The following is a 62,404-nucleotide window of genomic DNA, read 5'->3' on the forward strand; positions in this document are numbered from 1 at the left end:
TTATTAGATGTATAAAGGAACACAGTGTCCCGCTGCCACTGCCAGCAGGTCACCAGAGACTTTCACTGGCACGCGAGAACAAAAAAATGCATAGTTACACAACTGAGTAATGTATTCAGACGCCATGACAGTGGAGGTCAAACCTTGACAGGCTGCTCTGCTTCATCTGCATCCCGTCATGTACAGAACAGCTGCTGAGCTCAATCTCGCAGCTTTGTAGTCGACTCAGATCACATTCCCACCGCTAACAAAGCCCCCAGACTCCACTTCTGTCAGGATCCCACTCAAAGATCTGGGAGGGAACATGGTTCACTTGATATGGGCAGCAGAGCGGCGTGCTAACGCCGTGCTGCTGGCGTGCTCTCCTCTTTAGCCTCAGAGAGGATGCTGCCGCTCATTCTTGACTTTGCAGACAAATTGGATAAAGATGCTTCCAGGGTTTAAACCCGTCAACTCCCGGGTTCTGTCTCATGTTTGCTAACGGTGAATTCATTCTTACACCGGTGGTTTAAAGTCCCGCATCTCCATGGAAACGGCACAGCGCAACAGCAAACTGTGGGGACCAGTTACATGTTGAGACCTCGAAACAACTGAGGGAACTGCAAGATCGAGGGAGGGAGTTGTTTGATAATTAAACGGGGGGGGGGGGGCAAGAATGATTCAAACATCAAATTGCAATGCAAGGGGGGGGGGATTAAAAACTCAGGTTGGACTGCGTGTGTGTGTGTGTAGCCCAGCCCCCCATCCTGGTTTGACTTGCTCTGCCGTGCAGCAGTGAGACCACAACACAGTTTCCCCTTGTAAACGCTTTAACAACGAGATGTGCGCATTCCTGAGGCTTCCTCTCTTTCACACCCGGCAGAGGGGAGGCTCCGGCCGCCTGGCGCCCTATGACACTCGTACGTGGTCAAGTCTGCCCAGTTCTGCTGGGGTGTTTAAGCACCGTCATAAATCAGAGTTGAGCTTCACTGAAGCTGCAGGTTGCCATGACAACGGGATAGATGCTTCAGGCTTGGCAGTTAAAGACATGGCCCTGCTGGAGAAGAGATGGCGGTCTGTCTTAACTCAATACGTGGTCATAATGAACGACTGCTGGACGCCAGAGGAGACGTGCTCCTGTTGAGTTGCTGTGCCGCTGAGACACACACCAAGCAGCTGTGATGGGGGGGGGTCTTCACATCAGGAAGTCCGGGGCCTCCTGTGCAGGGATGGGACGCTCCCGGTTGGCGAGGACTCTCCCCAGAGACCTGGAACGATGCAAGCCACATTTAGCACTGAGCTAAACCACCACTTAAACTGTTTGTTTCTGGTGTCATGGGAGGGGGGGGGGGAGCAGTCTGAGACCTTAGGAAGACCCTCTCTGTGCCCCCCCCCCTCTGTGCCCCACCCCCCCACCATAAACACTAAGGACATAGTGAAGGTCAGTAGCAGTAGGTCCTTGGGGGGCACTTGATGGACAATGTGACCTTGACCAATAAAAACATGGCCATTGTAAAGGAGCCCCGCCCCACCGCCAACTCCAGTCCAGTGCTGTATCAGCAAAGACCCGTGAGAGACCACCACTCCCAGGAGGGACAGACGCACTGGGACCAGCACTGCCTGGTTGCTATGGTGATAGAGGACCTTACTGGTCTGCAACCCAGTCCATGCCATCACTTAAAAAAAAAAAAAAGGCTGCATTCAAGGGTTGATTTAAAAAAAGCAGACATCTGAGCGTCGCCTACTGATATTCATACCAACAGATGTGTGCGGGTGTGTGTGCAGAAGCCTGCTCAGCTTCCATGTGTTGAAAAGCAACCCCAACCCAGCGTGTGCTGGGAGCACTGGTGTGATGGTGAACTCTCCGCCATGACGCCTGCAAACGGAAAGAAACTCCAGGTTTCTGACCTGTGGATCCAGTTGATTGTGCAGGTTTGGCTCCTTCCTCCTCACCAACATCTGCTTCTGCTCAGCCGCCCTCGGCGCCGTTCTCCCTCCTCCTTCTCATTTTCTATCTCTGACACCGGTGTTGCATTCAAGTGTTTGCAGGATATCTCATTTGTCTGATGGGTTTCAGTCCCGACAGCCATTTTGTCGGACAAGCTGCATGTCTTTTTTTTGACGTCCATGTTTTTCTTTTCTGAACAGGAAGGATGGAGCCATTATGTGAAACACACACACACACACACACACACACACACACACACACACTCACACATACACACACACTTACACACACAAAAGGGGGTGGTCTCCTCCATTACAGTCATGGTACAGGCTTCATAGATCCAGAGCACTTAGAAAGGAACACACAGCGGCAACAACAGGAATTCAGTGCAGTACTTTTGTATTATTATCATTAGTAGTAGTAGTAGTAGTATTGTTGAAGTTATGAAAAATAAACCTCTAATTCTCTTTCTTCCTGTGGTTTTGTTTCCCAGTGTGTTCCTGCTGCGGAGGTCGGGATCGGTGGTGAGGAGCGAAAATAAGAAACGCAACGCAGCCACAAGGCTGCATGACTGCTAATAAGTACCAACGGCGTTCTCAGTACCAACAACGTTCTCAGTACCAACGGCGTTCTCAGTACCAACGGCGTTCTCAGTACCAACAACGTTCTCAGTACCAACAACGTTCTCAGTACCAACAACGTTCTCAGTACCAACGGCGTTCTCAGTACCAACGGCGTACTCACAGTACCAAAGGCGTTCTCAGTACCAACGGCGTACTCACAGTACCAACGGCGTACTCACAGTACCAACGGCGTACTCACAGTACCAAAGGCGTTCTCAGTACCAACGGCGTACTCACAGTACCAACGGCGTTCTCAGTACCAACGGCGTACTCACAGTACCAAAGGCGTTCTCAGTACCAACGGCGTACTCACAGTACCAACGGCGTACTCACAGTACCAACGGCGTACTCACAGTACCAACGGCGTACTCACAGTACGGCTGAGTGGTTGAGAACTCCTGCGTTGTCTGCCAGGTTGCTTCTGTGCCTCTCGCTGTTGTCCTGCAGGAAAGGAAGTCACAATAATTCTGAGGTCATCCTCTGTCATGGCAGCGGCCGGCGCTCTCGTCCTCTTGCGAACCTCCCGTCTTCATGTCCCAGTGATTCCATCTGATTTTTGTCGTCTTGTAAGACACTGAGTTGTTGGGTTGGTTCAGCTGATGGCGCGCTGAGGATCTGGCGCTGGTCAAGACCCAAAGTCAGCTGGGATCTAAATTTGGCGATGCTGTTAAACTGAGTGTGGCCGCCGCTCGGGGGCGTGAGGCGACGCTGGAGACACAGAAGTGAAGGCGCCAGCTTTCATCCAGATAAACACAACCTGAGGCGTTTCCAAGTTTGACACTCCAGAAATGAACTCTGCTTAATCAGGTCAGTATACTGATCAGGACTGGGTCCAGGGCCGAGGGGCCCAGGACCAGGGCCGAGGGGCCAGGGATCAGGGCCAGGAGCCAGGGACCAGGGCCGAGGGGCCAGGGACCAGGGCCGAGGGGCCAGGGACCAGGGCCGAGGGGCCAGGGACCAAGGACCAGGGCCGAGGTGCCAGGGACCAGTGAGCCGCCCCTGAAGGAGGCTTTAGGAGGAAATAACCAACATGACGCAGTGACTCAAAGGAACTGTGGTTTATTAAAGAAAAGGAGACTCTCCAGTCAACCTGAAGGCCTCATAACAGCTTCAGAATCTCTACAAAACCAGGAGAGCTGGAGTTGGTCAGGAAGCAGGGCAAGAACCAGACTGGTGCATGGTGGAGGTTCAGTTCTACATAAGATCCACCAGTAAACACCGGACCGGTGGATGGTGGAGGTTCAGTTCTACATCAGATCCACCAGTAAACACCGGACCGGTGGATGGTGGAGGTTCAGGTCTACATCAGATCCACCAGTAAACACCGGACCGGTGGATGGTGGAGGTTCAGTTCTACATCAGATCCACCAGTAAACACCAGACCGGTGGATGGTGGAGGTTCAGGTCTACATCAGATCCACCAGTAAACACCGGACCGGTGGATGGTGGAGGTTCAGTTCTACATCAGATCCACCAGTAAACACCAGACTGGTGGATGGTGGAGGTTCAGTTCTACATCAGATCCACCAGTAAACACCAGACTGGTGGATGTTGGAGGTTCAGTTCTACATCAGATCCACCAGTAAACACCAGACCGGTGGATGGTGGAGGTTCAGGTCTACATCAGATCCACCAGTAAACACCGGACCGGTGGATGGTGGAGGTTCAGGTCTACATCAGATCCACCAGTAAACAACAGACCGATGGATGGTGGAGGTTCAGTTCTACATCAGATCCACCAGTAAACACCGGACCGGTGGATGGTGGAGGTTCAGTTCTACATCAGATCCACCAGTAAACACCAGACTGGTGGATGGTGGAGGTTCAGTTCTACATCAGATCCACCAGTAAACACCAGACTGGTGGATGGTGGAGGTTCAGTTCTACATCAGATCCACCAGTAAACACCAGACCGGTGGATGGTGGAGGTTCAGGTCTACATCAGATCCACCAGTAAACACCGGACCGGTGGATGGTGGAGGTTCAGGTCTACATCAGATCCACCAGTAAACACCGGACCGGTGGATGGTGGAGGTTCAGTTCTACATCAGATCCACCAGTAAACACCGGACCGGTGGATGGTGGAGTCTTAAAGAACTGGGTTTCCAACTGGAGACTGTTGGCTAGCAGCACTCACCTTCACCAACTCTCCAGGTCGTCTCACTGTAATCCAGGTCTCCCTGATCCAGTTGATCCGTGATCCACTAACGGTGAATTCAGAGTGTGGTCCATTTAGCATCCGTTAGCTCAGAGCTGAATATACCAGGCTGGGAAATTTAAAAAGAAGTTCTACGTCTTTTCAAAAGTCACATCATGTAAAAGTACAATCAGTAGAAACTTGTTTGAGCAGATTTTCATCCTCAAAGTTTGTCGTGGGACAAAACTTAGAACGAACGACAAACTCCACCAAAACCTCCCGAAAGCCGAAGAGACCGGAGCGGCGCGTCAGGTGGGAGCCACGTGACGGGCCGCGGGCTCTGGCTGCAGATCAGATCTGTGTGTTCCACTTCTGCGTTCACCTTAACTCACGTTGACTCCGCCAGCGGTTCATTCCAGCCCCACGCTGCTGCACGTCACACACACGGTGAGAGACCTCCGCTCCGCTCAGCCGCCGCCCGCCGCTCAACATGGGGAAAATTAACGGATGCCTCAAATGCCTCTTTATCTTCTTCAACGTGCTGTTTGCAGTGAGTACACGAACTTTGTGCACGTTCGTTTCTTTAAAAACTCTTTCAATTTTTTCCATTGATTTTTTACTTTATTGCGAAAGGTTAGAAATGCTTTTTTTGGTTTAAAAGATAGAAAAAAAGAAAAAGAATTGTTTCAAGTATTAATCCAATAAAAGTAATGACATGATGTAATTTTCTGAAAACTGAAAATTGATTGGAGTTTCAAAAAGAACCTGTTGTACACGTCAATGAAGTAAAAGTGAACGATTTTCAAATATTTTTCTGTTTCAAAAACCAAAGTGAACAACTTTGGTTTTCTTCGGTGAATCAAAGCACGAACCTGATTTCTCATTTGTCAATTAGTGCTTTAATGAATGATCAAGTCCAGATGTGGTCTCGGCTCCAGCGGTGAGTCAACATTTCCAGTAACGGACAGAAAAAAAACAAAAAACAAAAAAAATCTCTTCAGCGTAGATCAGCCCCCCCCCCCCCCCCCCAAGTTGGTCGCGGTTGTTTTTTCCACTCCTGATGAACTCAAGGAGGGGGGCGGGGCGAGTGCAGCATGTAGGATCTGCATTACATGAACTTTAACATTAGCTTCATTAACTTCAACATAGCCCAACTGGTAAAAGCGCGAGTGTTCCAGCGTGGGGGGGGGGGGGGGGGGGTCGTGATGAGGTGGGCCTGTTTTCTTATCAGAAACTCTTGGCTCTGCTTCGAGGCGATCGGGGGCTCCGCGGACACACCCACGTCCTCCATGTTGTCCCGCGGCCCTGCTGCTGCTGGGCTCTGTGGGCCAGCGGGTCCGGCTTTGATCAAATGTGATGAAATGAAAGTGAAGGAGAAGAACTGCGTGTTCACGCCCGCCGTCGAGCCCAAGTTGAGACGCTCGTGTGTCTGGATTTTCTGGTTTTTGAGCAGAAAACAGGCGTCAGAAGTCGGTGTCAGGATCTCTGTCTCCCTCTAGTGGCCGGCAGGTAGAATGCAGGCCCCTCTGCTGCCAGTGGCGGGCGAGGGAAGGAGGAAACGCTGCGGCGCGTGTCCAACCTCCGCTTCTTCAGTTTCTGGAGGTTTTGGGTCCTGCCAGGCCGGACCGAGCCCTCCATGAAAACTGGAGCAAACAAATGTCGTTCAGTAACCTCGTTTGTCCATGAATGAGGAATCTGAAGGATCGGGATTTTTTTCTTTTTTAGCCTCAAAGTTGGAAAACAGAAAAAAAAGTTATTAAATTTGGCTAAGTTTTATTTTTATTACCTTATTTTTATCCTATCTTGTAGTTCTATCCATCCATCTATCTATCTATCTATCCATCTATCTATCTGTCTGTCTGTCTGTCTGTCTGTCTGTCTGTCTGTCTATTATCTATCTGTCTATCTAGGAATTATTCTTGTGACTCATCACAGCCTCTGTACAGTGGGCTTTTATTTTGTAGGAGCACTAATCAACGATGATTCATTTTTAGATTGTTGGATGTCTGCTGATCTTCGGAGCGGTGAAGTCCAGCGCCTACAGCAGCCAGGTAAACAACAACAACAGAAACAACAACAATGACAACAACAACAGCAACAATAACAACAACATGTTCACAGTGTTGACTCGTACTATGTGTGTTTTTTAATCGTTTCACAAGTAAATACTATGAAATAACTAAATACTTTCACTTTGGGTTTCAGCTGTGTGTGTGTGTGTGTGTGTGTGTGTGTCTGGGTGTTTGTGTGTGTTTCTGTGTGTGTGTCTGGGTGTTTGTGTGTGTGCGTGTGTGTGCATGTGTGTGCATGTGTGTGTGTGTGTGTGTGTTCTTGTACTTGGTACATATTGAGGAGTAGAATACATATTTAACCCACAAAGTGAGGACATTTTAGCCGTTTGAAGGTCAAGACTTGGTTTTAGGGTCAAGGTTAGAATCAGGTTCTGGTTAGGTTCAGGGTCAAGGTCAGGGGTCAGGGAGTCAGTTGAGACGGTTAGGGGGAGGGGCTAGGGAATGTATTACGTCAGTGAAAGTCCTCACAAAGACATCAGCACAAGGATGTGTGTGTGTGTGTGTCCAAGGAAGTGCACGCAGGGAAGACAAAGTTCTGCAAAAGAGAATGAACGTCACCTCTCAGTCTACATGGGCAATAATTTAACTTCCATTTATTAGAATAGTTTAAGTTCTACTTTCAACTTTTCCCGTCACTGTTCAACTGTTTCAGAAAAAGAAATCTGACATTGCTGAAGACCTTCATAACTTCAAAATGAGTCAACTATGATTTTTTTTCATAGTTTTCCCATAAATCTCGACAACGTTGCTGATTGTAAAAGCTTCTGAGCTCTGATTTTTGTCTCTGGTGTTTTCCGTTTTTAAAAGCAGCAAATTAGCAAAAAAAATTACAAAGGAAAAAAAGGATGAATAAAGGAAAAACAAAAAAAATGTAACGTCAAAAAACTTCATTCTGATATTTTCTTTACATTTTCATGATCCTCCTCGTTGTTCATCATAGTTATTATGTATATTAATTCTTGTCATTATGACTGTTATAAATTATTGGCTTGGCTTCACTCACTATCGCTGCCTGTTTTTGTTTGTTTGTTTGTTCTTTTTTACAAAAGTTTATGAGCAGAATGAAAAAAACAAGATTATATTTAAACTGAATTATTCATTAACGTTGTCAGATCAGAGCTCCTGTATTAAAACGTGTTCTACCTGGGTTCCCAGGAACAGTGCTGATTAAAGGCTGTTTAGCCTAGCATCAGGGCTGCGGAGCATCGTGGTGCCTTTGCTTCTGCTGCTAGCAAGGAACATGCAGCTGTCAGACGGCCAAGCCAGAGCCGCGCTGACAGGAAGCGTGCTGGCAGAGCGCAGCGGCGGTTACTGTAATGAGCCTCTGCCAGTTACACAATGAAATCAGAGTCAGATGTGAACAATTTAGCAGGATCCAGTTGCAGTTGGAGGGGAACAGAAATCAAGCGTTCTTTCCATGTGAGTGGCTGCAGAGCGGAGCTGCAGTCTGGTTACACACGGAACCGTTCTGCCTCCCCGTCACATCAGAATTTACTCATAAACAAATAAAAGCCACTGAACGTTTCGGGAGGCGTGGACGAGTCGCCGTGCCAACCAGGATTTGTTTTCCTGTCTTTGTGAAAACCTTCGTCTGGTCTGAATTAGCAGTGTGCGACCAACGTTCTCACACCAGGGTTCTCACTGCAGAACTGTTCTGGAATGAGGGAACGCTGCACCACATGAATTCTTTCTGAGATGTTTTGTGGTGCGTGTATTTTGTTCTCTCGACTGAATTATTTCTGGCCCCCAGACAGAACGTTTCCCTGTAACTGAATTATTTCGAGGCCTTGATATAAAAGATGTCGTTTGCATGACCACAGCATTTGTCTCCCTCAGGCATCTCCAGGACTCCGTAGGCAGAGAACCTTGTTAGAATGCTGTCCAGCTTAATTTATCTCAGGTTCTGTCAAAGTTAAAGTTCAGGTTAGAATAAACGGATCAGAACCCAATGATTGGTGGTCGTTTACCTTTGCAACCCCCTGAAACATTTTTCTGACCTGCGTCTCTATGGAAACAGCACAGGCGGAGCTAGACCACAGCTATGATGTCATGAATATACACAGTCACATGTTTATCACTTCAGTAAAGATATACATTGAAGTTCAAGCAATGCTGACATCAAACGGCTACAAACTCTCTGATCGAAGGCTTGGTGGATTCCATTACAGTACTGATACTGTAACTGATAACGTTATTATTACTGTTACTATTACTGATACTGTTACTGATACGTTACTATTACTGTTACTATTACTGATACTGTTACTGATACGTTACTATTACTGTTACTATTACTGATACTGTTACTGTAACTGATACCGTTATTGTTACTGTTACTGATACTGTAACTGATACCGTTATTATTACTGTTACTGATACCGTTACTATTACGTTACTATTACTGATACTGTTACTGTAACTGATACCGTTACTATTACTGTTACTGTTACTGATACTGTAACTGATACTGTTATTATTACTGTTACTGATACTGTAACTGATACGTTACTCTTACTGTTACTATTACTGATACTGTAACTGATATGTTACTATTATTTTTACTGATACTGTAACTGATACATTATTATTACTGTTACTGATACTGTAACTGATACGTTACTATTACTGTTACTATTACTGATACTGTAACTGATACTGTTACTATTACTGTAACTGATACCGTTACTATTACTATTACTGTAACTGATACCGTTACTATTACTGTTACTGTAACTGATACTGTTACTGATACTGTAACTGATACGTTACTATTACTGTTACTGATACGTCACTGTTACTATAACTGATACGTTACTATTATTTTTACTGATACTGTAACTGATACATTATTATTACTGTTACTGATACTGTAACTGATACGTTACTATTACTGTTACTATTACTGATACTGTAACTGATACTGTTACTATTACTGTAACTGATACTGATACTGTTACTATTACTGTAACTGATACTGATACTGTTACTATTACTGTAACTGATACTGTTACTATTACTGTAACTGATACCGTTACTATTACTATTACTGTAACTGATACCGTTACTATTACTGTTACTGTAACTGATACTGTTACTGTTACTGATACTGTAACTGATATGTTACTATTACTGTTACTGATACGTCACTGTTACTATAACTGATACGTTACTATTACTGTTACTATTACTGCTACTGATACCGTTACTATTACTGTTACTGATACTGTTACTGATACTTTTACTGTTACTGATACTATTACTGATACTATTACTGTTACTGATACTGTTCCTGCTACTGATGACCTGGAGAGTTTAGAGGAAAGCGACAGTTTAGCTGTAGTTAGCTGTCTGTCTCAATTAGCTTCAAGCTACTTAGATGTGGCTGGCTCTTCCTGCACCACTATAAAGTACCCAGTAAAACTGCAGTTCTGTAAAGATGAACAGGCAGAGGAGATGGGCTGTAGCGCCTCCTCACCGGCTCGTGGCATGTTGACTGAGCTCCTCTGCACAGTTTCAGGTTCTTTCTGCTCGTAGTCATGATTGTTCTGTTTCCATGGAGGTGAGAGTCTTTATACTGCAGTGAAAAACGAGCCCTCAGTGAGTAGAAATGTGCCAGAAAAGCCCAGAAACTACTTGGGGTTCAGAGGGTTTAGAAGGAACTGATTTCACGCAGCACAGGATTATGGATTTTGCCTTTCGTGCTCCAAAGTTAAATTTTACTGATGTAGCACTGGAGAAGAGCAGCACCCAGGAAAGTTGTCCAGCCATCTATTAAAAGTGGACTGGATATCTTTGAAAACTTTAAATTGCTTCTATTACGATGGCAACAGGATGTATGATCTCTCCGCTGGTGAAGTCACACATCTTTGTTTCCTCTGGACTTTGCTAACAGTGAGAAATGTCACGTAATGTTCCCAATGAATCAGAGTTTGTGTGTCTGTTGTGTGGCTGCAGATGACAGCAGTCGGGGGTCCCGGGGTCGGCTGGGGTTGGGTTTTTGCCATCGGGGTCCTCAGCATCTCCTGCCTGGGAATCTATGCTGGATGCTCCGAGAAAGAGATCGTCCTGAAAGTGGTACGTACACGTCTGCTAACATGTGACGTTCTTAGGTCACGTTAGCAGCCCATTAACGCACGTTGTCAACCTGCACAGCACCAGAGTTGTCGTCCTTGTCGATGTCTAATTTGTCACCATGATGCGAGCCTGTCACGGTGACCTTTGACCTCCAAAATAGTTTCCCTCCATCCAGGGTCCCAGCGGACATTTGTAGAGAAATTCCCTCCAGGCGCTCCAGAGAAATCTTGTTTAAAAAAAAAAAAAAGGGACGTAAAATCGACAACACGAAAAAATTAACATCTCGGCTCTCACCAGCGCTGAAGACATAAATAAGTACATGAATGATAAAATATGAGATTAAAAATATTCCAATAGCCTACTCCCACATACTTATCTTATAATGCTAATGCTATACAACCATAACAACGACCTGTAGCGTTTAGCCATTTAATGGAGTACGACACAGCAGCTGTTACTGCAAAGAATATCATCGTAATGTGGCTAACGCTAAGAAACGCTAATAAAGCTAGCATGGCTCATATCATTTTTGTTCCATTGGCCTATTTTTATTGGCAGACTAGAACTGCATCCTTGCTAGTTACAGACACGCTTTTCACCGTACGCTCAGGCGCCCTCTGGTGGCTGTGGAGAGGGATGACAGATGTCCAGTGGCAAGTTAAGACGGTTCCCTCACCTTTACCAAGTAGTTTTTGTTGGAGTAAAAACAGCATTGTTTACATTGACAGCAACATTCTGACAAGTCATCAATGGAACGTTGCTCTGTGGCATGTAAACAGGAATGTAAATGGAATACTCTTGTACTGGTTTATCAGTCATAGTACTGGATGATGGGAGGGGGGCGTTTCACGGTTGTGGACCAACACCTGAATGGGCAGGCAAACGGGTGAGTAAAAACAATGACCTGGCCTGTTGTTTCTCGCCCAGTTTGCCGGTTTCATGGGAGTCGGGATGATCATCATGTTGATCTTTGGCATCATTATTGTTGTCACCAGGAACAAGGTAATTTCACTTTTTAAATCTATTTATCTTGATGCTGATAATCTGTATATCTTTATTAAAGTGATGTTATTACTCTCGCAAAGTTTCCAAAACGTTCTAATTTTTCTTCTGTCTGTCTTGAGTTTCTATACGTATCAGTAACGTTCCTGATATATGAACGGCTCATGTCCTACACACAAAAACAGGGACATCAATTTGCTTAGAAGTTGGTTAACTAGAACTTATGTGTATGCATACGATTCTGTAAATAGAGTGGGCGGGGCTTAAACCAGATGTGGATGGAGCTCAACTAATATATTAAGTGTGACTGGCCTCCTCTAGGTTTCCTTGCTTCATTCCATGTTGTTTTTCTCTCTGTCCATCTTGACGCTGCTGTCTTGGTCCTCGTAGGTCAAAGAGAACTTCACCAGCTCCTCCTCTGAACTGGCCAAGCCTTTACTGGCAGACGATGGGTTCCGAGCCCTGGTGGAGGGGATGCAGCAGGGGGTAAGGATCTCTTGAGTGCACTCCGTCTCTGCATCACAGGCCCAGAGCTTAGGTGTGACAAGCCTGACAGAAATTAGCCTGCTGGCTATACTGAGGCAGCTAAGCTAATAAAAACAGCCACCTGATTGACAGACATACGCGAGCACTGACCAGCAGAACAGACACATCAGATGTAAAGAGACAATAACAAAGGGGACATGAGGGACTTTTTGCTCCTCTCCAAGTCAAAAGTGAACAAAACTGTTCTACGGCAGCTCTGAGGGCACACTCAGGGCTAGGTGGCAATGACTGTCAGACCAATTATTATTACCCCCTTCCATCACTTCTTTGTTACACCAGAATGCAGACAGAGCCAGCCATGTATATTTAGGGTTAGCTAACAACAGCTAAACTCTCCAACAACGTCTCAAGGTCATCGTCCGGTATAATCCAGCTGTCTTTACCCAGCTGTATGCTCGTTAATCCACAATCATCTTGATTGAAGATGTCAGACAAACTAACCTGTTAACTCCTGGTGCTAGGATGAATTAACTTTATTGGGGGAAACCTGGGTTGCTAACCACTGAGTTGCCAGGTTTTGGTCAAGCCAGCTAACTGAAAGGTATCTGGATGTGTTGGACAACATGCTGCAGTAACGCAGGCTCCTGCTCCTCCTTTCCAGCTGTTTTAACGCTCCATCTTGTTTCAGGTTCAGTGCTGTGGAATTGCGAATGCTGAAGACTGGGGCACCAACATCCCTGAAAGCTGCGAGTGTTCTGGAAATGGAGGCTTCGGATCATTCGGAACATTCGGGGATGTCTTAGGATCTGGATGTAAAGCCAGACCTCAGGTTGGTGTCAATGTCCCAAACATTTGTTTAAGAAAAAAGCCAAATTAGATTTCAGGAAAAAGACTTTCCTTTAGCTTCAACAACCCTTTATTTCCCTCACTTCTGCTCTGCGCCATATCAACAACTACTTTCTAAATGTACTTTTTTATATTTTGTGTGTGTATGTGTGTCTGGATTCCCAGTATTCAGTATACTTTAATTTCTTATATTTGATATTTATTAACCATTTGACCATATTTTCTTGCAGGGAACCACAGGCCCAGATCAAATCTTCAAACAGGTAACAAACCAAACCAGTAACAGAACAACGGTCCAGCTCACTGACCCATGTGAACCATGTCCCTGTCACCTCCCCGCAGACCTGTGGTGAATTCATCTTTGCGTGGTTCGACCTCATCTTCCAGATCGCGATGGGCATGTTCTTTGGTTTCGCAGTCACTGCGGTAAGTTTGCCGGCTCTGTTCTCGTTTGTCGTGGTGTTAATGTTCATGATGTGTGGTATTTTCAGCAACCTCAGGGTCAGTTTAACCATATGAAGCTTAAAAAATACTTATTAATGTGTTTAGTTCTGTTAAGGGTCGCGGGGGGTGGAGCCTATCTTAGCGGCTTTCGGGCAAGAGGCGGGGTTCACCCTGGACAGGTCGAAATTATACACAGTAGAAGTCATATTCTGATCATTTGAACAGATTCCAAATTGCAGCTGTAGCAAAGACGGCTGTTAAATCAGACAGCAAGAATTCTCTCAGTTTTTGGGACATCGATATGCAGACGATCAACCGATGTAAATCATAAAAACAGCTTTGGGTCTCCTGCGGGTAAATTCACGGTGGAGGAGGGGATTGATTATAATTTGGATAAAGTTCATGCTTGCCTGTCTTCCTGTTTGTCTGTTCAGCTGCTGGGTCTCCTGGTCTCCCTCCTGATGATCCATCAAGTCCGACGTCATGACGGTTCTGGAGGGGCGTCTATTGCCATGAAGGGTTATTAATAAAAAAACCTCCCACTTTAACCTCTGCACTGCAAACATGACCTCTTTTCTTTACTCTGACACTCCTGCCTTTTATGAAGCTATGAGGACGGCAGGAGTCAGGTGGCATGTAACAGGAAGGTTTTCCTTCGGAGAAAACACGCTGCCCTGCAGCCTTTTTTCTTCCAGCTTTCTATTGTAGAATATATTGCTTGAATAGCAAATTTATTTTTTGTGAATCATTATCTTTTGTGTTATTTGTTGGCATGCAGTACTATAATAGTCTATCATAGTCAAGACATACTCTAGAGGTTATCTGCAAACTTTTCCGCACCTAACTTCATTAACCAGAGGAGGTCATAAAATTAAAGAGAACAGCAGTGATTCTTTCAAAGCAACAGTTTGGAAAATACACCCCAACCAGACCCGGTTCATCTGCTCGTCTTCGTGAAATTGCACTGCAAAATGTTGCTATGTATTATTTGCCTAATGACTAGTCAGAGTGATGTAAAACTCAGTGACCTCAAAACGGTAATCCTCGAGGTCACTGAGAAGCCAAATTGTGAACAGCTACACTCGCTTTTAGCTGCATTGTATCGATCCTTTGTATTTAGCATGAGCTGCTCCAATGTGCTAAAGAGACTTGGTGTGCAAACATGGTTTTGGTGGCAGCAACTCTCTGGAGATAAATAAAAGATGGCGGACTGAACACCAGGGTACCAAAGCTGAATGTGTTCTTCCTTTCAAGTTGGGGAAAATTCAGCCTCATTGCTTCCGCATCATCCTGCTAACAGGCAGAAAAAATTCCATCCAAAAGATGATCTTGTTGGAGGGAAGCTTGAGGTCTTTTTCCCCTGTAGACTCTAAAGATGACTAAGAACTCTACCTTGGACTCTTCAATAGCCTTGTTACTGTCAACAAAAAATGTCGTTTGATATATTTGTGACATCTTTTTAGTGAATGAGCTGAGGTTAGCTTCCAGCTGATGCCGCATATTACCATAAATGCTAACCAAAAGGCCTTCAAAACAATTTAGCCAAATATGTGATTACATCAGTCACCGAGTAAAGAATCGGTGCGGTTGCCTTACAATTCAAACGGACCAAAGACAGGAAGGAGCAGGAAACTGCCATGTGTGCTAAGACTGTCTTACTGTTCAACGTAACACTTGGAATTCAACCACGAGCTGCACTGAAAATCTACATCTGGACGTATTTCAGTACTGTTGAAACAGATCCCAGATCTGGGACGAGGTCAGTAGTCTAGATGTGTGTTTTGAAGGAATCAGGACCGTTTTATGACCTTCTCTGATGACACTCTTCAAAAGTGAAGAGCACTTAAGCTGCCGCGTATATGTGTGTTTGTGTGTTTGTACATGTACCAAGACAATGACATGTCTTTTCTTTATACCGAACATTGTGTATGTATATTTGGCACATTTCAATCATCCGTGTCGTAAGTCAGACTACTGGATCTCACTGCCATTTCCAGATCCCCCCCCCCCCTCCCATCACACTTCCACCAGTAACCAGAAAATAGAATGGAACTAAAATACTGTAACAGAAACTGTTTTATTGTGAAATTTTTTCTCAGAATTTCAGAATAAAGTTCAGTGACAAAAAAGTTCTAACTCCTGATTTCATCATTGATCAATATTCAGGGGCAAATACTTCTGGGGGACGTTAGTTTCACGCTCCCTTACAGAGGCGCTGAAACAGAACGGCCCTGGTTGGTTGGTCTTTATCTGGTGTCTGGAGCACAGCTGGAGCAGTCACACCTGGATTCTACCAGACCACCTGGACAGGTAGTGGACTTGTGTATTTGCACAGTTTAGTTGTTGCCAGTCTCCATTAGCTTCAAGCTACATACACGTGGCTGGCTCTTCCTGCGTTCTGGAGTCTCCAAGAAGTGATGGAGGGAAAAACATCTTGGTGAGCTGGAGGGTCAGTGAGGACGAGCGGAGGAGGACTTCAGCAGGGTCACGTTAAAATGTGAAGGCAGCGCCGGGGGCCAGCCTCTGTGCTTCAGAAACAGCCTCGTCTCCCTTTAATCAGTGTGTTGGCATCACAAAAGCTTCACCTGGTTCAGTTTTTAGAAAAGTACAGCATGTTCTGTCTTTCTGGGTACCAGGCTCCTACAGCCCAACCCATCTGGTCCCTCGTGACCTCATTTCAGAGCAGAAACTGGTGCGACCAACAGGCAAGAAAACATAGAGGCAGGACATTCGATGCTCCTTGCCAAAACATGTCGGCCTTGAAGCCTGACCTCTTTCCTTTACTCTGACACTCCTGCCTCTTATGAGGCAATGAGGACGGCAGGAGTCAGGTGTAGCAGGAAGGTTCAGCTCCTCCGACAGATTTGCTTCTCATAAAAGCTGTGTTGTTTACATCCTCCGTGCAGCCAGGCCTGCACTTCCTGAGCCTCTTGAAACACGGCCGCACCTCCCAAACACTTAAAAAACACGGGGATTTTTTTCCACAATTGTTTCTTCCCTCTCTTCCGACTGCAGTTGTCTTTTTATAGCTGTATTAAAGTTATGACTAAACGCGTCTTTAGATTTTATGCTGCCGGTTAAATGCGATTGGTGCAGGCAGAGTGTTTCTCACTGTGCGATGTGTGTGTGTGTGTGTGTGTGTGTGTGTGTGTGTGTGTGTGTGTGTGTGTGTGTGTGTGTGTGTGTGTGGTGACAAAACCAGAAATCAGTCTTTCAGGCTGTTTCTTCTGATGGCCGAAGGCTGGAAAGGGAAGTGGCAGCAGCAGGGAATGCTGTTAAAGGGCCCCGCCCACTTTTAGAGATTATTGTCACATTGTCTCCACAGCCAGATGGGGGGGGGGCTCCACTCCCTGGGGAGGGGCCACCATCTTCTTTCCCTGTCCGAACTGAAATCCAGCCTTCAAGTGGGATGAGGATTACCTGGATGTTTCTAATTAATCATCTTATACTTTGAGGTAAGTTTTATGACAGTACATCCTCTCAAATATCCAAGTACAAACGTTTCCCACACTACTACATATTTAATGTTCAAGTGACAACAGCTCCGTGAGCTGATGTAAAATACCACATTTATTTAGATCCAACACAGGTCTGGGTTTGTCTGGTTCCTCAGAGCCTCTCCAGTCCTGGGGGTTTCTCACCAGCTGTGGTGGGATTGCAGGCAAACCCACCAGCCACTAGATGGCGGTGTACCCCTGCGAGAGAACATCCCAACATTGCTCTCAGCCAGGTGAGAATGAACTGGACTGGAACCATCCTGGCGGTTCAACCAGAGACTGATGCGATGTGCCTTTGGTTCAAAGATGGAAAAACTTCCTGATCACACGCGTGTTTGTCGTCCCACAGCCTCAGGAATCATGTTAGCACCCGTCAGTCGAATCTCTTGCTGTGTCAACATGGCTGTTTAATCGTGTATCTGCTTAATCAAACACACCGAGAACAAAGAGCTGGGATGTGAATCAGGATTAATAAAAGCTTTCTGTGGGAAAATCAGGAGCCGAGCAGGTGACAAACTCTGGGTTCCTGGATGGATGAGATGATGTTTTCCTACCTGATGATGTTCCTGCTCTGACAGTTTCCATTTTCTAAATGTCACACACTTTTTCTCCATGTTGAATATTCTTTTAGGTACGGAAGCATCTTTTCAAATGTCATTATCTGACAAAGCATAAAAACAGTTTTCTGTCTGTCAGCAGCAGAGTTTGTGAAAACTCTGAGCTCCTGATGAAAACTGCACTCAAACGGCTCCGTTTTGGCTGTCAAACACTCCAGTTTGATGATTAACTGGAAATTGATAATAAGACTGTCCTCTTCTTTACAATACTCAGATTAGAGGGTTTTACAGGGGAATTAGAACAAATGCTTTTAATAATAATAATAATACATTTTATTTATAAGGCGCCTTTCAAGGCACTCAAGGTTGCCGTACAACAGTTAAAAAAAAACAATAAAACATGCACAATTTAAAAGAACAACAACAGAAGTCTCTAGCAGAGCACAGAAGAGGGCATTCAGCCATACGCCTGTCTAAAAACGTGAGTTTTGAGAAGTTTTTTGAAGGTGTCAATGGAGTCAGTGTTTCTGATGTCAGGAGGGAGGGAGTTCCAGAGGCGAGGGGCAGAGCAACTGAAGGCTCTAGCCCCCATGGAGGTCAGACGGAAGGAGGGGACGTTGAGGCTGATGGAGGAGGAAGACCTGAGAGACCGGGTGGGAATGTTGGTGTGGAGAAGGTCTGACAGGTATGAAGGGGCGAGGTTATGGATGGTTTTGAATGTATGGAGGAGGATCTTGTAGTCAATGCGGTGTTTAATTGGAAGCCAGTGGAGTTGATGTAGAACGGGGGTGATGTGACTGATGACAGGGGTTCTGGTGATGATTCGGGCAGCAGCGTTCTGGACCAATTGAAGCTGATGGAGGAGTTTGTGTGGGAGACCAAAAAGAAGTGAGTTACAATAATCCAGACGGGAGCTGACGAGAGAGTGGACCAGGATTGCAGCGCTGTTGGGAGTGAGAGATGGGCGGAGACGGTTGATATTCCGGAGGTGGAAGTAGGCGGACCGGATGGTGTTGTTGATGTGGGTATGGAGTGATAAGGTGGAGTCGAGGACGACTGGGAGGGAGGGAGGGTGGAGGAGGGTTTGGAGGAAACGTAGAGCTGGGTGTCGTCCGCGTAACAGTGAAAGTAGATGTTATGCTTACGGAATATCAGCTGGACGTAGGAGGGGTCAGTTGCTGGTGGATGGTGGCTATTTTTGAATTGAAGAATGACATCAAGGAGTTGCACTGGTCGGTGGAGTAGAAGTGAGGGGGGAAGGAGTCAGGGGGGCGGAGTGAATTGTTGACCAGTGAAAACAAGGCCCTGGTGTTCCCCGCACCAGCAGTGACTTGTTGTGTGAAATATTGGGATTTGGCGGAGGAGAGTGCGTTTTTATACTGAAGAATGTGGTCATGGAACATCTGTTTGTGGATAGTGAGTCCAGTTTTTATAGAAAGCCGCTCCAGCTGACGTCCTTTGGCTTTCAGTTGACGTAGATGAGGAGAGAACCAGGGGGCGGAGTGGGGAAAGGAAACGGTCCGGGTCTTGAGGGGGGCGAGTGTGTTGAGCAGAGTCTGTAGACCATCATTGTAAAAAGAAACCAGTTGATCCGGGGTGGATGGGGGGGTGATGATGGAGAAACTGTCAATGCCTGATTTGAAGTCTGCTATATTAATGTTTTTAATGTGACGGAAGGATATGATACGTGACTGTTTGGTTTTGGAAAGTGTCAGGCTCAGGTTGAATGAGATAAGCATGTGGTCAGACATGCTAGAGCCTAAGGCAACAGCAGAGCAGTTGGAAGCAGTGACACCAGAGCAGCAGACTAGATCTAAAATATGGCCTTTACTATGGGTGGGGAAAACAATGTATTGTTGAAGTCCAAAACTGTCCAGGCAAGAAGTGAAATCTTCAGTGAGAGGGTGATTTGTGTTGTCCATGTGAATATTGAAATCACCTCACAGAATTCTGTTGGGTGAGAGTGAACAGATTTGGGTGAGGAATGTAGTGAATTCTGTTTTTGTTTGGAGCAGTGGTCCTCCCTGTGGCCCCCCTCCAAGAAGGTTGTGGGTGGAGCAGTGGTCCTCACTGTGGCCCCCATCAAGAAGGTTGTGGGTGGAGCCCCGGCTGCAGGACGGGGTCTTTCTGGGTGAGTCTCCATGTTCTCCCTGTTCCTGCTGGGTTCTCTCTGGTACTCCAGCTTCCTCCACAGTCCAAAGACATCAAGAGGGACCAGGTTAATCCAGACTCTAAATTGACCGTAGGCGTGGCTGGGAGAGCCAATGGTTGTCTGTCTCTATGTGTTGGCCCTGCCATGGACTGGTGACCTGTCCAGGGGGAAGGCTGCTGGGATAGGCTCCACCCCCACCACCCTGAACAGGAGGAGAGGGAGAACATGGAGGGAGGGATGATGGATGATGGATGGATGATGGATGGAGGGATGATGGATGGATGGATGATGGATGGATGATGGATGAAGGATGGATGGATGATGGATGGATGGATGGATGATGGATGGATGGATGGATGATGGATGGATGGATGATGGATGGATGGATGATGGATGATGGATGGATGGATGGATGATGGATGGATGGATGGATGATGGATGGATGATGGATGGATGATGATGGATGAAGGATGGATGGATGATGGATGGATGGATGGATGATGGATGGATGGATGATGGATGGATGGATGATGGATGATGGATGGATGGATGGATGATGGATTGATGGATGGATGATGATGGATGATGGACGGCCGGAGCAGCAGCGTTGCCATGGCGAGCTCTCCACTGCAGATCATACACAACAGTGTTAGCAGGACTCGGCCATCAGAAAAAACCCTATTAATTTCACCATCAGCGAGAACAGAACTGAGCTCCCGCTTTGCACCCCAGGCACCAGATGTCTGGGGTGAACTTCAAGCTACTTTCAACCTGGAGTCACCTCCACCTCTTAATTCTTTTAAATAAATAAAATAAACACGCGTGACCATGACATGGTCACGCGTGAGCGAAGCCGAGGCCATCGAGAGGTGAAGTGCCAGTACAAACATTCGAAGGAAAAGCAGGAGTCCATTTAGCTGCTGGTGCTCTGGGATGTGCTGAGTCTCCGCCCTGCCTGACTGGGACGCCATGTTCCTACAGTCATTCAGCCGCTTGTGTTACATAAGCAGGTGAAGAGCGTGACCAGGACAGAGCCACAGAGCGCTACGATTAACAAATAGTTGGAAAAGGTGTGGCCTCAGCTGTCACCTCATCATGAAAGCCAGAGACGACAAATTGTCCCAGGACACTCTCACGGTCCTTGTCTTGATTTCCTGTTTTATTTTGTAGTCGGTGTCCTGTCCTCCTGCTGTGATGACCTCATGTGGCTCACCTGTGTATGACTGCACTGCCGTGGTTCCTGTTTCCCGGTGTTTTTAACCTCTGTGCTTCCTGTTGTCTGTTGTTGTCGTGGTCCTCGTCATGGCCACTCTCTCGTGTCAGACTAAGATTTCTCAGATTTTTCCGCTTAGAGTTTTTTTTTCCTGTAAATTAACACTTCTAATCCCAGAAATCTTTGGGATTTTTCACGTTTCACAGTCGAATGTTTGACCCTAACTTTGGACGGGGGGGCTTCCTCTGTCACGGCTACTGGGCTCCGGTGCTATTTTTTGTGTGTCAGCATTCCTTCCTCTGTTTCAGACCCTGAGACCCTCAGCATTAACGTGCCCTCGTCTCACTGCTCATTAAAACAAACAGGAAATGCTGATTTGTCTGGTTTTCCTACCAAGGAAACATGAAAAGGGAGTAAGTGACGATTCAGAGTGGCGGCGTGGATGCTACGTCATCATGAATGTTCAAGACAACAAAGGACAGGACGCCGGTCATGACAGCAGCATTGAGCTGGTCCGGGTTGGCCTCCTGTTGGCGCTGCTCCGGCGGTTATCAGACAACAAAGCTCGCTCATGTGAGTGAGTGTGAGTTTATTCTTTTGAACAATGAATTCAGATCTCTGAAACAAGTTTGTCCTTCACAACAGAAACACACCGACTGCCTGAGACCGCACGTCTGATCAGCCGCCACATGCAAAGTGCTACATTTCTGAGATGAAAAAGGCAACAAAACCTGTCTCTAAAAACCAACATACGATGTCCTGCTTCACAACAGTTCAATCAGGAACTCTGCTGTGTCTCTGTCCAAGGCGATAAAAGCTCACGGTTTGGTCAGAGGAGACATCGTGGTCGTCGACCTGGCAGGAAGCCCTGCGCTGCTCTCCTCAACAAGCTCCTGCAAGTCGGCCAATCAGAGGAGAGGTGGGGTCTTAAAGAGACGGTCGCTAAATCAACTGGAACGGACGCGAGAGGCTTCATCATCAGGAGTTTTTTCAACTCCGAATCATGGAAACTGCATCATCAGGAGCCTGAAAGCTGGCCTCCACGAGACCCCACCCTCAGCTTTTACTGTCTCTGCATTTAGAGAGGGTCAGAGGTGCAGAGTTGATGCCGTCATTATTCAGGCCGGGACTGAGGAGCGGGTAGATTTTACCAGTGAAAGAGCAGTTGGTAAATGAGTAGAGAAGATCGGCCCGATCTGCGTCATAAAAGGAGACCAGACCTTCATCGAAGTCCACAAATACGCCCACCGTCTTTGGCGGTGACTCCAGAGAGAGGGGCAGAGGAGAGCCGACCAGAGCCGCGTACTCGTCCCCATTTTTCAACCAAATGGTCCAGTGGCCGTTTTCAGGGCACAGAGGGAGGACTCCCTTTCTCTTGATGGACTCTTTCACCACTCCTACAGTCCACCGAGTCTTTGCGTTGACTCCAACCTCAAAGTAGAATCTCCCAGAAGAGAAGCCCTCTTTGGCGAGAACGCAGCAGCTGGGGTTGAACCTCCTGGGATTGTCTGGGAGATTTTTCTTCACGACACTGTGATGAACTCGCTTCCTATCAGCAGACAGGACGAGGGCCGGATGGGCCGTCTCAGGATCCAGAGTCACGTCCACCACATGGACCTTTTTCTGCTTGAGGTCCAGCTCAGTCTTCAGCTTCTTCATTTCATTGCAGACCTTCTCCTCCAGCTGATCTAGGTGGATCTGGACCATCTCTTCATAGGGCAGCTTCACGCTGACTTCTGTCCAGTCTTTGCTGGATACAAATGAGTTCAGGGACATGATGCTCTGGAGGAAGCGGAGGTCATCTTTAGACCGCTGGAGTTGCTCCATGTCGGCACGCTTTCGTATCAGCTCGGAGATTTCCTGCTCCAGCTCCTTGATGAAGCCTTTAGCTTCACCTTCAGCTACTCTCTGTTTTTCTTCAATGCTACCGATGAGCTCAGCCTGGGCGGTCTCCAAAGACCGTATCAGTGAGGCCAAGACTTCAGCGCCGATTGCCATCTCTCGCTCTGCAGCTGCATTGTTGAGTTTTACAAAGTAATTCAACTCCTCAAGTTTCACGTGTCTCTCCTGGATCAAACGGTGGATTTCTGACTCAGTCTTCCACAGCTCTGCCTTCTTTAACTCAGATTGTTCCTTCAGCGAAACAACTTCATGTGACTTGTGGTCCAAAACCGGACACAGCATGCACACGCAGCTCTGGTCGGTCCTGCAGAACAGCTCCAGGGGTTTTTCATGTGTGGCGCACATCCTTCCCTCCAGGTTCTCCAGAGGGTCGACCAGCTGGTGTCTCCTCAGCTGCTGTGCTGTCAGGTGAGGCTTCAGGTGGATCTCACAGTAGGACGCCTTGCACGTAAAGCAGGACCTCACAGCTTTCATCTTGTTTTCAGTGCAGATGTCACAGGGAATGTCCCCCTGGTTGGCTGCTAGCTGCCCCGCATTGCTCGGTCTCGAGGACTGCCTGAACTGGCCTGCCAGCTCAGATATGAACGTATTCACTTGCAGGTCCAACTTTCGGTAGAAAGGCACTTTGCACTTTGGACACTGACATTGGACATTGTTGTCCCAGTGCTGCATGATGCATTTTTTGCAGAAGTTGTGTCCACACGGCAGCGTGACGGGACTGGTGAACACGTCCAGACAGATGCAGCACAGAAGCTGCTCTTCAGTCAGCAGGCAGCTCGCAGACATCATGATGCCCTGAAACCAAAAGACCACGTTTTCATTTCTCATTTACCGCACCAGAAGTCCGTTTTGCCTCTCAAGTGCTCATAAATGGACACCAGTTTCCCTCCTGCTTTACGCTTTGTTATTGCAGCATGCAGAAAGACAAGGACTCAAATTAAATGAGAAGAATAAAATAAGCAAACTGTGGAAACGTGGGTGTGTTTCCATCAACTGCACATTCACTCTCCTCCAAAGAAGCCAAAACCACCTCGAGTGAGAGTTGGAACTTTTTTGATAAACAGGCTTTTTTTGTACTTCTTCAAATACAACAAAGTGCACTGGTGGGAAGTGTGAAGCATTCATCAGGTAGAGAATAAACGCTGCCTACTCACCTGCGGTTGATGAAAACCTGGTGTTGCACAGAGGCTCTCTTCTTCCTCTTCAAATACTTTTTGACACACCCAAGGGATTGTTGTCGCCCCGCCCCATTTTCTGCAGGTGAACCAGTTGGGTGGCTGGGAAGGTTCGTCCTCTCCAGTCCCACAAACTTTGAAGGTGACATAAGAGCAGCTTTTCTTTCTGAAGTCTTCCTTCGGCCTGGTGGGGCTGTCTGGGTGTGACCCCCCGACCACCCAGACTCTTGATCTGAACTGAATAATTGTGGAATTGGTTTGTCTTCCTCACACCACCGTGATGAGCTGGTTCCTCATCGTCTGACAGGGCGGGGGGGAGCTGGTGAACCAGTTCCCTTGCTGGGAGGTCTTCATTCCTGTCTCCTGGCTCAGAGCCGATCGTCAGTCAAGCAGGTTTGCGTGTCAACTGTTCGTGTGAACAAGAAGATGTACAGATTCAACAAATGATTTGGAACAGAACAAAAGTGTGAACACCAGGAAAATGACCAGCGGGAACCCCACCCCCCCACCCCCCATGAGGGGGGAAGCCAACCAGCTAGCAAGGATGCTAAAATGTGACCTCAAGACACCAGCAGTGTGTACTTGAGAGTGAAAGTACATTTGAGGTGAAGTATTTGCTTACAAATACACATACACACACCCCTTGTCATTTATGAATAACATTTGTAACCTCTGTGTGGGTGTGTGTGTGTGTGTGTGTGTGTGTGTGTGGGGGGGGGGGGGGCTCCACATCCCTTAATGACTTTTCTAAAATGTCCAGAATTTATAAGGACAGTGGCACCTCTAATATATTCTTAATAGCCTTTGTAATGTATTTTGGTGTGAGCATCTGTGCAGGGTGTGTGTGTGTGTGTGTGTGTGTGTGTGTGTGTGTGTGTCTAATAGGTTTTAAATGGATGAGCTCCTTCACGTCACACTCATACTTCAGGCTGCTGGCCAGTGAAGCGCACGACATCGCGGAGATGGTGGAGGGAGAACGACACACAGGAAAATGTTCCTCACATGGATTTTGTGACTTTTTGTGGGTCTGTTTGTTGTCTTTTTAGTACACACACATTCACACACTTCTTTTGTCCACACTGCTGAGGTTTGAACCCGCAGGTTCCAGGGCTGCTGCTGATTCCCTGCACCAGGTTTTGCTCCCAGCGACCAGCGAGCGGCAGTTCAGAGCTGCGACGTTTCCTCAGACTTCAAAAACGCAACAATACAGAAAATAAAAGGAATTAAAAAAGGGTGGAGAACTTCGTCAGGATCAAATAAAGACTGAAGCTGCACCTAAGGATGACGTTCTGTCTGCTTGGCCGAGAGAACTTGACTCTGGTGTTTCAGGCCTGTTTCGTCTGAGTGAGAATATCAATCCAGATTTTCATTTTCCGTCCCGGCAGAGCTTCTCCCTCATTTCCCCACAGCCGAGTTCTTCTCTCTCTCCCTTTGTGCGATGTGCCTGTCTGCCATGAAGCACGACGTCACGTTTGCCTCCTTGTTGTTGACGTCCACGCGTGAATATCGCCTGCAATAAAAGTATTGTTAGGAGAATAAATCCGTCCACACGTGAGCTCGGTGAGTCGTCCGTCTCACTGTACCTCCTGGAAATCTACAGACTAAAGAGACTGAATTGATTTCACGCTCGAAGGAAAAAAGAAATAAATGAAAGAAAAGCGAGAGAGAGGGAAAGTGTGTGTGAGTGTGTGTGTGTGTGTGTGTGTGTGTATGTGTGTAATGAGGCCTGACTTGGTTAATACCTCAAGGCGAGGTCTGCTTTCTGATGCCAACACACACACATTGAAGGGAAGGTGATTTTTTTTGTAAATGGCACTGCTGAAATCCAATCACAGAGATGAATGAAGGCTGTCAATCAGCCGGTGACTGACTTCGTCCACGGTCTCAGGAGAGACACTAATCCCACCTTTAATCACGCCAGGTGACTTCAAGTGTTCTCACTGTGGGGCTCCAACTGGCTGCACCCAGTGTCACAGGTGCTCCAATTCCCGCCCTCCTACCCCAGGCTGAGCAGGTTTCTGCTCCACCCCCCTCTGATGACCTCGGGCCTCATTTACAAAACCTGGGTAGGATCCATACTAAAAGTTTACGTACGCTGAAAAGTGCCTACGCAAAAAACAAAAAAAACAAAAAACAAAAAACAAAAATTCCGATTTATAAAACCGTGCGCACGCACACCTGCACGCACACCTGCACGCACGTTCCCTTTGTAAATCCCAGTCCGTCCGGAAAGTTGCGCAGCAGGATTTATTCATGTCCCTCCCTCTCCACACCCACATTCACCATATATGGTCATGCAAATTCCCTCATGAATGTGTTTTGCATATAAACATTCATGAGGGATCCTCGGCATTCCACGCCAATCATGGCCTCAACCAGAGGAAGGAGGAACTTTTCAGAGACCGAGATGGAGGCGCTTGTTGATGAGGTGGCGGCGAGAAGGCAAACTTTATTCGGCGGCCATTCAAGTGGAGTTACCAGCAAACGAAGGGCCTCTGAACGGCACGCGTGGCCACGGCGGTAAGCGCGGCTGGCACCGAGCGCAGCGTCGCCGAAATAAAAAAGAAGTGGTCCGATCTGAAGGTGGAGGCCAAGAAAAAAGTGGCTTTGCACCGCCGGAGCGTGGCGGCTACAGGTGGGGATCAGGAAACACGTGAAACGGCAGTGTGACGCTGGTGTCTGGACAGACGGCTCCGTAGCCACCGCCGCTGATGCGGTGAAAGTTGGTGAATCAACATTGTAAAAAGAAAGAAAAGGATTCAGTCACCTTCATCTTTCCACAAATCTGGTACATGCATGTGGAAGTTGTTCTCTTGCACATGGAGACGACAGGTGTGAACCAGGCTGTAAACACCTGAATCTGCTAAGTGGAAATATTCCCAGTGAAAACTGTTACATTTCAAGTGAAGTGTTGAGAATCTCAATCCTAAATCATGGAAACGTTAAATCTGAGGCACCAACAGCTGCCATGTGGTTTCATGGTGAGAAGTGTCGCACTTCCTCATCGTGCTGGCGAGGTTCATGTTCGGTGACGCTGCCGGCACCCCCGGGGGACCTTTGACTGAGCAGAAACAGTCGTATTTTTACTCACACCTCCATGTGCGCTCTCTCCATGAACCAGCTGTTCTCTCCTTGTCACAACTGTCTCCACGATGTGCGTCAGCAAGGGTGTGGCTTGCTTACAGTGGCGCACATTCCGAGCTAGACTTTCTTTTATAAATCCCAACTCTTGCGTAACAAGTTGCCGACGCACTTCCAAGCCCGGTTTTGTACGTGAGCAAGCTTTATAAAAGAGGCCCCTGGTCGGCACCGTAGACTGTGGCCCTGCCTCACATCATTGCTACCCGTTCTGGACACGCCCACTTTACAACCTTCTCATCAAATTCCTCCTCAGATTTGAATGCAGGAACTACTCATCCCATGAGGCATAGCAAGCTCTGCTTCTGACCCCAACTTTGAGGTGCTGTGCGCTCCACCAATCAGAGGCGTCACTAACACGCTTAGGATGGCGGGTAGCTGCCGGCTGGTTGCGCCCCACATCCCGGCTGATCACCTCCTCCGTGGAGAACATGAACAGGATGTTACCCTCTGGAACTTCCTGTGCAGCAGATACCTGAGCACGCAGGTGAGAAGGTCAGGTTTCCACCATTTGTCTCATTTAAAGTGTCAGTGCGACCTGAGAGAGCAACTCTGACTGCACGCCACAAACCAGAAGCACGCCAGCCAGAAACACAGTCTGCTTGTTCCGACAAGGTGAAAATGATAAACAGGTAAATATCTGCACGTAAACACACACACACACACACACACACACCCCGTTTCACTCCGGAGGTGCTCTCAGCCTTCACCAAACTCTGCTAATAAAACCCAGAGGACCAGCGTGTTTACTGTATACCGAGAGGTGTGTGTGAGTGCGTGCATGTGTGTGTGAGTGCGTGCATGTGTGTGTGTGTGTGTGTGTGTAGTATTATTTATTTCCCCTGCAGGATTCATGAAAGCTTCACCTGAGCTGCTTCGCTCTATGCTTTTGTTCACATGAGCCTGAGTAGGATACGTGTGTGTGTGTGTGTGTGTGTGGTAGCGGCCTATGTTTAGCCTGCAGTTTTCATGACCAGGTGTCCTTGTTACCGTGGCAACAACTAGAGACAAGAGGTCAGGTATAATTGAGTCTGTCTGCTAATTTTTTTATGGTGTTTCTTCTTTTGGGTGGTTTTACTTCAACGCTCGGCGTGCGGCGCCTCCGCCATCGATCTGCTTTATTGAAAAACCCCCTCGCAGCACCGCCCCAATACACCTCACAATTAAAGAATTCAGGACCACCCAGGCAGTGAGCAAATGAGATAATTCAACATTAATACACATAAACATGAGAAACACATTAAAAACATCCATCTAAAACTGGAGTTGGGGGGACATTAAAGCGAGTGAGCGAAGAATGGAAAAAAACACCGGCACAGCTGAATGCAAATTAGCATCTGCTTAAATCAGGGTTTTCACCCAGAGGTCACCGCTGAGCCCGGGGTCACTGAGCCCGGGGTCACTGAGCCCGGGGTCACTGAGCCCGGCTCAGCCGGCCCGCTAGCCGGAGAACTTCAGCGAATGTTTCCAGACATCACTTTCAATCCTGGTTAAACTTAAATGGTGCAATTTTAGAAGAGACTGAAACTGACAAAACTAAACTTGAATCCATTTGGCATCAAATGACTGTGATGACGCCTCCTGGCTGAAACTTGGACCAACCAGCCGGCGACAGAGAGGAAGCGCCTCACCGCAACCAGAAACTCGACGTTGGTGTGTTCATACACCAGACAAGATCAGGTGTTAAGTTGAGTGGACATGTCCAGGAGCTCAGGACCACTCTGCTGATCAAGTCCAGAGATGGCTCTTTGTGTGGTTTTTATCCAGTTGTTACCGTAGCAACAGGGATTATGTGGTTATTAATTAGATGGAAAAGATACCTAGAAAGGTAGTGGTCTCCTGAAACAAAACTGTGATAAATGTTCCTGAGGGAAGGGAGAGAACTAAATCTCTCATTGATCTCTGAGGAGAAAAAACGTCCAATCAGGAACTCCGATCTTATCAAAACTGCTTAAGAGTTGGAACTCTCAGCAGTTTATTTAAAGCCTCCTTCCTGTTTCTGGCTGTTCACTCGTCTTTCAGGATCTTTGGTTCTGACTCTTTTATTCGCTCGGTTGTTGCTTACGCGCAAGGTTACCTTCTTCAGGTTTTTATGTGGGTGTTTGTTCACCTTCTTCCCTCAAAGACAGTGTGCTCACAAAAACAAGCTAAGATGATATGAGTTAGCTCGCGGGCTATTGTGGATACCCATGTGACATTAGCTCGAAGCTCCAGTGGTTGCTTGTGGGCTACGCGCTAGCTTGTTGCTACCTTCGCTGGATTAGCGTTTGCTGAATATTCTTAGCGGATGAGTGTTTTCATTGCCATGGCGACTTTAATTCATCCACATCCCTGTGCCACCATGCTGGCTAACGTTAAACGAGAGAAGGAAATGACTGAGGGAATTAGCATAAATGCTCAATTTGGAGAAAGAAAAGAGGGGGAGAAAAAAGAGCAAGAGAGTTGATTTGGACTTGCAAGAAAAGAGGTGTGCGATCCCAAGTGCCAGGTTCAGTCATTCAGCGGGTGCAATAATTGCAGAGTGAGAAGTGTGCTAATGAACCCCGGCACGGAACGACTGGGTGCAGAACAAAAAAGAATCTGTCTCCAAGCAAAGGCGCCTGAGAGAGGAGCTGCAGGAGAATCCAGCCGAGCTGCAGCTGACGGATGAACTGAGGTGGCACTTCTGCTGTAATTGTGTAGAGTTTGGCGTGCTGCTGGAGAGCCGCCGCCGATTTTACTGGCTCAGTCGTTTACCTCTGCACAGAGATTTAATCAAAGCAAAACGCTGTAATGTGTCGCTCCTCTTTACGTTTAATTCTGCTGCTGTATTAAATGCAATTTCCCTGAGATATTAAACTACTACCTCATATTCAAGTTGCTCCTCCCGCCCCCCCTCCATCGCTGCAGCTAAATGCCAGCTGAAATGAATATGTTAATTCAGCAGCGGCCGGCTCGTACCGCCGTGATCAATGAGGCTCCGGCTTCACTTTCCTCCTGCGATCTATAGGGATCGTTACAGCACCGGGGGAAGCCGGCACGAGCCGCTGCGAGGGAAATATGTATCGGCCACAATGTAGCATAAATTAATGGTTGTATTTATCATCATTTGAATGACATTTGTCTTCAGCTCTGGCTTCTTGTTGGTGCTCAGGAAGTGTAAGACAGGTGAAGAGGCGAGAGGAAAGTTTCAGTTGTCGTTCAGCACAAAGAGAAAAGCGTCCAGGAGACGAATGTTGGCAGATAAAAACATGATTTTCAAGCCCTCCTCTCCCAGTGTGAGAGGACGAGGAGCTCCCATCACCGTCAGAGCAGCGGGGAGCAGGACCTCCCCCCCCATGCCACCTCATCTCCAGACTGCAGCAACATGGCCGACACTCGCTGGCGCTGAGGAACGACCACCTGACGGTGTTCCCAGTATTAACCACTGATGGTATTATCCTCATCAAACCAGACGTTTCTATATATTTACATGCTGACAAAGAAATGCCAACACTACTGACTGTTTATTATTTATTACTTATCACATCACACTGTCGACCAATCAGGGCTGTCACAGGAAGCCCCGCCGGAGAAAGGAGTCCTGGGTAAGGGAGTTTGGTTACGAATCTAATTTCTGTGTTGTCATGAGCGGCGTGTGTGTGTGTGTGTGTGTGTGTATGCACAAACACAAATTCAAAAGATTTGAATGTTTAGACTGAAAAAAGATTTATGTATGGGAGTGTACACTTATTTATGTACACTCAATGTACACACAATGTACACTCATTCATGCAATGTACACACATTAATGTAAACTCAATGTAATGTACACACAATGTACGCACATTCATGTACACTCATTCATGTACTGTACACACAATGTACTCAGTAATGTACACATTCATGTACACTCAATGTACACACATTAATGTACACTCAGTGTACACATTGATGTACACACAATGTACACTCATTAATGTAATGTACACTCATTAATGTAATGTACACACATTAATATACACACATTAATGTACACTCATTAATGTAATGTACTCATTAATGTAATGTACACACTAATGTACACACATTAATGTACACACATTAATGTACACTAATGTACACTCATTAATGTAATGTACACTCATTTATGTAATGTACACACATTAATGTACACTCATTAATGTACACACATTAATGGCATGTACTGCTTAAATGTACACTCATTAATGTCATGTACCGCATTAATGTACACTCATTAATGTACACTCATTAATGTCATGTACCGCATTAATGTACACACATTAATGTACACTCATTAATGTACACTCATTAATGTCATGTACCGCATTAATGTACACACATTAATGTACACTCATTAATGTACACTCATTAATGTCATGTACCGCATTAATGTACACACATTAATGTACACTCATTCATGTAATGTACACTCATTCCTGTACACTCATTCCTGTACACTCATTCATGTACACTCAATGTACACACATTGTACACACAATGTACACACAATGTACACTCATTCATGTAATGTACACACAATGTACACTCATTCATGTAATGTCCACACTAATGTACACTCATTCATGTAATGTACACACAATGTGCACACATAAATGTACACTTATTCATGTAATGTACACACAATGTATTCATTAATGTAATACACACAATGTGCACTCATTAATGTAATGTACACTCATTAATGTAATGTACACTCATTAATGTACACTCATTAATTTAATGTACACTCATTAATGTACACACATTAATGTACACTCATTAATGTAATGTACACACATTAATGTACACTCATTAATGTAATGTACACACATTAATGTACACTCATTAATGTAATGTACACACATTAATGTACACTCATTAATGTACACACATCAATGTAATGTACACACATTAATATAATGTACACTCATGAATGTAATGTACACATATTAATGTACACACAATGTACACTCATTAATGTACACTCATTAATGTAATGTACACTCATTCATGTAATATACACACTAATGTACACTGATTTATGTCATGTATACACTAATGTACACTCATTTATGTAATGTACACTCAATGTACAGACATAAAATGTACACACAATGTACACTCATTCATGTAATGTACACACATTAATGTACACTCATTCATGTAAGGTACACACATTCATGTACACACATTAATGTACACGCATTAATGTACACGCAATGTAATGTACTCATTAATGTAATGTACACTCATTAATGTACACTCATTAATGTACACGCATTAATGTACACTCATTAATGTAATGTACACTCATTAATGTACACTCATTAATGTACACGCATTAATGTACACTCATTAATGTAATGTACACTCATTAATGTAATGTACACACATTAATGTACACACATTATTGTACACTCATTCATGTACACTCATTCATTTAATGTACACTCATTGATGTACACTCAATGTACACACATTAATGTACACTCATTCATGTAATTTACACACATTAATGTACACGCATTAATGTACACTCAATGTAATGTACACTCATTCATGTAATGTACACTCTTTAATGTACACACAATGTACACTCATTAATGTAATGTACACACAATGTACACTCATTAATGAACACGCATTAATGTAATGTACACACATAATTATACACATAATGTACACTCATTAATGTACACTCATTAATGTAATGTAAACACATTAATGTACACACATTATTGTACACACATTAATGTAATGTACACACATTAATGTACACACATTAATGTAATATACACACGAATGTACTAATTCATGTAATGTACACACAATGTACCCTCATTCATGTAATGTACACTCATTAATGTACACACATTAATGTACACTCATTAATGTACACTCATTAATGTACACTCATTAATGTACACACATTAATGTACACTCATTTATGTAATGTACACACATTAATGTACACTCATTTATGTAATGTACACACATTAATGTACACTCATTAATGTTATGTTCACTGATTTAGGTAATGTTCATTCATTAATGTAATGTACACACATTAATGTACACTCATTAATGTAATGTACACTCATTAATGTACACTCATTAATGAAATGTCTACACATTAATGTACACTCGTTTATGCACACTCATTAATGTGATGTACACTCGTTTATGCACACTCATTAATGTAATGTACACTCGTTTATGCACACTCATTAATGTAATGTACACTCGTTTATGCACACTCATTAATGTAATGTACACTCATTAATGTTATGTCTACACATTAATGTACACTCGTTTATGCACACTCATTAATGTAATTTACACTTGTTCATGTACACTTGTTAAAGTACACTCATTAATGTAATGTACACTCGTTTATGCACACTCATTAATGTAATGTACACTCGTTAATGTACACTCATTTATGTAATGTACACTCATTAATGTAATGTACACTCATTTATGTAATGTACACTCATTAATGTAATGTACACTCATTTATGTAATGTACACTCATTAATGTAATGTACACTCATTTATGTAATGTACACTCATTAATGTAATGTCCAGTCATTAATGTACACTCATTCATGTACACTCATTAATGTACACTCATTTATGTACACACATTAATGTACACACATTAATGTACACTCATTTATGTAATGTACACACATTAATGTACACTCATTTATGTAATGTACACACATTAATGTACACTCATTTATGTAATGTACACACATTAATGTACACTCATTAATGTTATGTTCACTGATTTAGGTAATGTTCATTCATTAATGTAATGTACACACATTAATGTACACTCGTTTATGCACACTCATTAATGTAATGTACACTCGTTAATGTACACTCATTTATGTAATGTACACTCATTAATGTAATGTCCAGTCATTAATGTACACTCGTTTATGCACACTCATTAATGTAATTTACACTTGTTCATGTACACTCGTTAAAGTACACTCATTAATGTAATGTACACTCGTTAATGTACACTCATTAATGTAATGTACACACGTTAATGTACACTCATTAATGTAATGTACACACGTTAATGTACACTCATTAATGTAATGTACATACGTTAATGTACACTCATTAATGTACACTCATTAATGTAATGTACACTCATTAATGTAATGTACACACATTAATGTACACTCAATGTAATGTACACACATTAATGTACACACATTATTGTACACACATTAATGTAATGTACACACATTAATGTACACACATTAATGTAATATACACACGAATGTACTCATTCATGTAATGTACACACAATGTACACTCATTCATGTAATGTACACACTAATGTTCACTCATTTATCCAATGTACACACTAATGTACACTCAATGTACACACATTAATGTACACACATTAATGTACACACATTAATGTACACTCATTAATGTAATGTACATACGTTAATGTACACTCATTAATGTACACTCATTAATGTAATGTACACTCATTAATGTAATGTACACACATTAATGTACACTCAATGTAATGTACACACATTAATGTACACACATTATTGTACACACATTAATGTAATGTACACACATTAATGTACACACATTAATGTAATATACACACGAATGTACTCATTCATGTAATGTACACACAATGTACACTCATTCATGTAATGTACACACTAATGTTCACTCATTTATCCAATGTACACACTAATGTACACTCAATGTACACACATTAATGTACACACATTAATGTACACACATTAATGTACACATTAATGTACACGCATTAATGTAATGTACACGCATTAATGTAATGTACACGCATTAATGTAATGTACACTCATTAATGTACACACATTAATGTACACTCATTAATGTACACACATTAATGTACACTCATTAATGTACACATATTAATGTACACACATTAATGTACACATATTAATGTACACACATTAATGTACACTCATTAATGTACACTCATTAATGTACACACATTAATGTACACTCATTAATGTACACACATTAATGTACACTCATTAATGTACACACATTAATGTACACTCATTAATGTACACACATTAATGTACACTCATTTATGTAATGTACACACATTAATGTACACTCATTTATGTAATGTACACACATTAATGTACACTCATTTATGTAACATATACTCATTAATGTACACTCATTAATGTTATGTTCACTGATTTAGGTAATGTTCATTCATTAATGTAATGTACACACATTAATGTACACTCATTTATGTAATGTACACTCATTAATGTAATGTACACACATTAATGTACACTCATTAATGTAATGTACACACATTAATGTACACTCATTAATGTAATGTACAGTCATTAATGTACACTCATTAATGTAATGTACACTCGTTAATGTACACTCATTAATGTAATGTACACTCGTTAATGTACACTCATTAATGTAATGCACAGTCGTTAATGTACACTCATTAATGTAATGTCTACACATTAATGTACACTCATTAATGTAATGTCTACACATTAATGTACACTCGTTAATGTACACTCATTAATGTAATGTACACTCGTTAATGTACACTCATTAATGTAATGTACACACGTTAATGTACACTCATTAATGTAATGTACACACGTTAATGTACACTCATTAATGTACACTCATTAATGTAATGTACACACGTTAATGTACACTCATTAATGTACACTCATTTATGTAATGTACACACGTTAATGTACACTCATTAATGTACACTCATTTATGTAATGTACACACGTTAATGTACACTCATTAATGTAATGTACACTCGTTAATGTACACTCATTACTTTAATGTACACTCGTTAATGTAATGTACAGTCATTAATGTACACTCATTAATGAGTGTACAGTCATTAATGTACACTCATTAATGACTGTACAGTCATTAGTGCACAGTCATTAATGTTGGGGACTTGTTGTCTGTGGTTGTCAGTTGTCAGAGTCTTGTGTTTCTCTTCACCACCTCATCGATCTGGAAACTTCTACAGACATCAGAAAAATCCATCTTCATTTTATTGAGAATAAAAAGTCCATGAACGAGGCTGTAAATTACATGCTTGTAGATTTCAGAGTCGTCATACTTCTGTCGATAAGTTGGTGAAACTAACGTAGAAACCAGTAATTAATTACTCGACACAGACAGTAACATTGTGAAGTCGCTTGTTACTTTTACAGAAAATTATCTAGTAATATGTAATTGATTACATTTTTAGAGGTAACTTACCCAGTATATCTCAGCCAGTCCTGATATCTGTGTTTATTTGTAGCTTAAATGCAGTGAATTCATGAATAGAAGCAGTGGCTGAAGTCACTGGTGAGAACTCCTCCAACGTCAGTGTTTGTCTTTGGTTTCGTGTTAATTAGATCTGACCCCAATTTTAATTCAATTACTTGAATTCCTTGGGGGGGGGGGGGGGGCTCAGCCTTGTAGTTGTCGCACACTTTTACTAACAGAAGGACGAAGACAACGCAGGTGAAGCCGTCACGACCTTGGAGGCTGTAATGAGCCGGGAGGATGCCATAGAGGAGGAAGTTAATGAGAAGGAGGCAGGAAGAAAGCAGGAGGCCTTGTAGTGGAAAGAGAAACAGAGGCGGAGAGAAAAGAGGAGACGGCGTCGTTATCGCCTCCTTGCCTCCGACAGGAAGTTCAAGCGTGAGAGAGGAAAACTTAAAGAGTGTGAGACAGTTTTTTCTCATTGCAAAAGGTCGCTGGATCAGCAGCTCGTCTGCGGCTCTGATAACACTAAATTACACTGAGTGTGTGTGTGTGTGTGTGTGTGTGTGTGTGTGTGCGCGCGCGCACAATCGGACCAGTGTGATTTATGGAGGAGAAGTTTATCGGCACCACGTTGAAGGATGAATATTCACTCACCTTTTTGTGTTTTCCCTCCTGGTCCGGCTCCATCCCTCCATCGCCTTCTCGCCGCTGGAGTAAAATAAAAGCAGTCAATAGGGCGTTAATGGAAAGCACAATTTATGACTTTGATGTGATTAAAAGAGGGTCACCAGCGTGTTTGTTCTGATTCTCCCAGCTTCCGGGTTTTAAATGTCAGTTAAAGATCAAGAAACATGGAACTGATACTGATCACTGGCGGCACGGTGGAGCAGTGGTCCTCCCTGTGGCCCCCATCAAGGAGGTTGTGGGTGGAGCCCCGGCTGCAGCACGGGGTCTTTCTGGGTGAGTCTCCATGTTCTCCCTGTTCCTGCTGGGCTCTCTCTGGTACTCCAGCTTCCTCCACAGTCCAAAGACATCAAGAGGGACCAGGTTAATCCAGACTCTAAATTGACCGTAGGCGTGGCTGGGAGAGCCAATGGTTGTCTGTCTCTATGTGTTGGCCCTGTGATGGACTGGTGACCTGTCCAGGGGGAAGGCTGCTGGGATAGGCTCCACCCCCACCACCCTGAACAGGAGGAGAGGGAGAAGATGGAGGGATGGATGATGGATGGATGATGGATGGAGGGATGATGGATGGATGATGGAGGGAGGGATGGAGGGATGATGGAGGGATGGATGGAGGAATGGATGATGGAGGGATGGATTATGGAGGGATGGATGATGGAGGGATGGATTATGGAGGGATGGATGATGGAGGGATGATCGATGGATGGAGGGATGGATGATGGAGGGATGGATGATACTGATCACGTTTCACGAGTGAACAACCGCATCAGAAAACGAGGAGCAGCATGAATCCCTCCGACCAAGGTGACCACTTTCACGCCAATTTGGCCTCAGTGACAGGAGGGAATTAAACCTTCACTCTTTCCTTTGATTTAATTACTTTAATTTAACGGTGGTGGATGCAGAACATGTTCGATAACAGACTCCCCTGAAAGCGGAGGTAAAGCTCTCGATCACGGGTGTCTACGACGTTCCCAGAGTACGAGTGTTGTATCACGGCTTTCACAGCCACGTCTACTAGCTTAATGCTACCATGCCCACTGCTAACATGAGATTTAAGGTGATACTTCACTCTAAAAGACGATTTGCTTCTTCAAGTACTCACAAACGGGTGTATTGAGTTCCTGCTTTACTTTCTGTGACACAAGCATGCAGAAAGAGCCAGCAATGTAGATTTAGCTGGAAGCTAACGGAGGCTGATGCTATCAAGCGCTTCAGTAACAGTTGTGTTTTTGGTTTCTATCAAGCGTCAGCGTGCGCTCTGTCAGGCCGTGGTAGTCAAGCGCTCTCGGCTTTTCCGTCCGTCAATCAAACTGATTAATCAGCCGATCTGCAGCTGCTCCGCATCAGCTGATCAAATCCCTCGCTTCTGATTGGCTCCTCTCAAACTTTAAATGTCACCAGGGCTCAACTACCGCACTGCTAGCATCTGGTTTATGCTGCTCTGTCTGCTGCTTGTCTGCTCCTACAGTTGCTCCTGCTTCTCCAACTCGCAACTTGCTACCCTCCACCTCCCCAGTCCACCTTGTGGTGTATAACATGGCATAGTTCGTTCTATGTCACGTTGCTGCTCTGTTCACGGGGGTATGTTTGCTCTTCCAGTCTTAAACTTGGAGAACCTTCCCTCATGCTGCTGGTCCCCTGTTTCATGGCGCTCATGAAAACTTCAGGGGACTCCTCTGAGCAGAGCCGTACTGCTAATTTGTACTAGAACAAACAAAGTCAAGCTCACTATCATCTCTGTGTTTCTTGAGGTGAATGGACCTGACAGAATTGTTTTTGATGACCTTGAAAGCACGTAAACGGGCATTTCGGGAAAGTTCTGCTGTTGTTAGCTGTCAGTCTCCATTAGCTTCAAGCTGAGTGCTCATTGCTGGCTCTTCCTATATACAAAGAATTGAAAAAAACCATCCTTGTGGGCTCAACACAGCGATCAGGGAGTTGATTGGAAAAATAAAATTGAAGTTCAAGCATTGCTTTAATACAGCAGTGTGTTGAATAAGCTTAACAAGCTAAACAAGCTAGCAAGCTTCACAACTGAAGCACTTTTGCGCTTCCTGTGGACTTTTCCTTAATTAGGCCTGAATTCTTGCTTGTGTTGTACGTCGCTTTGGACAAAAGCGTCTGCTAAATTAAATTGTAGAATTGTAGAATTGTAGCATCACCATAGCAACATATTGTCTGTCAGTGTTGTGTTTGATGACTGCGGTTATATCAACAAGGGCGAGTCACGCCCTCAAGAGGAATTCGGCTCCATCAAACCAGAGTTAACGCAAGCGCTACACTTGTCAGTGCCAGTAAAACTGAAGCTGCTGTGTCGGTGTTCCACCTGTAGGCAGCGCCGCGAGTCGTGCTTAAGAACCCTGAGATGTGCTGGGAGCAGGAACACAAGTTCAACCTGGGCACTTCTTTGTTGCACTACCTGGCAGGATCTTCATTAATTGTCCTTTTCTTCTTCTGGGCTTCTATATTACAAACTCCACGCTTAAGTTTCTGTGTGTGTTTGGGCGAGTTGGTGTCTTGTTTTATCTCTGGCACTCATTAGGCTTCAGTTTGCTGGGTAAACACCAGTGAGTCGTTCCTCTGGGTTCCACGTCTGTTTGGCCCCTCTGTCCTTTTTAAATGTTTTTTTCTTATTCGACTCCCCAAATCTTTTGTTCTACTTCTAATTATGGCTTCAACTCGGTGAATCTCTTTTAAGAGAAGTCATAAAACCAACCGACTGCATCTCCGACTAAAGTGTGTGTGTGTGTGTGTTTGCTGTTCTTCCATCTGTGTGAGCACCAGCTTCAGTCACATGTCAGAGTTCAATGCTTATGAACACATTAAAGGTCACAACACAACAACGGAAGAAGAAATGTGAGCACAGGAATCATCCAAACATCCAATCAAAGCATCAAAAAGAGTTTCCCTACGATCGTTCAGGTTATTCTCAAATTAATTAACTGATAATCTGACTAGGAAAGTGAGTACAGAGGTAATGGTTAACAAATGCTAATGCTATGCTAATAAGGTCACAGCAGGCCTTAACATGTGGTTTACTGAAAAAAAGGGTTCTCAAAGTGAGGTCCATGAATGAGAATACAATCAGAGTTCTGAACTGACTCCAAACTAAAATAACTTTTATTTTGAAATACTCAATCCTCATGTAAGTCCTCATCTTCTGACCTTCCAATAGAAAGCATACTTGTATTACTTAGAAATAAAGTTTAATTGTCAATTTATGGAAAAGAACAATTTTGTCAGATTTTTTCCTCACTATGTTGCCGTTAGCTCATTGTTTTTTGGAAGAAAATCAGAGGAGCGCACTGTGAGAAATGTCAAGAGAAATAAGTGAAAGCAAAATGAAGCTAGTTAGAGTTAGCTTTGCTTCATTCTGGTCATGTGACATGCTGGTCCCAGCCGAGTCCTTCATGATGTCACAGTTGTATTCATTTTTATTTCTGGACAAAATACATCACAATAATTAGCTTAGATTAAATGTTATTGAATGTGTGTGAGTAGAAAAACACCTTCACACTGGCAGGTTTTGGAGGTCGGAGGTTACAAAGTGTGACATAAATTGTGTGAACAGACACACACACACACACACACACACACACACACACACAGAAAGAAAGAAAGGTTAAAAAAAATGAATAACACATGAGTCCAACGTTGCATCCAGTTTGGACAGAGGACAAGCTGAGGCCAGTGGGAGGCTCAGAGTGACGACGACAACAACAACCAACAAATAAACACAGCAGCATTTGTACAGTGTGTGTGTGTGTGTGTGTGAGGTAGAGTGTGTGTACCTTCTGTGGCCTTGTTTTTGTTTGTTTTGCATGCTGCATTATTATAATAGAATTGTGTGTGTGTGTGCGTACGTGCACATATACCTCATGGGGCTTGTTGCCATGGGGACAGTGATAAGGGTTCTAAATGGAACTCAATAATTCATGAGCTAGTGATAAGATGCACTTCACATACACACATGTACACACATGTACACACACACACCACAATTATGAGCAAACAAGACAGACAATCCTCTCCAGACAACAAACATGAGGAGATACTGCAAAGCAAACAAATCCCATACAGTAGGTACACTAACACACTCACACACTCACACACACACAAAAAGAAGCAATGACTCCAGCTGTGACAAACTTAAGACTTCTTTGTTAATAAAGTTTTGTGGGTTTGTACGAAGACTCGTCTGGACTCCAGCTGGATGGAGGGACACTTAAGGACCACGCCCACGTTTAGAGAAAGAGACAGAGGAGAAAAGAGAGGCCCTTCTCAATGGAGTCAATGCTAGTTAGCTTAGCACAATGAGTGGTAGTGGATGGGAAGTGTTAGCATAGCTTAGGAACATTTTCCAAAGTATTGGTCTGTAAGAAACAAACAGCAACAGGTGTGGGTCTCGCGCTCACACACCTGCTGGCATCTGCACTGTTAGCGGTGATGCTAGCTAGCAGCACAGCAGTGACTTCCTGTGTCAAGTGCAGTCTGTTGTTCAGAAACGTCTTGTCATATGTGAAGTTTTGTGTCTGATTCCAAAGCACAAACAACCTTCATGGGAAAAAGGGGCGTGGCAAAGGTGTGATTTCAGCCAGAAACAACAAAGGCGGGTCCTCCAGGGGTTAGCATAGATGCTACAGTAGCATCAGCTACATCAGGACTGGAGAGAATTTCTGTTTTGAAAGACAAGCAAAGAAGTGAGGTGTTGTTTTCTCTGGTCTCCTGTCTGACTTCAGCGTTAGCAGCAGCTCATTGCTCTGATTGGTGGAAGGTTGGTGGTGGCGGCGGCTCTCCTTCTTTGGGTGAGTCCGCACCCTGCAGACCCTGCAGCTTCCTCCATGGATGAATCACACAACGCTCCAGTGATGGTGGAAGTTCAAAGGTCGAATCAAAGGCTTGCCCCCCCCACCCCCGCGCACCCTGCAGATGCTGTCAAGGTAAAGTTATATTGACAGTGGAGCTGATGATAAACCCTTGTTTGCTGTCGATCCCCTCGAACCAGCGTGATGTCACTCCAGGGCGCCATGGATCAGGACGCCGCCTCGTCCAATCACGTGATCAGGACCTCGGCGCCAACAGCGACGGTTCCTTAACGATTCCACAGAAGCACAATGACAGGAACAACGACATGAAAGATGAAAAATGGCCGAAAGTCACGTCCGGCATTTATCCAGAACTTAATGTTTGAACCAGACGGGAAGTGCTGGACACGCCCCTTTTTGAAAAATGTTATCTTATTTTTATTGTGAAAAGTTTAGGACAAAATTAGGTTTTCCTTCAGTGAAAGGTGCATGTCATGTGACCTGATCAGACACGCCTCTTTTCATTTTACTTGTTTTATGTGAATATTTAAGAGTGAAACGCATCCAAGTTCCTTCCTCTGCTTTCCTGTTTTACAAACCAAAGCGTCCTGACCAGCGCGTCCAGGTGACCTCGCGCTGGCTCTGTTCTACTGGCGGCTGCTTCGTTTATTCATTATTCGTGATGACCTCGTTTCTACGAGGATGTGAAGCAGCTGACATGACGTTGCGTTCTCTTTGGCTCAAGCTCTTCTTTTGACAACCAAAACAAACCAGAACCAGTCTGACCAATCGATCCCCGATCCAGCCATCAGCCGCCCAGCCCGATTCGGCCGATCAATTGGCAGACCGATGAGGTCGCAGCGCCTGAAGCGGAGGACAGCTAGCCGATGAGCGAGCTGCAGCGACCATCGATCGGACGATCGAAACAGAGGGATTCATCAGAGATCAATCAGCTGAGAAGCAGAGTCCTTCATCCTTTCATCGTCCCTCAGCCACCTTCCTCTCCCTGGTTTCTCCTCCTCCTCTCTTGCTACGCCTCCACCCTCTCTCCTTCTCCCCTCCTCTCCATCCCAACTCAATCCACTCTTCCTCCTCAGCTGCAACACTGTCTTTTCTCATTGCTTCTTTATCCGTCTTTCTCGCTCTTGTTGGTTTCCTCCATTCACTCCATCCTCCTCTGATAAAAGGCCGTGATTCTGCTCCTCGTCTCTTGTAATCCTCTCAGCGCCGATAAAACTTGTATTTCTCCTCCATCCCGTCTCCTTCACACACTCATAAACCTCCCCTCTTTTAATCTCTTCTCCATTCCTGCTCCACTTTCTTTTTTCTTTCTTTTTAAAAAAAAATCTTTTTCACCTCCTGACTCTACTCCTCTTCCTCCTCCTCCTCCTCTCCTGCCGGCAATAAAACCACTGTTTCTCTTCATCTCCTCCTCCTCCTCCTCCTCGTCTCCTGACAGTGATGAAGAGTGTTTTTCTTCCTCAGACAGGCGTTTGTCTCGGGGAGGCAAACTCCTTTTTAATTACTTTTTTCACAGGTGTTTTTATGTGGTTCAGATCACACACACACACACACACACACACACACACACACACACACACACACACAGTAGTAAAACATTTGTTCTTTATGGAGGAGAGATGGAAGGTTTATGTCACAGGTGGTTAATCAAGTGTGGAGACTAAAGCTGTTGGGTTTATTTGACCGTAGCTGTTACATCAGAGGTGGAGGACCCGGGTCACATGACTGGACTCAAGTCACATGACTTCGTATTTGTGACTTCGCTTTCAATTTTAGGAAAATGGTGCAATAGGATTTGACTTTCATTAAAGATTTTTTTGTCATTTTCTAGATATTAGGTGGTTCTCACCCTCTGAAAGGTGCCGTATCGGCGGGGACGTGGTCACGGAGGGCGATAATGTTGCTACATTTTGACGGCGTCACTCAACCGTCCAATCAGAGAGGAGCGATGTGGGAAAATCTGAGAAGAAGCTGCTACAAAGAGGAGCCGCAGATGTAACTCAGCTCCACCCAGCTCCTGCTGGCCCGAAGGCAGCAGCAGAAGGACAAACCCAACGCACCATCTGAGCCCGGAGCAGCCGGGGGGCGCTTCATTTACGGTACAGAGGCTCCCTGCTCGGGCTGGCACGGGCGCCCGCAGCACGCTCGTGTCAGCTTATCATGCTAGTGAGGAGTCCACATCCATCCAGAACCCTGGAGGTTCGGCGTGACCACGTCTCATCGGTGGACGGTCCGGTCCAGGTGTGAATGTGTTGCCTTACTGCACCGGTCTGATGAGTTTTCTCTGATAGTACAGGAGCCGGCCGACCGCCCTACAGTGAATTGGATTTCGTACGCTGATTAGGTTGCTGATTGAGGGAAAACTGGAGCACTGATGAATCAATTACCTGAGCCTCTCACAGGCTGCGCGTGGTAATAACATCCCCCGTCCAGGCTGGCCGCCTCACTGACATATGAATCTATAAACACCACCAGCACGTGTCTGGGTGGAACTCCAGAAACAGTAGAAACACCTGAGCCTCGTGCTGGGGGTGCATGTGGTCGATTACTTAACCTGCTGGAGAAACTCTGTTGTGTTCCAGTTGAACCAGTGGTTCCAGTGACAAACTGGAAAATCAACAACAAAAACGGTCCCTGAATCAAAACAACACCAGATTGCTCAAGTGCAGGCTGCTGGTTAGCTTAACACAAAGGCTGATGGTGGGTGGGAAGTGTTAGCATCAGCTAGCTCAGGTCCAGGCTAGTTAGCTTAGCCCAATGGCTGGTAGTGGGTGGGAAGTGTTAGCATTAGCTAGCTCAGGTCTAGGCTAGTTAGCTTAGCCCAATGACTGGTAGTGGGTGGGAAGTGTTAGCATCAGCTAGCTCAGGTCTAGGATGCTGGTGTGTCCAGCAGGAACCCTCCTCCTCATCATCATCAGTAGCAGCAGTCGCTCTTCTAGTCCTCAACAAACCTTTGGTTCTGTTGACCCAAGTTCCAATGGAGCTTTGGAGGTGCTGTGTCAAATCACTGCTCCCAGTCAGGAAAGTAGTTCCGGCTACGTGTCTGATTCTACCACTACAATGGCTCCTCATGTTAAACTGGTATTCATCACCAAGGTTACACACAACCCTCCTGATATTAATGCAGGCAGAGATGGAGCTACGCTAACACTTCCCACCCACTACCAGTCATTGTGCTAAGCTAACTAGCCCTTACAGAGGTGTCTCCATCTTCTTGTACATCTCTTGGGAGGACAAGAAGAGACTTTTATAAAGTTGTAATGTTCCTTTAATTCTCGTCTCTCATCAGCTTTACAAGTCAAATCAACACGGTTCAAAGTTCCTCAGAGGTCGCTGACATGATTATAGTCTCTGGACTTGTGTCTTCAATGTAAGTGTAAGACTTAAATGAGCTCATTGGATATGTTTGCCTCTGCTTGCATGATACACATATTGAACTGAATCATTATTGGTTATTGCTGATTTATGACATGGAAATAGATTAATAAATAAGCAAGAGTAATATATCACATCAACTCTCTTCTCTAAACTGGGTGTTCTGGGTCCCACAGCACACAATGATCAAGACTTCCAGGGAAATTCTTTCAGATATTTCACATGGACTCAAGCACTTGAAAATTTGTCCTTGATCTGTCCAGAAAAAAAAGAAAAAAACGCCAGCGATGAGTTGACCTCCCTAGCAGAGGTAATACCTCGACCTCCTCTCTGATTTTCTTTTCTATAAGCGTTCATCATCTCCTCTCGTCTTCCCTGATGAAACACTTGGGTCGCACTTCGCAGCTTCGTACGAAACTGTGAATTCATCCCGTTAATGGGACACATTTAGAGCCGTTTATGACCGGTGTGTACAGATTAATTGCAAATTAAAACAGACAGCTGAGATAAATGTTTCATCAATGGCATCGGTACCAAATGAATCCAGGAGAGGCGACGAGACGCATGGATCATTTCAATCACGCCGTTAATGTGAGCTGATGCTGGAGGGACGTGGCCAAGTGTTGACACGGTGAATGTTTATCTCTGATTAAATCCATCGAAGAGGGCGGGCATCTGACCTTTATGTAGACCTTTACACTGAGTCACATGACAGGAGCGTTCGACCACGTCAGGACTGATCATGAGCTCCAGTAAAGGTGAATTACATGGGAGTGTTCCTCTCATTAGCCTGCCAATGAATCTTGCTCGTTAATCACCATGACGATGAATCTGTCTGTAAATTAAAAAGAGCGTTTTTCACCTCCTCAGGTCAGATCTTTGGCCACTTGTGCCATCTTGACCAGGACTACCTGGAAACATCTCGTGTCTGGGTGGGCCTATTCTTGCTGAAGCGATGGTTAGCTGCTGCTAGCTGTAGCAGCTCAGTGGCCTCTGGTGAATGCGGCCGGACCAGAAGGGGACCAACCTCGAGGCCTGACAGAGGCCAATTTCACTCCGATTACTTGACAGACCCAGATGGTGTCAAGAGACTACTGAGGATCAGATAGCTTTGCCTTTAGTTAGTGCTGTCAGACCGTTAGCTCAGTTAGCTGTGCAGCTAACATGAGCAGCCATATTAGCTGAGTCATCCCTGGAGTGCCAGGAGTCAAACACAGTCAAGATTGGCCGGTGCAGCAGGAGACATTTAGAGGTGGAATTCCATTTATTGGTACGGTCTGATGTTGGCGGCTGGTCTTAACATTCTCACACCAGGGTACATAACGGTCGCATTGCAACATGGGAAGATCACCCCCCCCCACACACACACACACACACACACACACACACACACACACCCATTCCACACCACCAGGTCTGGCTCAATATGTTTTTCCCATTTTTTTGTGAATAAAATTAAAGAAATCTTCAGGCTCCAGTTTTTTTGAGATTTATTCATATTCATATCGTTCATATTTGATTCAAATTGTAGAATTTTACAGGGCAGACAACAACTGACACCAATCTGTCAACCCTCCACCGCCCCATTATACACACACACACACTCATTAATGATGTTAGCATGACAGCGAGGAAGAGGAGGAGAGCAGAGGAGGAGGACGAGTCAAGTGGATGGAGGAAGTCTGTCATTCACGTGACAAACGATGTGTGATTTCGCTCTTTTTGCCTTCGGTCTCCAGGTTTCCATCTCTGCTGTTTGTCTCATTGTTCACGGTGACAGCTCTCCGCCCAATTTGTATTTGCTTCCAAACTCTGTGTGTGTGTGTGTGTGTGTGTGTGTGTGTGAGAGACAGCTCGCAGATCTAATGAGGCAGATCTAATCAACACAGAGTCACTGTGAGAGAACAAAAACTGCAGAGGGAAGTATTGAGATTAGACACGAACAGCTGAGTCGTCGCTTGTTGTTCAGTCGAATGTAGATGCAAATCCAGCACAAGGCGCTCATCAGAATGTGCATATATATACAGACCTGAAGAGCAAATTCTCCAAAGGCCGAGTCTGCCAAAAAAGAAATTACTTGCTTTCATTTTTATCCACATTTTCAATTTGCACATAAAGAAACATGAGCCCAGACTAAAATTTGAGAGTCTGCTGTGAGTTCTTGGGGGATTCTTCTAAAAAAACAAAACAAAACCAAAAACAAAACACAGGGTTCACCGTCAACGACAAGAATTTTTTTCTCCAAATACGTTCGTTTGCAGCAGCTCGTGATCTTTGCATGACAGCAGCCGCACGAAAAGCACAGTTAAAAAAAAAACTTGCGGCCAATTCTGATGGATATTCTACCCCCAGAAGATGGTCTCTGCCTCTCAAGTGCTCAGAAACAGGCAGCTGGAGCTCAGGGGGAAAGAGCCAGCTACGTACATTCACAAGTCCCCAACCAGAGTGTTTGTGGATTCCTGAGCACACAGCTGGATTAGGAAAGATAAGGATTATACAGGAAATGTGTTTCTAAATTTATGTGACAGTTCAGTTGTTGTTAGCCGTCAGACTCCATTAGCTTTATGCTAAAGATACGTGGCTGGATCTTCCTGCATTCTGGGGTCACAAAGAAGTAAAACAGGAGGGACAAACATCTTAGTGAGCTCAAGACTCCTGTTAGTGAATTCTTTACCAACTTGAATGTGTTCAGACACTGTCATGGTACACTTGATCTCTTCTCAGTCACATCCCTCGTTATTGCTTCTCACACAGGTAGCTGCTATATAACCTGCCTGACACGTCATGCCATGAAATGTAGCGTAACGTCACGTCTTGTAATGTAGCATCTTGTGATGTCATGTCGCGTCACGTCACGTCACGTCACGTCACGTCACCCCTACTGCAGGTGTTCAAAGATCTGTTGTATTGATTGTGAATGATTCTTAACTCCACTGTAATCCTTCCTGCTAGCTTGTTGCTCCTAGATTTATTCTTTCTACCCTCCAATCGCTGCTGTTTTGTTCCCAGGTGCTGGTGCAGGTGATGGACTTTCCAAAGGTGAATAAAATAAAGGTCTGAACTGCTGACATCATCTAGAGGAGGAGGAGGTTGGACGCCATTGGCCGCAGTGAAACATCAATGAGGGCCGAGTTGCCATGAAATTGTTCCGTGAGGTTTTAGCACCTTTGATGGACTGAATTCCTCCGTGCTGCGGTAGCTGCGCGACTCCTTTAAGCTGGAGAACCCTCTGGAACATGAATAAATACGCGTCAGAAATCAATTCTGTCAGCTTTCAAAGTTCCTGACATCTTTGAGGGGAAACCTTCAAGTTATGAAAGAGAGCGTGATCTCAGGGCGAATATATGCAATCTGGCAGCAATGTACCTGTTCCACCAAGCGCCATGGCAGCAGTGATTTGATGATGAAGTGCTTTTGTTGCACGCATGTTGTAATCAGATGTAACATGGAGGGGAGCGAGGAGAAATACTGGAAGGAGCAGGGTGGAAAAGCCTTGATGGGGAGACTGCCTGCTGATCCACAGCAGCTCCAGCAATGTGACGCTCCAGCAGGAGGCGAGTCTCTCCTCTCTCACTCACACTGATGGAGACATGGCATATAAATAAGACCGAGCTGCAACACAAGAACACAAAGTGAAGACACCATGACATGTGGCACATCAAGACTGTATATGTTTAAAAATAACAAGCATGCAAATTAACCTCCGTCACCTCAGATGTTCCCTTTACATCCAGTCTTATTTTCTTCTGATGCAAAGAGACAGAAAAAAAATCATGTTTTATTCTAAGGCTGATTCTTGTTCCTGGTGTCAGGTCTCTGCTCGTTTGATTCTTACTTCTTCTCACTGGTGATTGACGTGTTTTTTTTAACTCAAACGTCTCTGTAACTGCAGCAAAGAAAATGATTCTTATAAGAAAGTTTGAACCTCACAGTCACGACCAAACTGATGCATAATGTCTTACTTCACCCCCAAAAAGTCTGATTTGCCTTCAGTGACCTCTGTCAGGCGCTTGACTTCTTGGTGACTTCAGGAAACGTTAGCATCATATTTTTCGCGTGAGGCTCATGGACATCGACGAACAATAACTCACGCAGTTTTACAAAGAATATCAAACACGCTTCAAGTTCTACGAATGCAGGTGAAAACTGTTAAAAAAAATGTATTTGATGACTTTAGAGAGGCCTTTCTTTACCCCTGCCCTCCCCATGCTAACGTTCATTGCAGCTAAGCTAATTAACAGCTGTCCAGTGTGGGTGTGGAGCTGTGACAGCACCAGAGGGGAGAGCCTGGTCTCTGTCTGCTGGACTGATCTGAACATGAAGGATAATGAACACATTTCCCTTTAAATTTCATCCTAACAATCCATCCATCCATCGTCGTCTTCCACTTATTCCTACACATTAAGGTTCGTGGGGGGGTGGAGCCTATCCCAGCGTCAACGGGCGAGAGGCGGGGTTCACCCTGGACAGGTCGCCAGTCATCCTAATAATCGTACGTACAAAACACCCAAACTTCACAACAAGTGAGTAAAAATGTCTTCTGTTGTGGTTTTTATTCATTTGACAAGTCAGAATGTCCTGCGCCACATTGGAAAAGTGGCATCTGAAGCCTGACGTATCCAGGACAGACAGGCAGACAGACGGGTCTTTTCATGGATTCAAAGCGTCCATCAGACCTTGCCGTGTAGACGAGTGATGCAACCAGCAGAAATGCTGCAGAACACACACCGACACTCAATTTCATATGTAAAAGCAGAAATAGATTTTGTGGTTCTCACATACAGACGGTGGGTTTGACCGGCATTGCCATAGAAACGCACACCTCAATGTAAATAGAAACTCAAGCATGCACACACACAATGTTGCAGTAATGATTGAAATGTGTGTTTAGACAAAGAAAATTCAGGGCTTGGAGAGTAAACAACTTCAAATTAAACTAAACTTCAGTTCTAAAGACAAAGTGTCTCTCAGGCCACTGACATCCCACTCAGACCAGTAAACCCAGGAACTGGTCTGACTGTGGCCCTGAAAGGAAAAACTCTTTACCCCTGACTCCAAGGTCAAAGAGTCAGAATGACCCATGCATGCTGCAATGCAGCGATGAGGCATGTTTGTTGTCCAGCAGGAAGCTAGCATGTCAGGGATGAGGCATGTTTGTAGTCCAGCAGGAAGCTAGCATGTCAGGGATGAGGCATGTTTGGAGTCCAACAGGAAGCTAGCATGTCAGGGATGAGGCACATTTGTAGTCCAGCAGGAAGTTAGCATGTCAGGGATGAGGCATGTTTGTAGTCCAACAGGAAGCTAGCATGTCAGGGATGAGGCATGTTTGTAGTCCAGCAGGAAGCTAGCATGTCAGGGATGAGGCATGTTTGGAGTCCAACAGGAAGCTAGCATGTCAGGGATGAGGCATGTTTGGAGTCCAACAGGAAGCTAGCATGTCAGGGATGAGGCATGTTTGTAGTCCAGCAGGAAGCTAGCATGTCAGGGATGAGGCACGTTTGTAGTCCAGCAGGAAGTTAGCATGTCAGGGATGAGGCATGTTTGTTGTCCAGCAGGAAGCTAGCATGTCAGGGATGAGGCACGTTTGTAGTCCAGCAGGAAGTTAGCATGTCAGGGATGAGGCATGTTTGTAGTCCAGCAGGAAGCTAGCATGTCAGGGATGAGGCACATTTGTAGTCCAGCAGGAAGTTAGCAAGTCAGGGATGAGGCACGTTTGTAGTCCAACAGGAAGCTAGCATGTCAGGGATGAGGCATGTTTGTTGTCCAGCAGGAAGCTAGCATGTCAGGGATGAGGCACGTTTGTAGTCCAGCAGGAAGTTAGCAGGTCAGGGATGAGGCACGTTTGTAGTCCAGCAGGAAGTTAGCATGTCAGGGATGAGGCATGTTTGTAGTCCAGCAGGAAGCTAGCATGTCAGGGATGAGGCACATTTGTAGTCCAGCAGGAAGTTAGCAAGTCAGGGATGAGGCACGTTTGGAGTCCAACAGGAAGCTAGCATGTCAGGGATGAGGCATGTTTGTTGTCCAGCAGGAAGCTAGCATGTCAGGGATGAGGCACGTTTGTAGTCCAGCAGGAAGTGAGCTGGATGAAAGAGCGATGACAGATGGCAGGTGGAGAAACAAACAACTGACTTGTGAGTTTCTTTCTTTCTGAGTCGCTGGAGGAAATAAAGTCGACGTAACTAAACGAGCGGCTGCAGTGGACGAAGCCTCTCAGAGCCAAAAAACAGAGTTCATTTGTGAGGGGAAGCAGGCCACGAAAGAACCTGCTCCTGTGAGGTCAGCAGCAAAAAAGCTCGTTTGCTGAGTTTCTAACCAGAGAGCGAGATCACCGACAGAAGTCTGCTGCTGAGAATTAGATTTTCCCTCTGATTCTGTCACTTCCCAGCATCTCTGGTGTCAGCCGACACCATGCGAGCCCCTCGTGATCCATCGGCCGTAAAGCTGAACAAATTGGTGACTCTGCGCCACCCGGCCGACTGCAGGGACTTGCAAATAAAACGTCTGTTTTATGCAGACGACCTTGCGTGAGGAGGCCTGCAGCTGGACGTGTCCTCAGAGGAGAGCGGCTGCAGGGACCAGGGATTCTCTCTAACTATGAGATGATCCAGGTGATTTCTTCCACACCAGCAGTTACGGCCTCAAACGCTCGTCTGCAGGTTGAGAAAATGGAGGAGGCTGAGAGGAGGGGGCGCCCGGCCACTGGAGGTTCAGTGGGGGGTTTTGGATGCTTACTGGCAGAAAAGGAATACAGCAGACGTTGAGGAGTGAAGTCTCCCTGGAACGCTGCTCCTTCACACTCCTGGATAGATCCAGACCAGGGAAGAGTAATCAATCACCTGATTATTCACCACTAGGATGCTCAAGCAAGCGGTGCTTCATCAGAAAAGAGTATTTTTCCTTTCAGGTATGAGTCAAGCTTTATTCATGAATACAAAGTGCTTTACCCAGCACAAGAAGGAAATGATATATTTACAGACACGGTGAGTACTACTCACCCAACCATCCAGGAAGAGGAGAAGTAGTTGAAACGTGAGTCAAGTACGCACTTCCAGGAGTATTCAGCTCTAAGAAGTGTTTTCCCCTCCTGTATCACTTCTTTGTGACTCCAGAATTCAGGAAGAGCCAGCCACGGATATATTTAGCTTAAAAGTCCCAACTGGAAGTCAAGGCATTCTGATCCTAGCTTGTCAGTAGCTACGCTAGCATCACTCTGTGCTGTATGGTAGCAGTACTTCCACACGACAGTCCTCACTCACCCCTCCCATAATTTGACTAACCGTATTAAACATGCTAAGCTAGCAGGACTGCTAAGCTTTGTGACGCTCACTATGCCAAAAAGGAATAAATATGGTAAATAGAACGCTTCACTAGTTTAGGGTTCTACTTAGGGTTCTACTTCACTGCTGGCTGATCAACGGAGCAGCGGCTGCGTTGAGGTCTGTACTAAAGTGAGTGTCAAACATGATGATCACTGGCCTGGGTCACGTTTGTGTGTGTGTGTGTGTGTGTGTGTGTGTGTGTGTGTGTGTGTGTGTGTGTGTGCGCGCTTGTATCCATGTTCAGTGCCGCGCTTGCAAATATTTGTCTTTGCATTCATACATTTATGTATGTTGTTTTCATCGGAGCTGGTGAATATTAATGTTCCACGCTAGCTCAGGGACGTTTGGTAAACGCATGTTCCACTTTTCTTTGTCTCCTTCCTTTTCATGTTGTTGTACGTCTAATACGCATTCACGCAAATAAAGTTGATTTGAATTTGAATTGAAATTTGGGCGAGAGAGAAAGGAAATGTTTCAACGCTGCAGGTTGTTCTTCCATTTGAGTGTTCAACCCACAACATTCACATGACATACATAATTCATGACATCTGTGTGTGTAGGGGGAGTGTGTTCTTTTTCTTTCATGTGTGTGTGTATATATGTGAATGCATGTTCATGTTTTATTCACTGTTGAGCTAATAACTCATTTATCCTGCTGTTAGCGCTGCTAGTAGCTACATTCTTCTTTATGCTCTTATTTAAAATCAGCAGTGAAACACAATCAGGATCAACTTTCATCACTGCAAGTGTGAATTTTGTGTGCGTGTGTGTGTGAGTGCTTGTGTGTGTGTGTGAGAGAGAGAGAATGGAGCTAGTGGAATGTTGTTGCATCATCAGTCAGAAAAAGCTCTAGGAATTCTTCCCCGAGTTTATTTATTCTTTCATTTGCGTCCATGTTAGTCAGCTAGCTAGTCAGCTAGCTAGTCAGCTAGCTAGTCAGCTAGCTAGTCAGCTAGCTAGTCAGCTAGCTAGTCAGCTAGCTCATTAGAATGAGAAGTCAATATTTGACTTGAAAGTTGTTAAAAGGCTCTCATGCAGTCTTCTCAGGTTTTCTCAGGAGTGGGTTGTTCTGGAGAGAACGTGTGCGTGTGTGTGTGTGTGTGTGTGTGTGTGTAGGGGGGGGGGTGTTACAGGGTTCTGCCAGGCCAAAAACTACATTGCCCACAAGGCCAAGGGAAGTAGACAGGTGCTGGGGATTATTAGGGCTAATAAGGAACTGGATTCTTTTGAAGCTACAGGTAGTGGACACACACACACACACACACACACACACACACACACACACACACACACAGCTTCAGATAGTCTTTAACAGGGAAAAACCCCTCTGATAACACAGTGTGGTCACGGTGAATGAGGTCATCATGCGCTGCTCCTCCTCACCTGTCAGACACCTGAGTATCATGGAGGCCATGCTAACATCAAAGTAGGAACCATTTTGGAATCAATTAGTGGTGGTGGCTGATTGGTGAGCACTGGTACCTCCCAGCAGGAAGGTTGCCGGTTCAAGTCTGCGTGTGAGCACCAGAGGATCGTAGAACTGGAGCGGTTCGCGGTCCCCAGAGGAGCTACCCGCGCTCAGACTCCATGCTGGTCTGCCTCAGGATCACCTGGAGAAACTCAGGGTTTCCGTGACTGTCAACTCTATTTTGTCCAACAAGTCGTCGTATGATGTCACGGAATTTCAGAAATGAAAATAAAACAGAAACAAAATCAGGGCTGCAAACGTTTGGAAAATAAGGGGAACTTGCTTGACAGATAAATGAATGTTAGAGAAGATTCCAGATCATCATGACACGTGTGTGCGTCCTACGAGTCCGTGACATGACTGTGTGTGTGTGTGTGTGTGAGAGAGAGAGACAGAGAGAGAGAGACAGAGAGAGTGAGGGGACTGATCCTGATCTTCCGTCTGGACTCTCGTGCTGCAGAAACCTCTGTTTGTCAGTTTTTGTGCGGCGGCTGCAGTTTTTTGTTTTGATGAAACCACCCAGAGATTTGATCACAGCTGTCACGCTGCTGAGACTGTAACCCTGTGTGTGCGCGTGTGAGTGTGTGTGTGTGTGTGTGGGTGTGTGTGTGTGTGTGGATGTGGGTGGGCCTCTGAAGGTGTAGCATGGTCTTGTTCCTCCGTTGACACTGAAACCATTTTAAGCTGTCAGCCTCCATATCTGGTCTCCCCAGCGGTGGCTAAAAGGTGTGTGTGTGTGTGTGTGTGTATTGATCATATCGTCTGTGACAGTACAGCAGCACTGTACATGGAGTTTAAATTTTAAATGACCTTTGTGACCTTAAACTCGCTTGCTGGCGCACACGCACACACGCGGAGCGTCTCAGCCGTGTGACAGCTGTGGTCGTGACCTCGGATGTTTCCTCCAAACAAACAAAACTACTGCAGAGTTGTGGAGAAAATAAAGAACAAAAAATAATATTTAAAGTGCTGAACCTCAGTTAACCTCGAAGTCACATGACTAGACTAGCCAATCAGACGCTGATTTACTAACAATATCTGCTCTTTTTCAATTTCCTCATCATGAACACAACTGTTGTTAAAGCTTTCTAACGCATCTTTCCATCTCATGGGCGGAGCTTTTCTCCTAACTGCTTTAATTATTTTCAGTAGAGGTGGTCAAAAAAGGGGCGGAGCCTCAGAAAGATCAGGTTAGCTGGGCAGCTTTGACAGCATCTGGAACCGTTGTTCCTCTGATGAGCCTGTTTTCAGTGGGAACGTCCTCAGTGTCAGTCTGAACAGATAATGTAAAACCTTGACGGTGGGAAATGAAGGCGGGACCCCGGCAGTCCCGCTGAGCCGGACCCGATGTTGAACTGGCGCCTGTGGAGATTTGATCTGGAGCTTAAGAGAAGCTGAGGGTTTGCGGCTCCGCCTCACCTCAGTCGCTCTCAGAGGGACACGAAGCTCCTCCCCCTCCAGCCAGGACTCAGAGCTGCTGGCTCCATCTCACATGAAACACTTAAGCCGTGGCAGCGTCACACCCCAGCTGATGTTTGACCAGCTTATGGCGTGCTGCGCCTCTGCTCCAGCCCGGCCTAAAACTGGAGCTGGGACTAAATATAACCACCTGGTCCCGATTCCAACGAGCACAGAAAATGGTTTTAATGTGGCGCTCGCTCCACTCAGAGCGGTGTTAGTCTCCGTGTTCCTTCACTTCCATGTTTGAGCTTCACTGTGCAGAAGGATGTGTGACACTGGAACGCTCTCTCCTCCGCCACCTGCTGGGGGGGTGGGGGTGGGGGGGTCACCTTAGATCTGAACCTACCAGGCTCAGGACAGCCAGCTTGAAGCTGAAAATAGTTCCCTGGCTACAAAGTGTGAATCCTCCGTGAACGAACACGTTATGTTCTCTGTGCAGGACCGTCTTGTTGGAAGGGTTGTTCTTGTGGGGAGAACACTTGATGCGACTGGTGAGAATGACGGAGAACATGCGGTTCACGACGGTGACCTGGAATGTGATGTTGACCTTCAGCGTGATGATCTTTACAGTCCTCGCCAACTTCCGTTCTCTCCTCTTGTGAGCGACCAATAGTTTTTAAGACGTGTAAACACTTTGAAGTGTGGTATTTCTTGCTGTTTTTCAAGTATTTCATGTACCTGAGGGTCTCAGTGCTTGCTAACCACCGCCTTTATCACAGCCATTAAACCAGCATCTCTGACTTGGATTCGAGGGAAGGGGGAGCTCGATGAGGACTCGTCCTCAGGTCAGATGTTTGATGAGACAGAAACATCGCCAGGAGCGAATCAGCGAAGCTCAGGTCACAGTCAAGCTGAGGCTCCATGTCGGCCGTTTAAACCTGATTATTGGCTGTTTTGCACACACAGTTAACGCTGAATCAATAAGTCACTACGCCGCCGCCGCTCGGCTGTCACCCTGAGTGCTTCATCACATACATGAATTCTCTTTAATACACTTGAACATGAAGCGGCTGACATTTCCGGTCTCGTGTGCAGGTCACCGGGTTGGCGCTCCTCTGCTGCTTGTTAGTTGTAAATATGTGTTGGAGCGGTGAACTTCATCACCCGCGTCTCGTCCAATCAGTGTAACGAAGCGCGGCAGGTCCGTCAAGCTTCAGCTGGCTGAGAGCAAAGCTTCACAATTTAGAGGCCTCAGCCATTCGTGGTGCGACGAGGAGATGCTCATTCTCTGTCAGAGCCCGCGCGCGCACACACACACTCACACACACACACACACACACACACACACACACACTGAATTGACAGAGTGGTTAAATAAGCAGCTTCCTCTGACTGAAACAACTGGCGTCATGTAATTCAACGTTTCACCCACCATCTGTAATTTGCCTTTCTCGCTCACTGAGATGTTTTTCTCCTTTATTACTTCTGAGTGACTCCAGAGTGCAGAAAGAGCCTGCCACGTACGTTTAGCTTGAAGCTAGCGGAGCCTGACGGCCATGAACCTGTGGTTCCCAACGCCCCAGGTCGTCTGGTACCATCTGGGTCTGAATCCAGTGGAATGGTCAGTAAACCTCAAAGTTTTTGTCGATTAACACAGTTTTTATGTCATTTAAGACCAGCAAGAACGGTTTTAATTTGCTGCTCCAAATATTTCAGCATCACCAACAGGACGCCGATCAAACGAATCACATAGAGAAAGAATCTATGGATACGTTTGAATTACAGCCAGCTTTTATCGACTGAATTCCTCCAGCCGTCTTTGTAGTTTCTGCTGTTTCCTTCCTCTCTGAAGTTCGTTTGAGATGAACTTGTGACAGCAGTGAGGCAGTTAGTGTGTGTGTGAGTGTGTGTGTGTGTGAGTGGGAGTGACTGTGAGTGTGTGTGTGCTTGGCCTGCGCAGGCAACAAGGTTCTGCTTCAAAGCTCATGTTGAGTCCAATGGGCAATGGGTGTGTCATGGTGGATTTTTGTCAACCCCCTGCAGTGATGGGAGATTCTGTGTGTGTGTGTGTGTGTGTGTGTGTGTGTGTGTGTGTGTGTGTGTGTGTGTGTGTGTGTGAGAGAGATCCCCTGAAGCTCAGCTGTCAAATTCCGTTTTTCTTCTCCAGTCTTTTGACTCTTTCCCTGTGTCTCTCTCTCTCTCTCTCTCCTCAGCTTCTCACGTCTTCATATCATCGTTGTCTTTCTTCAACACAACTGCCGTCTTAATTCAGAGGTTGTCATGGTTGCACACTACAGTATGACACCTCTGTCGTCAGTGGTCCTATGATGACATCCCTCACACAGACCCCTCCCCTTTGAGTCACTGGCAGGATAGGAACATGACATCATCTATATCAACAGTCTCAGGTTTTTTTGCTCTTCCTGTTCTGTTTAACATCCTGACTTGTTACCTGAGGATAACCAGTAGTTAGATTAGCACAAGCAGCGAAGCGGGGGGGGGGGGGGGGGGGGGGCTGCCTAACGTCTCATTGAATCCAAGTTTCCAAACACCTTCATTCACACCTAAAAGATGCTTAAACTCTGCATAAGCACTAGAAGCAGTAGGAGTAGGAGGAGGAGTTGTCGTCGTCGTCGTAGTAGAAATGGTCGTAGAAGAACTACTCCTCTTTCCTGGAAGACAAAACTTGCTGGTTCTCCTTCTCGAGGGATGAATATACACAAATCATCCTGCGGCAAATACAAATAAATGATCCAGTGTTGAAGTCCCTCGAGTGAAGCTGAAATCCCCTCTGGTGTGTGTTCACGCGTCTTTACATTCCCCCGACAACAAGAACTCACTGACAGCGGCGAGGAAACCATCCTCCGAGTTTGAAAATAATAATACTCCCATTAGTTCCTGATTAGCATCTCATGCTAACATGCTAAACATGTCAACACCAGACCTGCGACACACACCCCTCTTTGCACGTCTAACATCATGGATTACAATTTAATTAATTTACCGCCCCCCTCAGGTCAGTTGGTGTCAATTTCATTTTCACCTCCATCAGTAGCAGCAGAGTGAGACGAGCAGCTGGGATGAAGGCAGGAAGTTATTATTAAAATTGTGTTGGATGAACTTTGTATTTGGGTTTGTGTAAGCGTGTGTGTGTGTGTGTGTGTGTGTGTTAGCAGGACGAGTCAGCATTAAATCTCATTAGAGAGTGTGGATGGGAGAGCTGGTCCACTGCCTGAGGACACACACACTCTATTAATTTACTCATCCACCACAGCTAAAAACGTTAACACACACACACACGCACGCACGCACACACACACGCACGCACGCACGCACGCACACACACACACACACGCACACACACGCGCTGGTGTGGAGATGCTGCCAGGCCCGTTCGGAGCGGAACATCCCATCATGCAGTGTGTCTCAGTCCTAGTCCGGGGACCTGCTGCCCTGTTTGAGATGTCTTGCAGCAACACACCTGATTTAAATAAGACGTCATCAAACTCTGATAAATAATACAGAGCCTTCACACAATTATGAGCTCAAATCCCTCAGTGCTCATGTCTCAGTGACCTGGATTAGCTGCAAGGTGAGAGGAGGACAATGTAGCACCACAGCGATGAGCTGCTTATGTAGTCCGCCAGGGCGTTAGCATGGCAGGACTCAGGCATTCTTGAAGTCGAACAGGAAGTTAGCATGGTGAAGATGATGTATGAGGAAGTTAGCATGCCAGGAATTGGGGTTATATTAAGTCTGAATGGAAATTAGCATGGTGGAGATGATGTATATGGAAGTAAGCATGGCGGGAATGATGTATGGTATGTTTTCTTTGTCCAGCAGGAAGTTAGTATTTCCATATCTCAGCTCTCTCATGCTAATGTCCTTCATCTCTGCTGTCCTCAGTCACCCAGAGGACTGGCCCTGCCCACAGGTGTGGGAGGAGACTAAATAACCAGACAAATAAAGACACACAAGGGAAGTCACCAGGAAGTCTTGCAGGTTACAAACATCTTGGTGAGTTGGGCACAACCACCAGTGAGTCATCGAGAAGCCAACTAACTTGTGTGTGAACTAGGACTCAGAGTTTAAATATTTCAGCTGCTGTCAGCGCCCGTCCACCGTGGTGTCTCTCATCTTGACCTGGAGGACGTTTGTCTTGTTTCTGGTCTTGATGAAACATTAAACTCACCATCGTTGTTCGTTTGCAAAATGTATTAGCTGGTTTCTATGGCAACAGAGAATCAAACATCTCCAGCGGTGAGTCTGTCTGACAGGTTGTTGTTAATAAGAAGTTGGAATAATCTTCACTTACCTATTCTGGACCTCCTGCTCTGCCTGGTCGACCTACTCTGATACTGTCTCTGACTCTTCCTTATAATTTCTTGGTTTACGATCAATCCTCTCCCTCTTTGTGTTTTGATTAATAATTCATTAAGTTATTTATTATAAATGGCATCAGTTGTCATTTTATAAGCCAATAAACCTGAATTATCACATCTCTGTCCTCATATTTCTGAAAATTAAAGGCTGAAGCGCATTAAAAATCAATGATAGAATATATTTTTTCACAGCCAATTCTTACGATAATAAACGTATAACTAGACATTAAATAATCAAGTTTATGGAGGAGTTTAAGCAGAGCAGCAGCTGAACACGCAGCGCAGCGAGGCTACAGGCACACGTCCTCTCCCACGCTAACTAGCAGACATGTTTCATCGTTGTTCCAGACGCAGGTTGTCATGTACCATTAATAACCCTAGCAACAACAGAGAGAAACAGCTGCAGGCACACTGACCTCTGCTAACGTGATACCCAGAGGACACCGGCGAGAGGGAGCAGCCTTGTCCTCGCTAGACGGCTGGAAACATGTCCGTGGTGAGGCTGCTCGACCACAGGAAGCTGCTGAAGGTCCGGAGTGAGGAAGGAACTACTGAGATGTAACAGCCTGTCCCGTAAAGGCTTGGAGGCAGGGTCGCTGGTTCAATCCTCACGTCCCCCACTGTGTTGACATGTCATTGAGCAAGATACTGAAGGACTGACTGCGCCTCCCTCGCTGCAGGGGAACCTGGTGCAGAGCAGCTGGGAGGTCAAGAACGTGCCACCCATTTAGGATGATGTTCCTCTGAGACTTTTATCTCTACAGTCGCCAAGTTGCAGCTGCCAAGAACAGAGAGACATTTGTGTCTGTCCTCCTTTTATCTCCCTAGTTCTCCGCCAGTTCGCCATGTCACTGGCTTTAGGGACCTCTTTTCACCTGAGGGTGAGGAGGGTCCCAAGGTGGATGTAGAGGGACGGATCACACTGTCAACCCCAGATCCCCCTGAGCAACAGCCCTGACCAGCCGGAGGAGGTGCTGCTGTGGAGCAGGACACGCCCCCTACATTGAGGAAATGTCTTAAAGTTTAGCCTGAACATCCACTGGGACAACTTACGAATGTCAAAGGTCACTGGCAGGCACAGGTCATGGAGGAACACAAGTGTGATGCTGTATTTCTACTTAATGTCATGAAGATTCTATGTGAAGTGAGAGGATGACAGTTACAGCAGTTACAGATGTTACAGTTACAACAGTTACAGTTACAACAGTTACAACAGTTACAACAGCTACAGCAGTTACAACAGTTACAGTTACAACAGTTACAGCAGTTACAACAGTTACAGAAGTTACAGTTATAACTGTTACAACAGTTAGAGTTACAACAGTTACAACAGTTTTAACAGTTAAAACAATTACAGTTACAACAGTTATGGTTACAACAGTTACAGAAGTTACAATTACAGCAGTAACAACAGTTACAGCAGTTACAACAGTTACAGTTAGAGTAGTTACAGTTACAGCAGTTACAGTTACAACAGTTACAACATTTACAGTTAGAATAGTTACAGTTACAACAGTTACAGTTACAACAGTTACAGTTACAACAGTAACTACAGTTACAATAGTTACAGTTACAGGTACAACAGTTACAGCAGTTACAGTTACAACAGTTACAACGGTTTCAACAGTTAAAACAATTACAGTTACAACAGTTTCAACAATTACACTTACAACACTTACAACAATTACAGTTACAACACTTACAACGGTTTCAACAGTTAAAACAGTTAAAACAATTACAGTTACAACAGTTTCAACAATTACAGTTACAACAGTTACAACAGTTTCAACAGTTCAAACAATTACAGTTACAACAGTTACAACTGTTAAAACAATTACAGTTATAAGTTACAACAGTTAAAACAATTACAGTTACAACAGTTTCAACAATTACAGTTACAACAGTTACAACAGTTTCAACAGTTAAAACAATTACAGTTACAACAGTTACAACAGTTTCAACAGTTAAAACAATTACAGTTACAACAGTTACAACATTTACAGTTAGAATAGTTACAGTTACAACAGTTACAGTTACAACAGTTACAGTTACAACAGTAACTACAGTTACAATAGTTACAGTTACAGGTACAACAGTTACAGCAGTTACAGTTACAACAGTTACAACGGTTTCAACAGTTAAAACAATTACAGTTACAACAGTTTCAACAATTACACTTACAACACTTACAACAATTACAGTTACAACACTTACAACGGTTTCAACAGTTAAAACAGTTAAAACAATTACAGTTACAACAGTTTCAACAATTACAGTTACAACAGTTACAACAGTTTCAACAGTTCAAACAATTACAGTACAACAGTTACAACTGTTAAAACAATTACAGTTATAAGTTACAACAGTTAAAACAATTACAGTTACAACAGTTAAAACAATTACAGTTACAACAGTTAAA

At 45.1% G+C, this 62,404-nt stretch overlaps 2 protein-coding genes and 2 long non-coding RNA genes across 6 annotated transcripts in view; 2 read left to right on the forward strand and 2 right to left on the reverse strand.

The window, feature by feature from the left end:
- LOC147262602 (uncharacterized) overlaps positions 1 to 4,860 on the reverse strand; it is a 4,933-nt gene extending 73 nt beyond the window's left edge. Inside the window, exons 1-4 of one of the 2 annotated variants that reach the window (XR_015112425.1) lie at positions 4,688 to 4,860; positions 2,924 to 2,991; positions 1,888 to 2,275; positions 1 to 1,247 (exon numbers count right to left, since the gene is read on the reverse strand). The exon at positions 1 to 1,247 is cut by the window's left edge and continues 73 nt beyond it. This is a non-coding gene — a long non-coding RNA (uncharacterized LOC147262602). Of the gene's footprint in view, positions 1,248 to 1,887; positions 2,992 to 4,687 lie in introns of both variants that reach the window. The other variant, XR_015112424.1, reaches the window with a different exon arrangement.
- Positions 4,861 to 5,083: 223 nt separating this feature from the next.
- LOC147262603 (tetraspanin-8-like) lies at positions 5,084 to 15,626 on the forward strand. The gene is made up of 9 exons (XM_086201623.1): positions 5,084 to 5,237; positions 6,682 to 6,738; positions 10,714 to 10,833; positions 11,761 to 11,835; positions 12,226 to 12,321; positions 13,010 to 13,150; positions 13,398 to 13,430; positions 13,510 to 13,593; positions 14,046 to 15,626. Exons 1-9 carry the CDS (start codon positions 5,178 to 5,180, stop codon positions 14,136 to 14,138), a joined length of 759 nt encoding a protein of 252 aa, XP_086057749.1. The 5' UTR covers positions 5,084 to 5,177; the 3' UTR covers positions 14,139 to 15,626.
- A 5,978-nt stretch (positions 15,627 to 21,604) lies between these two features.
- On the reverse strand, positions 21,605 to 24,547 carry LOC147262604 (E3 ubiquitin-protein ligase TRIM39-like). The gene is made up of 2 exons (XM_086201630.1): positions 24,087 to 24,547; positions 21,605 to 23,727 (listed from the first exon to the last, which is right to left on the reverse strand). Exon 2 carries the CDS (start codon positions 23,719 to 23,721, stop codon positions 22,087 to 22,089), a length of 1,635 nt encoding a protein of 544 aa, XP_086057756.1. The 5' UTR covers positions 23,722 to 23,727; positions 24,087 to 24,547; the 3' UTR covers positions 21,605 to 22,086.
- A 1,923-nt stretch (positions 24,548 to 26,470) lies between these two features.
- LOC147262605 (uncharacterized) lies at positions 26,471 to 46,546 on the forward strand. Of its 2 annotated transcripts, none has more exons than XR_015112429.1 (3): positions 26,471 to 27,877; positions 41,954 to 42,154; positions 42,765 to 46,546. It is a non-coding gene; the product is annotated as an uncharacterized LOC147262605 (long non-coding RNA). The 2 variants fall into 2 exon arrangements; XR_015112428.1 differs by having other exon boundaries at positions 43,872 to 46,546.
- Positions 46,547 to 62,404: the final 15,858 nt, after the last annotated feature.

The sequence above is a fragment of the Aulostomus chinensis genome, chromosome 4 (genome assembly GCF_037954235.1).
Source record: "Aulostomus chinensis isolate RoL2024-O1b breed Wild chromosome 4, RoL_Achi_v1.0, whole genome shotgun sequence".
In the NCBI taxonomy this organism is placed as follows: Eukaryota; Metazoa; Chordata; class Actinopteri; order Syngnathiformes; family Aulostomidae; genus Aulostomus; species Aulostomus chinensis.

Coding starts and splice junctions, on each gene's coding strand:
- LOC147262603 (XM_086201623.1), top strand. CDS start 5,178: ATGGGGAAAATTAACGGATGCCTCAAATGCCTCTTTATCTTCTTCAAC. Junction 5,238..6,681: donor TCTTCAACGTGCTGTTTGCA/GTGAGTACACGA, acceptor ATTCATTTTTAG/ATTGTTGGATGTCTGCTGAT. Junction 10,834..11,760: donor AAGAGATCGTCCTGAAAGTG/GTACGTACACGT, acceptor TTTCTCGCCCAG/TTTGCCGGTTTCATGGGAGT.
- LOC147262604 (XM_086201630.1), bottom strand. CDS start 23,721: ATGATGTCTGCGAGCTGCCTGCTGACTGAAGAGCAGCTTCTGTGCTGC.